The sequence below is a fragment of the Oratosquilla oratoria genome, chromosome 21 (assembly GCF_046742065.1).
Source record: "Oratosquilla oratoria isolate Oo_2021 chromosome 21, ASM4674206v1, whole genome shotgun sequence".
Taxonomy (NCBI): Eukaryota; Metazoa; Arthropoda; class Malacostraca; order Stomatopoda; family Squillidae; genus Oratosquilla; species Oratosquilla oratoria.
In genome coordinates, this window is record NC_134797.1 from 17,542,737 (window position 1) to 17,614,825 (window position 72,089).

General features: G+C 43.0%; 4 protein-coding genes across 8 annotated transcripts in view; 2 read left to right on the forward strand and 2 right to left on the reverse strand.

Annotated features, from left to right (window-relative positions):
* Positions 1–79, forward strand: part of MED18 (mediator complex subunit 18) — a 31,635-nt gene extending 31,556 nt beyond the window's left edge. For all 5 annotated transcript variants that reach the window (XM_076204355.1, XM_076204353.1, XM_076204352.1 and 2 more), the window contains exon 8: positions 1–79. This exon is cut by the window's left edge and continues 1,875 nt beyond it. The gene's annotated coding sequence lies outside the window, so the exon portion shown is untranslated.
* Positions 80–3,572: 3,493 nt separating this feature from the next.
* Positions 3,573–14,590, forward strand: LOC143036720 (peptidyl-prolyl cis-trans isomerase-like). The gene is made up of 3 exons (XM_076204358.1): positions 3,573–3,843; positions 11,031–11,212; positions 14,274–14,590. Exons 1-3 carry the CDS (start codon positions 3,691–3,693, stop codon positions 14,521–14,523), a joined length of 585 nt encoding a protein of 194 aa, XP_076060473.1. The 5' UTR covers positions 3,573–3,690; the 3' UTR covers positions 14,524–14,590.
* An 8,473-nt stretch (positions 14,591–23,063) lies between these two features.
* On the reverse strand, positions 23,064–41,093 carry Mcm5 (Minichromosome maintenance 5). Its single transcript, XM_076204357.1, has 13 exons — positions 40,857–41,093; positions 40,626–40,752; positions 38,680–38,808; positions 36,574–36,746; positions 35,791–35,946; positions 32,865–32,946; positions 30,391–30,828; positions 29,411–29,728; positions 28,408–28,523; positions 25,478–25,606; positions 24,658–24,800; positions 23,564–23,691; positions 23,064–23,403 (listed from the first exon to the last, which is right to left on the reverse strand). The coding sequence occupies exons 1-13, from the start codon at positions 41,009–41,011 to the stop codon at positions 23,302–23,304; spliced, it is 2,196 nt and encodes a 731-aa protein (XP_076060472.1). The 5' UTR covers positions 41,012–41,093; the 3' UTR covers positions 23,064–23,301.
* A 6,313-nt stretch (positions 41,094–47,406) lies between these two features.
* chm (lysine acetyltransferase chameau) overlaps positions 47,407–72,089 on the reverse strand; it is a 92,073-nt gene continuing 67,390 nt past the window's right edge. Inside the window, exons 11-18 of the mRNA XM_076205127.1 lie at positions 70,214–70,363; positions 67,781–68,007; positions 66,111–66,297; positions 65,367–65,460; positions 57,338–57,484; positions 54,480–54,586; positions 50,509–50,830; positions 47,407–47,564 (exon numbers count right to left, since the gene is read on the reverse strand). Coding sequence (XP_076061242.1) covers positions 47,407–47,564; positions 50,509–50,830; positions 54,480–54,586; positions 57,338–57,484; positions 65,367–65,460; positions 66,111–66,297; positions 67,781–68,007; positions 70,214–70,363 — 1,392 coding nt within the window. The remainder of the gene's footprint in view (positions 47,565–50,508; positions 50,831–54,479; positions 54,587–57,337; positions 57,485–65,366; positions 65,461–66,110; positions 66,298–67,780; positions 68,008–70,213; positions 70,364–72,089) is intronic.

Sequence of the window (72,089 nt, forward strand, 5' to 3'; positions counted from 1 at the left end):
CCATATTGATTTTTTTCTATGTAGTATGATTATATAAAATGGACTCTAGTTTTGTGAAATAAAGTTGTGCAATTAAAAAGTCTTTATTATCCATGGGGTAATCAACATCTTGTATTTTGGCTGCATGTTATTGTGATATAATGTGTAATTAGAAATAGATATTTGGGAATGGATGCTAAGAGGAGATTGTATATGAAGGGGTGACTGTGCCAATAGCACTGTATGTGACAAAAACAAGGAACATAAGAGAGGAAGAGTTTAAATGTGTTTGAGATGAAATGCTTGAGAAGTATGGTAGGGGTTACTAGATTGGATAGAGTGAGAAATGAGGAGAGCAGGGATGAAAGGGAGTTGGGAGATAGGGTTGATGAAAGTATTGGGATGGTTTGGACATATGAAAAGAACGAGTGAAGAAGGATTAGTTAAAGGCGTGGAGGGAGTGAACATGAGGGGACAACCTAGGATGAGATGAATGAATGGGGAAAAAGGGGCATTGAGGAAGAGGGGAATGTCTGTTGAGGAAGGAAGGGAGAAGACAGAAGATAGGGGTGAATGAAGAATGGTTGTGTATGGATGATGCTGTGATGCATGGAAGGGGGGTTTGATATGTGTGAATGATGTTTTGATGCAGCTATGGGATTTCTTCCTGTTTTCTTTTTTCTGCATGAGGGGACGGAGGGAGGTTTGCCATTTAAATGAAGGAGCACTGCTGTGTCTTGCTGCATTGCTTCTGATCCAGGGCAGTGGGCAAGATGCAGGAATGACATGTCATCCAGGAGGAGCCAAGAAAAGAGGTGGTGAATGGGAGTGGAATTTGACTTTGGCTACCTCCCTTGTAAGGGTAAAAATCCCTTGATATATGTATGTATAATTTACTCGGTAGTTTCCACCCAGATGTGGAGGGAGTGAACATGAGGGGACATCCTAGGATGAGGTGAATGGATGGGGTGAAGGGGGCTTTGGGGAAGAGGGGAATGTCTGTTGAGGAAGGACGGGAGAGGACAGAAGACAGGTAAATGGAGAATGGTTGACTATGGATGATGATGTGATACATGAGGTGGAATGGGCGGGGGGATGGGGGGTGAGGTAGTATGTGTGAGCAAAATTTGACGCAGCCCGAAGGGATTTCTCCCCGTCTTCTCCTTTTATGCATGGGGGGACGGAGAGGGGGGGGGTGTCGCCGATTTAATGAAGCAGCCTTGCTGTGGATGTGCTGTCTTGTGACACTGCTTCTGACCCAGGGCAGTGGACAAGGTGCAGGGATGACCCGTCATCCAGGAGGTGCTAAGATAAGAGGGAGGGTGGAGGGGTGTGGAGTGTATTCAGGGATGGAATGGGTGGGAATGATTTTATGCCGTTTCCTTTTTGGCTACCTCCCTTGTAAGGGGGAAAAAGCCTTGGTATATGTATGTATGTAGTTTCCAGCCCATACTTCAGGGACTATATAGGGCACTCCTACAGACCAGAGCCACACACCATGCATACTGGTGCCCAATAGCCACACAAAAAAATACGTTCTTTAAGGACCAATGATATATTCAATGACATCAGTACAGCTAAGTACCTTACAAAGTTGGATATGCTTGAAGAACACTATAGTGTTCCTCTGTCACCTCAATCTAAGGAGCTTACTGCTTTTGTTATGCCCGATGGGCTATTTAAATTCAATTCAAGGTAATGCCATTTGGCTTAAAGAACACCACCACAACCTATCAACAGTTGATTAATAGTGTAACAGCAGGTCTTGAGGGAGTGCATTTCTATCTGGATGACATTGTTGTGTTCAGTCAAAACTGGTCTACATACATATACCAAAGGCTTTTCCTCCTTAAAAGGGAGGTAGCCAAAGACAAAGGCATAGAAGCCACTCCCACCCATTCCATCTCCTACATACTCCACTCCCCTCTACCCTCTTCCCTCCCTCTTATCTTGGCACCTCCTGGATGACGGGTCATCCCTGCATCTTGCCCATTGCCCTGAGTCAGAAGCAGTGTCGCAAGACACAGCAAGGCCACCAAAAATTCGGCGACCCCCCCTCTCCGTCCCCCACCCACTCCCCCTCATGCATCACAGCATCATCTATACACAACCCCTCTCCATTCACCCCTATCTTCTGTCCTCTCCCGTCCTTCCTCAACAGACATTCCTCTCTTTTGTAATGCCCCCATCACTCCATCCATCCATCTCATCCTAGGATGCCCCCTCATATTCACTCCCTCCACATCTGCCTTCCACACTTCATTTACTAATCATTCTTCACTCATTCTTTCCATGTGTCCAAACCATCCTAATACTCTTTCATCAACCCTATCTCCCAGCTCCCTTTCCACCCCTGTTCTCCTCCTCACCTCCTCATTTCTCACTCTATCTAGCCTAGTAACCCCTATCATACTTCTCAGACATTTCATCTCGAACACATTCAAACTCCTCTCTTCCTCTCTCATGTTCTATGTTTCTGCTCCGTACAGTGCTGTTGGTACCATCACTCCTTCATATAACCTCCTCTTAGCATCCATTCCCAGATGTCTATTTCTCATTACACTTTTTAATCCACCAAGGCATTTACTCGCTTCTCTCAATCTACATTCTACCTCCACCCCAACTCCTCCCTTTCCTGCCACATTTGCACCCAAGTATCTCAAACTATCCACTTCCTCCAATCTTTCACCCTTAATGCTCACTTCCAGCCTAATGTCAGTCTCTCCCCTTGTACATCTCATCACCTTACTTTTGCCCGCATTTATCTTCAGCTTCCTTCTTTCACACACCTTCTCAAACTCTGTCACTAACTTCCTCAATCCCTCCTCTGATCCTGCTACAAGCGCAGTGTCGTCCGCAAACAACAGCTGGCTCACCTCCCACTTTTCTCCATTTTCTTTATTCATCTCCAACCCCTGACCCACTACCCTTGCATTCACCTCTTGCACCACCCCACCAATGTAAAGATTGAACAACCAGGGTGACATAACACATCCCTGACGAAGTCCCACCTTTACCTCAAACCATTCACTCTCTCCATTTCTAATCCTAACAAATGCTCTACTACTCTCATAAAAACTCTTGGCCGCTCTTAACAGCTTTCCTCCTATCCCATATATCTGTAGTACCTCCCACAGTGCCTTCCTATCTACACTGTCGTAAGCCTTTTCCAGATCCATAAAAGCCCAAAAAACATCCTTACCTTTTCCAATAGCTTTCTCACATATCTGTCTTACCACAAAAGTCTGATCTACCAAAATATGTAGGACCTCTAATACCATACCAGATAAAGTGGACCATCTGCAGAGGGACACCAGATCTGGCAGCAGAGGTGGACTACCACGAGTGCGAGAAAGGACCTCAAAACTTAAACAAATATTTTATTATAGGTAAAAAGCCTCAGAGTATCATATACACTGTGCTGTTACTTTGTTAAAATGCAGATGACGTTGAATATTTAGTTTATCATCATATACCGACATATGGTAGAGCTGAGAAACACCCGTATTTTATTTTTCATGATATGTCGAATTCTATTATCAGTGTTATTTTGACAAAACTTCGAATCTCTGAACAAGGTATCGAATCGTCGACTTCAAGACTCGAGTGTTCGAATGCTGCGAGTGTTTTGACCGGGAGGACAACAAAACCCGGTTGCCAAGCAAACACCATTTTCACACGATAATACGCTCAAACCTGTGACCGTCAAAGATGTTACGTGTTGCATTCAACCGTTTCCTAGGTTCAAGTGCCTTAATTTCAGCTGCTACCATTGGATACTGTACAGCTGCACAACCTCGTCTTCCTAAGGTTTATTTTGATGTAGAAGCAGATGGCAAACCTGTTGGCAGAATTGTTATGGAGGTATGTTGTGTAATAATAATAATTACTAACAGTGTTTTGCCTGAAGATCTCCAGGTATCGTATTCACTGGGTGGAGTTGGTTTTACGGGATCCCATTTCTTGTGGTTCTTTAATTTAGTGCTCTTGTTTCCAACTTCCCAAAATCACCGTTCTGTTTAGATTGTCCGTCGTTTCTCACAGTATTGTTACCTGTCAAGTAAGCTTACTATATTCTCCCAATTGTGATGGGACAACAGTATTTTTAGTTAATTCTGCAGTATAGGTCTCCTGTACCTACCAGTAATGAAGGAAGAAAGGAGGCACAAAATCCATGATTTCATGAACAAGTTGTCACAGTGACAAATACAGAAATTGCCCTAGATCTCTCTGTATTATATGTCACATGCCTTAGTTTACAGAATATTGTTTTGAATTGGTAGCTTCATAAGGCTCATGGTAGTAACTTGGTCATGGGTAATTTTTTTTAGAAGTGCACATCTATGCAATATAGCAGTAGGAAATTAAATAATAATAATGTAAATTATAATACATTATTCTTAGCAGAAGTCAATAACAGAAAAAGTTGTTAAAAGCTAAACACAAACGGCTGCTTCAGATGCCATGTTTGTTTTGGTAGATGTGGAGGTTGAAGAAATTAAAGTATGATAAATAAACCTACCTACTTAACCTAACCTGCATTTATTAATGCAGTATCTGTAATTCTAGAGGTCATCATTGTCGTCTTTGACCTCTGAATCTATCAAAAAGATGGCGTCTAAAGTAGTCAACATGACTTTGTTCATTTGTAAATAGCTTTTAGCTATGTTTTCTTTTATTGATTTCTGCCAAGAAAAATAGTTATTACATTGATGCATTATAGTTTACAAAATTAATATTTAATTTTCTAATGCCATGTTGCATAGGTATGCGCTTCTAAAATAATACCGTTACTTGTAAATGCACAACACTACCTTTGGACTGCTATGATGGCCTTGATAAGTTCTTATGAAACGGCAAATTTGACCTTGAGCCTCCATTCTGGCGATTGCCTCCCTCATGCCATATTATAAATTCCTTGTATTTTGGTATGATTGTGACAATTTACAAATTGCAACACAAAGTTGAACATTTTGTAATTTCTTACATAAGGTATTACATAATGATAGTAAACTGGGGTTAGTATTTTTTAGAACATTAGAATTCATGTATCGGGATATACGGGATAGGAGGAAAGCTTCTCGGAGCTGTCAAGAGTTTTTATGAGAGTAGTAGAGCTTGTGTCAGGATTAGAAATGGAGAGAGTGAGTGGTTTGAGGTAAAGGTGGGACTTCGACAAGGATGTGTTATGTCACCCTGGCTGTTCAACTTATACATGGATGGGGTAGCGCGAGAGGTAAATGCAAGGGTAGTGGGTCAGGGATTGGAGATGGTTAAAGAAAATGGAGAAAAGTGGGAGGTGAGCCAGCTGTTGTTTGCGGACGACACTGTGCTTGTGGCAGGATCGGAGGAGGGATTCAGGAAGTTGGTGACAGAGTTTGGGAGAGTCTGTGATAGAAGAAAGCTGAAGATAAATGTGGGTAAAAGTAAGGTGATGAGATGTACAAGGGGTGAAAGTGGCAGTAATCTGGAAGTGAGCATTAAGGGAGAGCAACTGGAGGAAGTGGATAGTTTTAGATATTTGGGTGCAAATGTGGCAGGAAAAGGGAGTAAAGGTGGAGGTAGAATGTAGATTGAGTAAATGCCTTGGTGGATTAAAAAATGTAATGAGGAATAGAAATTTGGGAATGGATGCTAAGAGGAGACTGTATGAAGGAGTGATTGTGCCAACAGCACTGTATGGAGCAGAAACATGGAACATAAGAGAGGAAGAGAGAAGGAGCTTGAATGTGTTTGAGATGAAGTGTCTGAGAAGTATGATGGGGGTTACTAGGCTAGATAGAGTGAGAAATGAGGAGGTGAGGAGGAGAACAGGGGTGGAAAGGGAGCTGGGAGATAAGGTTGATGAAAGAGTATTGGGATGGTTTGGACACATGGAAAGAATGAGTGAAGAAAGACTAGTAAAGGAGGTATGGAAGGCAGATGTGGAGGGAGTGAAAATGAGGGGACGTCCTAGGATGAGATGGATGGATGGGGTGAAGGGGGCTTTGGGGAAGAGGGGAGTGTCTGTTGAGGAAGGATGGGAGAGGACAGAAGACAGGGGTGAATGGAGAATGGTTGTATATGGAAGATGTGATGCATGAGGTGGAATGGACGGGGGTGAGGTAGTGTGTGTGAGCAAAATTTTGACGCAGCCTGAAGGGATTTCTCCCCGTCCTCTCCCTTATATGGGGGGACAGAGAGGGGGGGGTTGCCGATTTAATGAAGCGGCCTTGCTGTGGATGTGCTGTGTCTTGCGACACTGCTTCTGACCCAGGGCAGTGGACAGGGTGCAGGGATGACCCGTCATCTAGGAGGTGCTAAGATGGGAGGGAGGGGGAGGGGTGTGGAGTGTTTTCGGGGATGGAATGGGTGGGAATGATTTTATGCCTTTTTCTTTTTGGCTACCTCCCTAGTAAGGGGGAAAAAGCCTTGGTATATGTATGTATGTAGAATTCATGTATCACTCCTTACTCTGTCATACACATGTAATTTGCTTTTTCTCATAATAACTATTGCCTTAGTTTCACTGACTGAAAATCATTAACTCCATAGTGGCTGCCAGTGGTCACTGATCTCAAGGAAGTGACAGACTGTTGAATTAAGTGTGGGACTGTTTCTCTATCAAGATATTATACTATTAATAGGAGGGTAATTATTAGTTGTCAGCCGCTATATGAAAAAGCTAAAATAATATGTTCAAAGTTGATGTAGCTCTAGGCTCCTTTTCCTGAAAAGTCTCTTCCTCAAGGCAACACTTTTACATAAGAATGAAGATTGCAAGAGACCATAAAGCCTTCACTAGGCAGTTCCATGTCCCTTACCACCTGTCATATCCTTAAAGTTATCTAATCTTCTCAACCAATTGTTTCAACACTCACAACATGGTTACTAATCTATCCCATTCATTAACCACAGTTGGTAAACCAGTTTTTGCTTATTTCCACTTGAATGTAGAAGTGAGGGTGTTGATAGTCTTTGAAGACAGCAAGATGATCATTTCCATGTTCTTATTTTTTGTCATACTTGCCTTTAACTTGTTTCTCCTTGTTATTTCCCCACTTCCCTACATTTGTGACAAATGAAGAGTGCAAGTGATGGTCCTACAAAATGGGTGTCAGGGAGAATGATCTTTCTGCCACCCATTTTGAAAACTTCTGTCTTCTTCATCTGGAGACAGCTCATGGAGGCTAACACTCAGTCTCCAGTCCTTCTCAAAGGTCTCTGTCAGCTTCAAATGTATTTCCTTCATCTTTTCACATAATGAAGGGCAGTTCCCCTCACTACTAATGTAAGCTGGTAACATAGAAACACTCCTACATCGGTACAACTTGTACAAGAATCCAGTGTTGTCTGGCCCAAGGACTGTTTGCAAGCCACTGTAGACCTGTAGGTTTCCAATCTGTGAAACTTGGAAATATTATTATCCCTCCTTTCCTCTGCCTCTTGTGAGGGTAGGTGGGGTTCAAAAACTACAGGCAGTAAGTCAATCAGTCCGTTGCCCTTGGTCTCTCTTGTAGAAGACCCATGGCTTCCAGAGGACTGGAAGTTACAGAATTATACCAGTCTTTGGCATTTTTAACTAGGTTTGATGAGAGGCAGAGCAAGGGGTGTTTCTGTAAAGGAGTATTGGTGATCGAAACAAATAGCAGTCAGTGGAATCAAAGTAACTATGTCTTGGTGTGCAACGGAAACGCGGGGGGACGTTTGGGGTCTTTATTAATCAGTGGGTTATGCGTACAGAGGTGAATCACAATAGGAGAGCCACATGCTCCCTCTCCGTAAGACTGACTTGGGAGTACGTCGTACTCCCTGCGCAGAGGGAAATCTATGCCACGTCCTACATATCTAACAATGAGGGCCTTGTGCCCAAGAGTCCTTCTAAACCTATGACGCCCCGCTCGTCGTGTCGAGCGCCAGGACCCAGGACAGCACTACACCACACCTCCCCCACCCTCCGCGCTCGCACGACCACGGCGAGGGGAATGCTTACTCGCAAGCCTGGGCGAGCGGCGGAAGCGGAAGTGGGGGATCCGCGCATGAGGACGACATGTCCTCCACCGAAGGAACGCGACGGGGCGGCTTCTCTCAAGACCTGTGGTCGCTCCTGGAGATGGCGGGGTTCGTCAGCGGAAGGCGCGGCGCGGAGCTTCCAATACGGAGGGATGGAGTTGGGTAGGGCGCAGTAGTCGGACGGGAGCCCGGAGGTCACGCAGGTCAGCGGGTGACCGTAGGCGGGGCTTATCCGTGCCGCGGCCCGTAGTCTTCAGAGCGCTCCGTCAGTGTCGGCGGCTGGCGACGGGTCGTCACTGCGGAGCGCCGGTATTGCCGGTGACGGAGTTCCTGACGTGAAGAGGGGGATGAGCGAACGATGGTCCGTCATCCACGAGAAGTGGGGCCATCCAAACGGGCATGGCTTGCAATTGGGTGCGGCCCAGATGGCAGCAAGCGTCTCCAGTGGTAGTGGCGTATCAGGTTTCGGCGTCCGTCGGAAACCGGGGGCCACACTGGACGAGGCGGAAGTGCGCGGTATTTCAGTCACGCATAGAAACTGCGTCGGGGGCGGAACCGAATGGGGTCCGCGCACGAGGACGACAAATCCTTCGCCGAGCGGAGAGGTCGGCCCGGTGCTCAAAGGGCGCCAGCACGGGCGGTGGCGACAGAGCTCGCCTCACGACGGGCGTAACGATACCTTGCTGTACCATTGAGTCAAGTCTTCCTTCGCTTGAACCTGAAATGCGAGCGGTATCTGCCTGGGCGTGCGGGCGGCGTGGGGCGTCGCGTCGGCTTGCAGGTGGGTTCTCACGAAAGGGGGGGGTGGAGAACCATGGTCTTTCCTAGGGCAGGCGATGCTGGGGTCGTCCTTGGAGACCAGCACGTCACTAAAGTACCGTAGGAAGATGTCGCGAGTGGCGGCCGGGAGCTGTCCATGGGCAATGTCAGCTCGGCGCACCTGTTCGTGTATGTCATCGCCAGGAAGGGGTCCGGGAAGCGTTCGTTGCGGGGGGTCACGTGAGTTACGTCGAGCGCGTCGTCGGCGCCAAGAGCGGCGTCTGTAGGCTGGCTCCGGATATCTCCAACGTGCCTATCCCTGCATCTGCGTTGTCAGGCGATACGGCACGGGCACTGACAGGTGACGGGGGGCGGTCACCCAGAAGTGTCCTGTTGGGGGGGAGGGGGTCGCATGAGATGCGTCGTCTGCGCTGAGAGCGGCGGCTGCAGGGCTCTTGATATCTCCAACATGCCTAGGTGCCGAGTGCCTATCCCTGCACCTGCGTTGTCAGGCGATACGGCACGGGCACTGACAGGTGACGGGGGGCGGTCACCCAGAAGTGTCCTGTTGGGGGGAGGGGGTCGCGTGAGATACGTCGACCGCGCGGGCCTATCTCCGTGATTTACACACCTGCGAGGGGCAGCGCATTGCGGGCGCTGACAGGTGGTGAAGGGCGATGGCCCGGAAGGCATTAGGACGGCAGGTGCCAGTCCTCCAGGGAGAAGGGGCGGAGAGTGCGTGCGTCTGGCGGAGGACCCCTTGCATAGTGACACGATGCATGCGTGCAGGTCCTACTGGGCGTCCAAGACGGTCCCCTTCAATGTCTCTGGTGGGCAGCAGTGGTGTCACCTCCTCCTGCGGTGACGTAATTGCCACGGGTGTGCAGAGGCAACGTGGCGGTTCCTAAGCTGGGTGGGTGTGGCCTGTGCGAGTCAGCTGGGCGAGTGGCACTCGCGGCGAGCACGGCGAAGCAGGACAAAGGCTTCCTTGTTCGCGTGGCCTGCTTTGGCCTGGGGCCCGTGCAGGGTGGAGCAGTGGGACGAAGGCCTCTTTGTTCGCCCCACTACGTGCACGAAGGCACGCCACTATCACTATCACACGATTTTGCCCGGTCCCGTGCATGCTCACTGTATCGGCACTGCACTCACGGTCCAGCGTGTTCACTGTCGCCTATGGTCTAGTTCCGTCAGTACGCGCCACTGATTCACGTATCGTCCCATGTTTCATTGTTGCACACTGCAAGCAATTGCAAGCAATCCTACTCACTGCGCCATCTTGGTGTGCAACGGAAACGCGGGGGGACGTTTGGGGTCTTTATTAATCAGTGGGTTATGCGTATAGAGGTGAATCACAATAGGAGAGCCACATGCTCCCTCTCCGTAAGATGGACAGTTCTAGACTGACTTGGGTGTACGTTGTACTCCCTGCGCAGAGGGAAATCTATGCCACGTCCTACATATCTAACAATGAGGGCCTTGTGCCCAAGAGTCCTTCTAAACCTATGGCGCCCCGCTCGTCGTGTCGAGCGCCAGGACCCAGGACAGCACTGCACTACATGCAAGTTTTGCATTTGAATTTCATGCCTGCAGGATTTACTGCCTTAGTGCATATGTAAGATTTATAGGGTTCTTTAGTTGAGTATTGTTGTAGTTATGGCTGCTGTTTACCATCTTTTCTATCCTTGTAGACATTCCATGCTCCTGTCATGGGTTGGGTATATACTTGCAGACATACCCAAATGTTGCTCTACATTCCCATTAAAAAAAAGTTTGCACTGAAAATGATATATATATATATATATATATATATATATATATATATATATATATATATATATATATTTTGAACGATTCTGACATTATTCCTCCTATTGGTGCTCCAACTTACTCATGCTTTCCATTTGAATTTCTTTGAGATGATGTTTGTGCCTTACTTGGCCATGACACCAAGACTTGTTTTTTATTAGTAATGTAATGGGACTAGCCTTCCAATTGTACACCAGTGCATCCATACAAAAACACATTCACACACAAATTGCAAAGCAAGGTCTTAAGAACATCCTTCTATTACATCAAACCCCCGAGATATTAGCTCCCTTAACATCCTGGCATTGGTCCCTTTCTGAATAATCTTGAGCAATTTATGTCTTCTGCCAATGATCATATGGATTAATGTCACAAACACCCCCTTAATGGGAAGCTAGGAAATTGCCCCCCTTCAGAGGACTTTGTAGTGTGCTATAAAATAATGATCTTGCAAGACTGGAAACACAATATAACTGACAATTCTTTCTTTTCAGCTTCGTTCAGATGTAGTTCCCAAAACTGCTGAGAATTTCCGTCAACTCTGCACACATGAGCAGGGTTTTGGCTACAGAGGCTCTCCCTTTCATCGTATCATTCCAAAATTTATGTGTCAAGGTGGTGACTTCACTCATGGAAATGGTACTGGAGGCAAGTCCATCTATGGGTCTAAGTTCAGGTATGTATACATTTTAATTGGTATCTGCATGGAGAAAGAGGAAAGGGACAAAAGGTAGGGAGGTGCTTAAGAGTGAACTCTTGAAATGAAAAGGAGAAGGAGTACAAGAAGAAGCTGAAGGAGTGGGAGGGAGTGAAGGATAGAGTAGAGGTAGGTGTGGAGGAGGAATGGGGATGGTTCAAGGAGGGAGTCACAAAGTGTGCAAAGATGGTGTGTGGAACAAGAAGGACAGGAGGAAATAGAAGGAAGGGTAGTGAATGGTGGGATGAGGAAATGAAGAAGGTTGTAGAGGAGAAGAAGCGAGCTTACACAGTTTGGTTACAAAATAGGACGAGGGAGTCATATGAGACGTACAAAGAAAAAGGTAAAGGAGGCAAAGAGGAGAGCAGATGTAAAATTGGGTAAGAGTATGACAGAAAATTTTGAAAGTAATAAAAAGATGTTTTGGAAAGAAATTAAGAGAGGAAGAGGAGGCTAATCAAGTAGAGAAGAAAAGGTAAAAGGTGCAGATGGAGAGATGATAATGGAGAAGGCAGTAAGGGGAAGATGGGCAGAATATTTTAGGGAGTTGCTAAATGTGAAGGAGGATAGGGAGGGAAAGATAGCTGCAGTGGGAAATGCTAAGGAAATGAGAGTGATGAGTGAGGAAAATGGAGGAGAAATAAGGAAGGATGAAGTGAAGGCAGCAGTTAAGATGATGAAAGCAGGTAAGGCACCTGGTCTGGATGGATGCCATGCAGAATGTCTTAAAAAGGAGGTACAGTGATGGTGGACTGGTTGGTGAGGTTATTTAATGTTTTGCTGGAGAGAAGGTAGAGTGCCGGAGGAGTGCTTGTATAGTTCCACTTTACAAGGGAAAGGGGGACAAGTGTGAATGTAGTAGTTTCAGAGGGATTAGCATGTTAAGTGTAGTTGGGAAGGCTTATGGGAGGATCTTGATTGAAAGGATTAGGAGAGGAACAGAGGGAGTAATTGGTGAGGAACAGTGTGGATTTAGGACAGGTAGAGGTTGTGTAGATCAGATTTTTGTGGTAAGACATATGTGAGAAAGCTATAGCAAAGGGGAAGGATGTTTTATGGGCCTTTATGGATCTGGAAAAGGCTTATGACTGGGTAGACAGAAAGGCACTGTGGGAGATTATGCGGATATACGGGATAGGAGGAAAGCTTCTGGGAGCTGTCAAGAGTTTTTATGAGAGTAGTAGATCTTGTGTCAGGATTAGAAATGGAGAGAGTGAGTGGTTTGAGGTAAAGGTGGGACTTCGTCAAGGATGCGTTATGTCACCCTGGCTGTTCAACTTATACATGGATGGGGTAGTGCAAGAGGTAAATGCAAGGGTAGTGGGTCAGGGATTGGAGATGGTTAAAGAAAATGGAGAAAAGTGGGAGGTGAGCCAGTTGTTGTTTGTGGACGACACTGCGCTTGTGGCAGGATCGGAGGAGGGATTGAGGAAGTTGGTGACAGAGTTTGGGAGAGTGTGTGATAGAAGAAAGCTGAAGATAAATGTGGGTAAAAGTAAGGTGATGAGATGTACAAGGGGTGAAAGTGGCAGTAATCTGGAAGTGAGCATTAAGGGAGAGCAACTGGAGGAAGTGGATAGTTTTAGATACTTGGGTGCAAATGTGGCAGGAAAAGGTGGAGTAAAGGTGGAGGTAGAATGTAGATTGAGAGAAGCGAGTAAATGCCTTGGTGGATTAAAAAGTGTAATGAGGAATAGAAATTTGGGAATGGATGCTAAGAGGAGACTGTATGAAGGAGTGATTGTGCCAACAGCACTGTATGGAGCAGAAACATGGAACATAAGAGAGGAAGAGAGAAGGAGCTTGAATGTGTTTGAGATGAAGTGTCTGAGAAGTATGATGGGGGTTACTAGGCTAGATAGAGTGAGGAGGAGGAGAACAGGGGTGGAAAGGGAGTTGGGAGATAGGGTTGATGAAAGAGTATTAGGATGGTTTGGACACATGGAAAGAATGAGTGAAGAAAGACTTGTAAAGGAGGTATGGAAGGCAGATGTGGAGGGAGTGAACATGAGGGGATGTCCTAGGATGAGATGGATGGATGGGGTGAAGGGGGCTTTGGGGAAGAGGGGAATGTCTGTTGAGGAAGGACGGGAGAGGACAGAAGACAGGGGTGAATGGTTGTATATGGAAGATGTTGTGATGCATGAGGTGGGTGAGATAGTGTGTGTGAGCAAAATTTTGACGCAGCCTGAAGGGATTTCTCCCCGTCTTCTCCTTTATAGGGGGGGGGATGGAGAGGGGGGGTCGCCGATTTAATGAAGTGGCCTTGCTGTGGATGTGTTGTCTTGCGACACTGCTTCTGACCCAGGGCAGTGGACAAGGTGCAGGGATGACCCGTCATCTAGGAGGTGCTAAGATGGGAGGGAGGGTGGCGGGGTGTGGAGTGTTTTCAGGGATGGAATGGGTGGGAATGATTTTATGCCTTTTCCTTTTTGGCTACCTCCCTAGTAAGGGGGAAAAAGCCTCGGTGTATGTATGTATCTGCATGGCATATATAGTAAGGTATATTGTAACAAATCAATCAGTTGTTTGCTCCAGTTCTTTCTTATAGGAAACCTGTCCCCAAGATATCTATTAACAGTCCCTATGCCAGGCCATAAGTTGCTCAAGAAATTTTGCCAATCAATCAATCTATCCTTAGCCCTAGATTTCTCATGCAGGAGACCCACAACTACGAGGTAATTGGTATTGGCACACGAGTATTAGAGAAATTTTTTTGTGTTGTTGGGTATGGAGGGGGGTAGTTTGAGTTGGTGTCTTCTGTATGATAGTTGCATCTTTGTTTCTGTGGTCAGGCCTGTTGGGATTATCTTGGTGCAGTAGCTGTTTTTCTTTAACACAGATGAATGTGTGACTCTAGTCCATATAGTTTTAACTGGAGTCAATATCCCAGTATAGAAACAATATAGTTCATCATACCTTATTTAGTACTGTGTAATTTGTGTTCTTGATTGTGAAGAGCTAAGATGTAGATGCATTTAGTATAATTTGTACAAACTATAACAAATTTAACACACAGATGTACAATTTTGTTTTTCAGAGATGAAAACTTTAGCCTACGACACACCAAGCCTGGACTCTTGTCTATGGCCAATGCAGGTCCCAATACAAATGGATCACAGTTTTTCATTACCACTATACCTACCCCCTGGTTAGACAACCACCATGTTGTATTTGGTGAAGTTGTAGAAGGAATGGATGTTGTTAAGAAGTTAGAGGGTTTGGGTTCTCGTTCAGGTAGAACATCAAAATTGGTATTGATTTCAGATTGTAATGAAGTCGCAGAATGATGTGTATACATAGCAGCATGAAGTTGTTTATCAATTGTGTATATGTAAATAAAAGGTCGAATTTATACCTGGCAGTTCTATTCTCATCCTTATGTGTCTGAATCAATAGATGGAGTGGTTGGGAAGTGTGGAGATCCAGGAAAAAATCAGTGGAGAGTTGATGATAGCAAATACAGTGTTTAGGAAGAAAATTAAGCATAAGTACACATGGGAGAGGGTGGTAGATAGAGCATTAATGGACTATATACTGGTAACCAGTATAGTAGGAAGAGTTAAGGATGTACATACTCTAAGGGGAAAGAGTGGAGGAATATCAGATAATTTTTTGGTGGAAGGTAAGTTGAGAGTGGAGGATAGATGGAGAAATAGGAAAAGGACAGAAGGTAGGGAGGTGCTTATAGTGAACTGCTTAAATGAGAGAAAAGGATAGAGTAGAACTAGGCATGGGGATGGTTCAAGGAGGGAGTCGCAAGGTATGCAGAACAAGGAGGAAGGATATTGAGTGGTGGGATGAGGAAGCAAAGGTTGTAGAAGAGAAGCAAGCTTTCACAGATTGGTTACAAAATAGAATGAGGGAATCATGAGAGATACAAAGAAAAGAAATTAAGTGATAGAGACATGATAATGGAAGGCAACAGGAGGAAGATGGGCAGAGTATTTTAGGGAGTTGCTACATGTGAAGGATAGGGAGGGAAAGGTAGTTGCAGTGGGAGGCACTACGAAAATGAGCATGAGGAAAATGGAGAAATAAGGAAAGATGATGAGAGCAGGTAAGGCACCTGGTATGGATGGATGTCATGCAGAATGTCTGAAAAAAGGAGGTACAGTGATGGTGGACTGGCTGGTGAGGTTATCTAATGTTTGCTTAAGAGAGGGTAGTGTTGGAGGAGTGCCTGTATAGTTCCACTTTGCAAGGGAAAAGGGGACAAGAGCGAGTAGTAGTTTCAGAGGGATTAGCTTGTTGAGTGTAGTTGGGAAGGCTTATGGGTCTTGAGAGGATTAGGAGAAACGGGGAGTGGTTGGTTGGGAGCAGTGTGGGTTTGGGACAGGTGGGGTTTGCATGGATCAGATTTTTGTGGTGGGACATATGTATGAGAGGGGGTAAGGATATTTTTGGGCTTTTATGGGTCTGGAAGGGGCTTGTGACAGGGTGGACAGGAGGGCGCTGTGGAAGGTGTTGCAGATGTATGGGACAGTAGGGGGGGTTACAGCAGTCAAGAGTTTTTACAACAGTAGTGGAGCTTGTGTTGGGATTGGAGGTGGAGAGTGTGTGGTTTGTGATGGGGGTGGGACTTCATCGGAGGTGTATCGTGTCACCTTGGCTGTTCAATTTGTATATGGATGGGGTGGTGCAAGAAGTAAATGCAAGGGTAGTGGGTCAGGAATTGGAGATGGTTGAAGAAAGTGGTGAAGGGTGGGAGATAGGCCAGTTGTTAATTACTGGCGGTGCTGCGCTTGTGGGATGGGAGGTGGGTTGGTGACAGAGATTCAGAGGGTGTGTGGGAGAAGGAGGCTGAAGATGGGTGGGGGTGGGGTGTACAGGGAGAGAGGGTGGCAGCAGACAGGTGGGTGTTGGGGGAGAGACTGGAGGAGGTGGATGGTTTTGGGTGTGGCAGGGAGAGACTGGAGATAGTGGATAGTTTTAGATACTTGGGTTGAATGAGCAGGAAAAGGAGTGGAAGAATGTAGATTGAGAGAAGCAAGTAAATCCCTTGGGGAATTAAAAAGTATAATGAGAAATAGACATTTAGGGATGGATGCTAAGATATTATATGAAGGAGTGATTGTGACAACAACACTGTATGGGGCAGAAACATGGAACATAAGAGAGGGGTTTGAATGTTTGAGATGAGGTGCCTGAGAAGTATGATAGGGGCTACTAGGCTGGATGGACTGAGAAATGAGGAGAGTGGGGGAGGAAAAGGAGTTGGAAGATAGGGTTGATGAAAGAGTTAGGATGGCTTAGACACATGGAAAGAATGATTGAAGATTAGTAACAGATGGGGAAGGCAGAGGTAGGACTGAACATGAGGGGGGGGGGACCAAGGATGAGATGGATGGATCGGGTAAAAGGGGCATTGGGGAAGAAGAGTGTCTGTTGAGGAAGGACAGGAGAAGACAGAAGAGGTGAATTGAGAATGGTTGTGTATGGATGATGCTGTGATGCATGAGAGTGGGTGAGGGGTATGTGTGAAAAATAAATTGATGCAGCCTGAAGGGGCTTCTCCCAATCTTTATTTCTGCACAAGGGTACTTTCGCCAATTTAATGAAGCTGCCTACATATTTAGACATCTAGGAATGGATGCTAAGAGGAGGTTATATGAAGGACTGATTGTGCCAACAGCAATGTACAGGGCAGAAACATGGAACATGAGAGGAGTTTGAATGTGTTTGAGATGAAATGTCTGAGAAGTATGATAGGGGTTACTAGGCTGGATAGAGTGAGAAATGAGGAGGTGAGGAGGAGAACCGGTGGAAAGGGAGCTGGGAGATAGGGTTGATGAAAGAGTATTAGGATGGTTTGGACACATGGAAAGAATGAGTGAAGATTAGTAAAAGAAGTGTGGAATGCAGAAGTGGAAGGAGTGAATATGAGGGGGCATCCTAGGATGAGATGGATGGATGGGGTGAAAGGGGCTTTACAAAAGAGAGGAATGTCTGCAGAGGAAGGACGGGAGAGGACAGAAGATAGGGGTGAATGGAGAAGGGTTGTGTATAAATGATGCTGTGATGCATGAGGGGGAGTGGGTGGGGGGTGAGAAAAGACTTGATGCAGCCCGAAGGGATATCTCCCCGTCTTCTCCTTTCTTGCATGAGGGGATGGAGAGGAGGGTTGCCAAATTTATGAAGCGGCCTTGCTGTGTTTTGTGACACTGCTTCTGACCCAGGGCAGTGGACAGGATGCAGAGATGACCCATCATCCAGGAGGTGCCAAGATAGGAGGGTGGAATATATGGGAAATGAAATGGGTGGGAGTGATTTCTATGCCTTTTTCTTTTTGGCTACCCGCTGTGTAAGGGGGAAAAAGCCTTTGGTATATATATGTATGCCTTGCTGCAGATGTGCTGTCTTGTGACACTGCTTCTGACCCTAGACAGTGGGCAAGATGCAGGGATGACCAATAATCCAGAAGGAGAGGGGGTGGATGGGAGTGGAGTATATGGGGATGGAATGGGTGGGAGTGGATTTTATGACTGTTTTTTGGCTACCCCGTCTGTCCCTCCAACCCCTTGTTGCTGTCCTGTACCATTTCTCTGAGTATTCCTTTTCTGTGATGGGGGAATTCCCTGTGGTGGGGGAAAAGAATACTGCCACCAAGGATTCCCACTTGGATCGTAAGAGGCGAGAAGAAAGGGACGGGGATTGGGACTAGGCATCCTTCTCCTTGTAGCCCCACAGGGGAAATTCCTAAAAGAAAAAAAGAAGGCATAAGAGGGGCTGGAAAGCCTTGGACCAGCACCCTAAGGTTTGGGTCTTTTAATGTGCGTGGATGTGGTACAGATGAGAGTAAAAGGGAAGAGATAGGTAGTATGTTTGTGAGAAGAAAGATGGATGTGTTGGCTTTGAGTGAAACTAAGTTGAAAGGGAAGGGGGAGTGTAAGTTTGGGAGGTTATCAGGAGTGAAGAGAGGGCGAGGGAGGGAAGGGGTGGCTATTCTAGTAAGTGAAGAGATAGGTAAACGGGTAGTGGAGTGGAAGGTTTCCTCAAGGATAATGTGAAGGTGAAACTGGGAAAGGAGATGTGGGTCTTTGTAAGTGCATATGGGCCTGGCAGTGAGAAGTGTAGAAGAAAGGGAGGCCTTTTGGATAGATCTAAATGAGTGCATAGAGGATTTGGGAAGAAATGTCAATGTGATAGTACTGGGAGACCTTAATGCTAGGGTGGAAAATGGTCCAATCGATGGAGTGATTGGGAAATGTGGAGTTCCAGGAAAGAATCGTAGTGGAGAGTTGATGGTGGAAATGTGTCTAGAGAGTTGGTGATAGCAAATACAGTGTTTCGGAAGAAAGTCAAGCATAAGTACACATGGGAGAGGGTGGTAGATAGAGCACTAATGGATTATGTAGTGGTAAATAGGATTATGATAGGAAGAGTTAAGGATGTACATGTGCTAAGGGGAGAGGGTGGGGGAATATCAGATCATTTTTTGGTGGAAGGTAAGTTGAAAGTGGAGGAAGAGGAAAGGGACAAAAGGTAGGGAGGTTCTTAGAGTGAACTCTTTGAATGAGAAGGAGTACGGAAAGAAGCTGAAGGAGGAGTGGGAGGGAGTAAAGGGTAGAGTAGAGCTGGGTGTGGAGGAGGAATGGGGATGGTTCAAGGAGGGAGTCTTAAAGTGTGCAAGGATGGTGTGTGGAACAAGAAGGACAGGGGGAAATAGAAGAAAGGGTAGTGAATGGTGGGATGAGGAAACAAAAAAGGTTGTAAAGAGAAGAAGCGAGCTTTCACAGATTGGTTACAAAATAGGACGAGGGAGTCATATGAGAGGTACAAAGAACAGAAAAGTAAAGCAAAAGGTAAAGGTTGCAAAAAGGAGAGCAGATGTGAAATGGGGTAAGAGTTTGACAAATTTTTGAAAGTAATAAAAAGATGTTTTGGAAAGAAATTAAGAGAGGAAGAGGCAAATCAAGTAGAGAAGAAAAGGTAAAAGGTGCAGATGGAGAGATAATAATGGAAGAGAAGGCAGTAAGGGGAAGATGGGCAGAATATTTTAGGGAGTTGCTAAATGTGAAGGATAGGGAAGGAAAGATTGCTGCAGTGGGAAGTGCGAAGAAAATGAGAATGGAGGAGAAATAAGGAAGGATGAGGTGAAGGCAGTTGTTAAGATGATGAAAGCAGGTAAGGCACCTGGTCTGGATGGATGCTATGTGGAATGTCTGAAAAAGGGAGGTACAGTGATGGTGGACTGGTTGGTGAGGTTATTTAATGTTTGTTGGAGAGAGGGTAGAGTGCCGGAGGACTGCCTGTATAGTTCCTCTTTACAAGGGAAAAGGGGACAAGTGTGAATGTAGTAGTTTCAGAGGGATTAGCTTGTTGAGTGTAGTTGGGAAGGCTTATGGGAGGATCTTGGTTGAGAGGATTAGGAGAGGAACAGGAGTAATTGGTGAGGAACAGTGTGGATTTAGGACAGGTAGAGGTTGTGTAGATCAGATCTTTGTGGTAAGAGATATGTGAGAAAGCTATAGGAAAGGGGATGTTTTTTGGGCTTTTATGGATCTGAAAAAGGCTTATGATAGGGTAGACAGGAAGGCACTGTGGGAGGTTATGCAGATATCTGGGATAGGAGGAAAGCTTCTGGGAGCTGTCAAGAGTTTTTATGAGAATAGTAGAGCTTGTGTCAGGATTGGAAATGGAGAGAGTGAGTGGTTCGAGGTAAAGGTGGGACTTCGTCAAGGATGTGTTATGTCACCCTGGCTGTTCAACTTATACATGGATGGGGTAGTGCGAGAGGTAAATTCAAGGGTAGTGGGCAAGGGATTGGAGATGGTTAAAGAAAATGGAGAAAAGTGGGAGGTGCGCCAGCTGTTGTTTGCTGACGACACTGCGCTTGTGGCAGGATCGGAGGAGGGATTGAGGAAGTTGGTGGCAGAGTTTGGGAGAGTATGTGATAAAAGAAAGCTAAAGATAAATGTGGGCAAAAGTAAGGTGATGAGATGTACAAGGGGTGAAAGTGGCAGTAGACTGGAAGTGAGCATTAAGGGAGAGCGACTGGAGGAAGTGGATAGTTTTAGATACTTGAGTGCAAATGTGGCAGGGAAAGGTGGAGTGAAAGTGGAGGTAGAATGTAGATTGAGAGAAGCGAGTAAATGCCTTGGTGGATTAAAGAGTGTAATGAGGAATAGACATTTGGGAATGGATGCTAAGAGGAGACTGTATGAAGGAGTGATTGTGCCAACAGCACTGTATGGAGCAGAAACATGGAACATAAGAGAAGAAGAGAGAAGGAGTTTGAATGTGTTTGAGATGAGGTGTCTGAGAAGTATGATGGGGGTTACTAGGCTATATAGAGTGAGAAATGAGGAGGTGAGGAGGAGAACAGGGGTGGAAAAGGAGCTGGGAGATAGGGTTGATGAAAGAGTATTGGGATGGTTTGGACACATGGAAAGAATGAGTGAAGAAAGACTAGTAAAAGAGGTGTGGAAGGCAGATGTGGAGGGAGTGAACATGAGGGGACGTCCTAGGATGAGGTGGATGGATGGGGTGAAGGGGGCTTTGGGGAAGAGGGGAATGTCTGTTGAGGAAGGACGGGAGAGGACAGAAGACAGGGGTGAATGGAGAATGGTTATATATGGATGATGATGTGATAGCATGAGGTGGAATGGGCAGGTGGATGGGGGGTGAGGTAGTATGTGAGCAAAACTTGCCCAGCCCGAAGGGATTTCTCCCGGTCCTCTCATTTTATGCAATGGGGGGACGGAGAGGGGGGTCGCCAATTTAATGAAGCGGCCTTGCAACACTGCTTCTGACCCAGGGCATTGGACAAGGTGCAGGGATGACCCGTCATTCAGGAGGTGCTAAGATAAGAGGGAGGGTGTGGAGTGTATTCAGGGATGGAATGGGTGGGAATGATTTTATGCCTTTTTCTTTTTGGCTACCCCCCTTGTAAGGGGAAAAAAGCCTTGGTATATGTAATTTGCTGCCACATTCTCCCCCTGTACCTTACCTTACTTATACTTCCATTTATCTTCAACTTCCTTCTTCCGCACACCTTTCCAAATTATGTCACAAACTTCCTTAAGCCTTGATATATACAAGCACTGTGTTGTCAGCAAACAACTGGCTTATCTCTTAGTTTTCTCCATTTTCTTTAACCATCTCCAGTCCATTACATTTACTTTTCACACCACCCCACCAATGTATAAATTGAAGATTCAAGGCAACATAACTTCCTGCCTACCCTGTCATAGACCTTTTCCACATCCATAAAGGCTCAAAATCCATCCTTACCTTTTCCTATGCCTTTTTTTTTTCTTCTTCTTTTAGGAATTTCCCCTGTGGGGCTACAAGGAGAAATGCCTAGTCCCAATCCCCGTCCCTTTCTTCTCACCTCTTACGATCCAAGTGGGAATACTTGGTGGCAGTATTCTTTTCCCCCACCACAGGGAATTCCCCCATCACAGAAAAGGAATACTCAGAGGAATGGTACAGGACAGCAACAAGGGGTTGGAGGACAGCATAACGGAGGGACAGTCGTAGTATAAAAGTGTCATCATTTCTCTATGAACAGTTTTTTCCTCTATCATAGACAAAATGATGTGTGGCTCTGGTCCGTAGGGGCGCCCCATATAGACCCTAAAGTATCAACTGCATGCTACTTTGCCACAATAACAAGCAGCCAATACCCCAGACGGGGACAGTGGACAAGGTGCAGGGATGACCCGTCATTCAGGAGGTGCTAAGATAAGAGGGAGGGTGGAGGGGTGTGGAGTGTATTCAGGGATGGAATGGGTGGAAATGATTTTATGCCTTTTTCTTTTTGGCTACCCCCCTTGTAAGGGGGAGGAAGCCTTGGTATATGTATGTACCTTTTCCTAGCTTTCTTACATATCTGCCTAAACACAAAAATCTGATCCATGCAACACCTACCTGTCCTATACCCACACTGTTCCTCACCAATTACTGTTACTCTCCTAATCCTCTTAAATCCCTCCCAACTACACTCAACAAAATCCCTCTAAACCTATTACTCACATTTGTCCCATTTTCCCTTGTAATGCAGAACTATACAGGCACTCCAGCACTTTACCCTCTTTTATAAAAGCTTTAAACCTTACCAACCAGTACACTATCACTGCACCTCCCTTTTTTAGAAACACCACATGACACCCATCTAACCCAGGAGCCAAGATGAGAGGAAGGGGTGTAAATGGGAGTGGAGTAGGTGGGGATGGAATGGGTGGGAGTGGATTTTATGCCTTTGTTTTTTGGCTACCTCCCTTGTAAGGGGGGAAAAAGCCGCTGGTATATGTACATATTTTTTAGGGGGTGGAGAGCACATCTTCTAAGCCATCAAATACAGTACATTTGTAAATATCAAGAAGTTCCTACCTGCTTCATTTTCTCCTTGTGCAACTGTATATCAACCTTATACCCTCCACTCTTAGACAACACCAGTACATCATTGACAAGTTACCTTACCAAATTCAAACAGGGAATCACTCCATAAATGAAATGAAAGTTTAAACAAATTCTTTATTAGCCTACATAATTTGATTAACTATATTCAAAATGGTTCTTGTTAACATGCGCTGACACCCTCCCTTCTGCCCCATGATAGGTCCTGTGATGAATGTTTGGGAGAACCATTTTCCTGACACCCATCTTCAAAACCTTTGAAACTTCTAGATAGATAGGGGGCAATGCCTAATCTCCTAGCTGAGATAAAAATACTTTCTTTTGTACAAAGTTAAACCATTACCCCCTCCCTATCTTTTTCACATAGTGCTGAAGTCCCAGCTGGTCCCCTCCTCCAGTTACCTGATGACAAAAACAGAACCCTACTGATACAACACAGTCAACAGTCTAGCACTTCTTCCTAGAGATACACATGGTAAGGTTTAAAAATTGTTGCTAGCTACTGTAGGGCTGCTGTTTTCTTGTCAGTGAAACTTGCGGGATCAATTAATATATCAACTACTGTGCACGGGATCATTGGCCAATTCAAAACAAAAAATTGAATTAGCAAATTTTGGCAAGTAATAAATGGTATTACGAATTAGCAAATTTTGGCAAGTAATAAATGGTATTGCATGTCCAAATTTCTGCTTCCCATGTAACAATCACTTGATTCTGTAGAGCATTTTACGCTGAAGTCTGTGCTGAAGTTCACCTCGTCTTATCATGAAATGGATAACTTTGTGAATTGCCCGCTCTGGGTATTTCTGAAAAAAAAAAGAGATGAAAAAGAAACAAAATTACAAATTTGCAAGTTATCTTTTGAAGATTTTTTTTCTATAATAATCTCCAATTCGTAAATTTTATGAGTCACTGACACAGTGAAAGAAATATGTACTCCATTACAACATAATGAAAACAAATTACCTGACGAAGGAAGTCCTGTATGATGGAATGTTGTGAAACCTGTGAACCAATGGCAAATCGTCGTTTCAACTGTTTTTCAATACGAGACAACATCTCCTGGTCCTCTTCTGTGGTAAACCCTTCAGCACCTACAAAAGAGAAACATTGACTAACAATAGTGAATTGACCCCTTCAATACGAGTCAAATTCTTGTGCACCGCAACAGATGCCTAATGTAGTATGCATTACACTACTCCCATTATAAAATATAAAGTTGCTGATATGTTACTAGTTCTCTTTCACTCTGAGTAATAATAAACACAGAAAACATTAAATCAGTTCACGGAATTTGGAGGTCACTTAGAAGCTACAAAATAAATATAACCAAGAAACCAATGCCAGCATCCTAGTATTCCCATTCGTGCCTCAGGACGCCTACATAGGTGTCATCATATGGAAGTTAAAAAACACACGTACATAGTTCTATGCTAAAGCTTTCAACCTCACCTATCTCATATCACACAGGCATAATTCCACTCCCATCCACCACCCTTTCTTCCCTCTCATCTTAGCTCCTCATGGATGACAGGTCATCCTTGCATCTTGCCCACTGCCCTGGGTCAGAGGCAATGTAGCAAGACATAGTACATCCACAGTAAGACCATTTAATTTAATTGGTAATCCCCCTCTCCATCCTTTCATGCAGAAATAGTGATGACAAGGAGAAATCCCTTCAGGCTGCACCGAAACATTATTCTCACATAAATTATGTGCTCCCTAACCCCTCTCCCTAGCCCCCACCCACTCCCTTCCATGCATCACAGCATCATCCATACACAGCCATTTTCCACTCACCCCTATCTTCTGCCTTCTTCCTTCCTTCCTCAACAGACATCTCCCTCTTGCTCAACACCCCTTTCACCTCATCTATTTCATGCTCGTTGCTCCCTCATGTTCACCCCATCCACCTGCCTTCCCCTTTTCCTTTCTTAACAGACATTCCCTATCCATCTCATCCTCAATCATATCCTCAGATTTACTCCATGCTTGCATTTTATGTTGTTGATCTTATTTCTGATGCGATGTCTATTTGTGATGGTTTAAAAATAAATTACCTGTAAGAGAACCGGACATTGCAGCATCTAAGGTAGAAACCTGGAAGAGCCTGAGAGCCTCATCAACATCCCCTTCTACACAAAATGGTTCAAGACGCATCTTAGCTAGAGATTCGGAGATTCGAACAATAGCTTCCAATTGCCTGCAAAAAGGTAAAACAAAAAATTACTTAAAATACATATAGCAGGGGAAGTCAGTTGAGGAAGGAAAGGAAAAGACGGAAGATAGGGGTGAGTGGAGAATGGTTGTGTATGAATGATGCTGTGATGCATGGAAGGGAGTGGGTGGGGGATGGGGTAGAGAGGGTGAGGGAGTGTGTGCAAATGATATTTTGACACAGCCCAAAGGGATTTCCTCCTAGTCCTCTCTTTTTCTGCATGACAGGACTGAAAGGAGGGTCGCTCAATAACTGAAGCAGCATTGCTGTGGATGTGCTGTGTCTTGCTGCCTTGCTTCTGACCCAGGGCAGGGGCAAAACACAGGGATTACCCATCATCCAGGAGGAGGCAAGGAAAGAGGGAGGGAGTGGTGGTGAATGGGAGTGGAGTATGTAGGGATGAAATGGGTGGGAGCAGATTTATGCCTTCGACTTTGACTACCTCCCTTGTAAGGGGGAAGAGGGCCTTGGGATATGTATGCACATAAAGAAGTAAAAGGATGTCATGTAATAGCTTTCATTCAGCCCTGAGCCTTCTTTTATCTATACATTGGAAGATGAAAAAAGACCATGAAGAAGAAAAGAACAAGAAATTATTATCATTATTCAAAAATGAAAATTAATTATGTTCAAGTCCAAAAACCAAAGCTACATGTGCTTACCTTACTGTGATAGGAATTGACATTCGCTTATCAGTCTGCGACTCTGCTTCACGGGTTCCTGTTCTCATGAGGACATACCGGTTCTTTAACTTTTCTCCAGCAACTTCAGATAATCTTGGACCACACCGGCTGTAATTAAAAAAATTTGCAACAGTGTACATGATGTAATAAACTATAAATAAACACACCTACACATTTCTATCTATATACCAAAGGCTTTTTCCCCCTTATAAAAGAGGTAGCAAGTTAAATGGGACACATACACTCCCATCCACTACCCTTTCCTCCCTCTCATCTTAGCTCTTCATGGATGACAGGTCATCCCTGTATCTCGCCCACTGCCCTGGATCAGAAGCAATGCAGCAAGATACAGTACACCCCCAGCAGGGCTACTTCACTTAATCAGCAACTTCCCCACTCCATCCCCTCATGCGGAAAAAGAAAAGACGGGGAGAAATTCCTTCAAGCTGCATCAAAATTTCCCTGCCCCTCCCATCTTATCATCATAATGGACAGCTGACACGCTGAGGTAATCGAAGAGTACTGGGATGGTTTAGGCATATAGAAAGAATGAATGAACAAAGACAGGCAATGAGTTTAGAAGGCAGAAATGGACGAAATAAACTTGAGGGGAAGACTGAGGCTGAGGTGGATGGACAGGGTGAAAAGGGCTGAGGGGAAGACTGAGACTGAGGTGGATGGACAGGGTGAAAAGGGCTGAGGGGAAGACTAAGACTGAGGTGGATGGACAGGGTGAAAAGGGCTGAGGGGAAGACTGAGACTGAGGTGGATGGACAGGATGAAAAGGGCTGAGGGGAAGACTGAGACTGAGGTGGATGGACAGGGTGAAAAGGGCATTGGGTGCAAGAATTAATGTCTCATAAGCAGGAAAGGGAGTGGGTAAGGGATAGGTGTTAGTGGATTATGAATGGATGAGTAACTGACATGGCCTAGGTTATGAATGGATGAGTATCCATGTGAACAAGTTGTATAGACACGGTAAAGGAAACATGGACTGGAGGTGAAGCTTTATTCCTGACGTTTTGTCTAACGACTTTCTCAAAGGAATGAGCATACTAGAAACATACAGAGATTATAAACCGCCTCATGGCTCAAGGGGGTGTGCGAGCGTATAGCGCTGCGTCCTGATTGGCCCGCTGAGACAGCCAATCACGAAGCGCTATATTCGCTGAAGATTTGGCCCAGGTGAAGCTCCCAGCCTTATTGTTGATATTCGGCAGCCACGGCACTCAGAGGTGACTCCATTGCAAGGCCACTGTGTTGAAGAAACTCCTCTGGGGTCACCTCTGAGTGCCGTGGCTGCTTGCCTCTTTATGGAGGTCCAAGAGAAGGACCACTACTCTCATATCATAGGAAGGAGGGCAATATGGCTCAGGTACGTGGACGATGTTCTTATAATCGCTCCGAACAGGACAGACCTGGATGACGTCAGGAGTCAATTAAATAGAGTGAATCCGCACATCCAATTCACTATAGAAGAGGAAGAAGAGGGAAAGCTTCCGTTTCTGGATACCCTATTAATAAAGACAACTGAGGGCCTCCTGTTCAGGGTTTACAGAAAGCCTACGAACCGTGACGACTTCATACACTACCTGTCGGCACACAATGAGAGGACGAAAAAGGGGGTAGTCATGGGCTTCTTCCTGCGTGCCTACAGGATATGCAGCGAGGAATTCCTGGAAGAGGAAATCGAATACATCATCGCGGCCTTCTTGAAGCTTGGCTACCCCAAGGGCTTAATCCTGAGCTTAAGACGAAGAGCGGAAGAAATAATCCACACAAGCAGGTTAAGAGAAGGCAACGCCACCACAAAAACATCATACATGGCGCTTCCTAACTCTGAGAAGGTAGGAGACATTATTAGAATGCTCAGGAGCACGGAAGTTAAAGCAGCCGTAACATCGGGAACGAAGATTGGTGACATGATAAAAAGCGGGACTAAGATGAGGGGGAGAGAAGACAGCGTCGTTTATAAGATCCCATGCACATCTTGCGATAAAGCATACTACGGAGAGACTTAAGAGGGGCCTTAACACTAGAATCAGGGAGCATAAGGCCGACCTCCGTCACCATAGACTCACCAACACAATGGTGGTGCATGTTGACGATTCTGGGCACCTCCCGCAATGGAACCGAGCCGAGATTCTACACGAAGGTATGGATAAGAAGATCAGAAAATCTATAGAAGCTGCGTACATCACCACTCGTCCGAATATCAACAATAAGGCTGGGAGCTTCACCTGGGCCAAATCTTCAGTGAATATAGCGCTTCGTGATTGGCTGTCTCAGCGGGCCAATCAGGACGCAGCGCTATACGCTCGCACACCCACTTGAGCCATAAGGCGGGTTTATAATCTCTGTATGTTTCTAGTATGCTCATTCCTTTGAGAAAGTCGTTAGACGAAACGTCAGGAATAAAGCTTCACCTCCAGTCCATGTTTCCTTTACCGTATCTATACAATGGATGGGTAACTGACATGGCCTAAGCCCTATAGGTATTTCTTCTTGTCTGTTCAGTAAATTCTCAAGTGGATGTGGGGGGGAAGATCACCCTGTAAGGAAGCAATGGGGGTAAACCAGTTTCATTTATCAAGCCTTGCTGTGTAAGTCATGCTACATTTCCTGTCACAAGTAATGGGCAGGGGGACAAGGTTGATCACAAGGAGCTCAGATAGAAGGGTTAACAAGTGGTATTTAGATGGGTGTGGGACATTTGAAGGGTGGATATATGCTTCAACTCATTCACCCCTTTAAAAGGGAGAAAAGTTTATTTTGGCATATGTATGTATGCTTGATATTTTGCCAGCTGACATCCTTGGTGCACTGTTTTCAATTTACATGCATTTGCAAATTTTGTCTCTTAAATGTTACCTGCTGAGGATGAATTATGCAAAAAAAGTACTACATACCTTCTGCAGTAATGTATATATTTCTTCAAGAACTTCAAAGGTAATTCTCCTTCTGGTGTTTCATCTATTGTTTTCAAGGCATTCAAATGGACATTCATAACATGCTTGGCAAGAGTCTGCAATAATAAAAAATGAAAGCTAATTTGTTATATCAGGCACCTTTGCATTCCTAAGTCCAGTACAGTACAGTATAAGGGGTATTACTCCTTGTTGCAAAACTTTAGTATATACCCTGTTTCCATGCAATTTCATTAGTTGCAAGAAATCCCCTCAGATTGTGTTTTACAACTGATATCTATCCTAGATGTTCCCAGGCAATTTATATGCCGAGGTACAAGTACCCCTCAATATACGGATGGGTTAAGTAGTAAGGAAATGACTCAAATGTCAAACATTTCCTCAATACAAATGTATAATCAGGGTTACAGGACAAAGCTCTGGCCTGTCTACAAAATCTAGAATTCTTTATGTGGAGAGTAAAAGCATATATCGAGTGACAATGTTTCTTAGAGTCACAGATCACTTCTACTTCCACTAAAAAATAATTAATGACACAGATGAGAACATCACTTTAGATTGCATCTTTCTTTTATTCATTGACAATATCTCAAGTTACTACTTTTGTACTTTCTTCCCTGCTCAGCAGACACACCACATGTATCCACATCCCACTTCCAGTCTTACTCTCGAGCTCACTCCATTCTTGGTCTCCATACTATCTTTGCAAGTATTTCTTTTCATTTCAATACACCCCAACCACAAAAGTAATCACCATTCTACCCTATCTGACAGCTTCATTCCCATGCCTATTTGCAAATTTAAATCAATATTTGACTGACAGGAGTGGTCGGTCAGAAACGAGCAAAGCTCTTATCCAGTCTATTACAATTATATAAATATGTATACATAATACTCAACTAGATGAAATACAGATGAACAAAGAAAATATCTAATTTCTCACAATATCATACAATCAACCCGAGAACACATCTTTTATACTCACCGTATCACGAGTTTCATCATGCTCATCTTTGACAATGAATATCATGTCAAATCGAGACAGAATGGTGGGCATGAAGTCTATATTTTCTTCTCCTTTGGTGTCGTCCCAGCGACCAAAAACGGAGTTAGCAGCGGCAAAGACAGAGCAGCGAGAATTAAGTGTTGTTGTGATTCCTGCCTTAGCTATGGAAATAGTCTGCTGTTCCATGGCTTCATGAATGGCTACTCTGTCATCTTCCCTCATCTTATCAAACTCGTCTATGCACACAACACCACCATCAGCCAGTACCATGGCACCTCCTTCCATCACGAAATTTCTCTGAAGAAGAAAAAGTTACTATAATATTTATATTCCAATAATATTGTAGAACTCTTTTTCATCTAAAAATGCTACATTCAGTTTTGGCTGATGCCATATGTACATACATACACATACCAAGGCTTTTTCCCCCTTACAAGGGAGGTAGCCAAAAAGAAAAAGGCATAAAACCATTCCCACCCATTCCATCCCTAAATACACTCCACTTCCCTCCACCCTCCCTCCCATCTTAGCACCTCCTGGATGGTCATCCCTGCACCATGTCCACTGCCCTGGGTCAGAGGCAGTGTCACAAGGCACAGCATATCCATATGTACCCAATATATAGTGTATCAAGTCTTACTGACAGGAAATCTGCAAATCAACAGTCCCTGGGCCCTCCCACATCTCTGTGGGAAGAGTAGTGGACTGATGTTTCTAGTGTATTAGTGTATGACTGTTTTTATGTCAGCACCTGAGAGTCAACCCCTCAGGGCTATACCTCCAGATAGAAGTGAGTGTACTCATGGAGAGAGGCAGCAAAGAGATAATTTTCTGTCTGTCTCACAAGATGACCCTCTGCAGGATCTGTTGTCAATCCCACCATACCTAGGATTCAATGGACATCTTACCTAACATATATCACATACATGTAGCATTGCCAGCATGACAACATATCTTACCGAAACTGGGTCCCTTGTGACCGATGCTGTCAAACCAGCAGCAGAGGAGCCTTTCCCTGATGTATAAACAGCAATTGGAGCTACTTTCTCAACAAACTTCAGTAACTGTGATTTTGCTGTTCCAGGATCTCCAAGAAGCAATACATTAATGTCTCCTCTGCGGGTGAGTCCATCAGGCATACGTTTCCTTGAGCCACCAAATAAGAGCGTGGCCACAGATCTTTTAATGTCCTCAGATCCATATATACTTGGAGCAATGCTGCGGGCAATCCTCTCATATACATTGGGAGACTGAGCTAGTCTTCGGAACTGTTCCTCCTCCTGGGGTGTAATTCCAATTCCTGATGTGTAACCTTTACCTTCCTGGTCGACCTGAATTCCAGCAACCCGAAGATATGGGGCCCGAATACCAACGTCAACCCTCTCCCTAGCACCTCTCTGTTGAAGAGTATAAATAAAAATTATATTAACATTCATTTTTTTCTCAACATGCAAGGACTTTCGTATACATACACTAATCAAAACCCCTTTCCCCATTTAAAGAGAGTGGCCAAGTCAAAGCACAAACCCATTTCATATACATTAAAATCCATTTAACACACTTCCCATCTCAGTACATCATGGATATGGGGTAATCCCAGTCCCATGCCACACTGTTTGGGTCAAAGGCAATGCAGAAAGACACAGTACTTCCACAGTAAGCTCCAACATTCACTCAAAACAATTTACAGAACAGACAAGAATAACATTCCTCTGAGAGGTTATCCTTTCATCCACAGACCATTTTCATCCATGCACTCCCCCCCCCCCATATACTCCACTCCCGTCCACCCCTCTCCCACCCTCTTTTCTTGGCTCCTGGATGATGGGTCATTTCATTCCTACACCTCGCCCACTGCCATAGGTCATAAGCAGTGTCGCAAGACACAGCACATCCACAGCAAGGCCATTTCATTAAATTGGCAATCCCTTCATGCAGAAAGAGAGGAGACAGGGAGAAATCCCTTTAGGCTGCATCAAATTCTTTTTTCCCAAATACTCTTTCACCTCCCACACACTCCTTTTCATGCATCACACCATCCATAACCAACCATCCTCCATTCATTCCTATCTTCTGTCTTCTCCCGTCCTTCCTCAATAGACATTCCCCTCTTTCCCAATGCCCCTTTTACCCCATCCATCTATCTCATCCTTAGTCACCCCCTCATGTTCACTTCTTCTACCTCTGCCTTCCACACCTTTTACTAATTTTTCTTCACTCATTCTTCCATGTGTCCAAACCATCCCAATACTCTTTCATCAACCCTATCTCCCAACTCCCTTTCCACCTCCATTCTTCTCCTCACCTTGTTTCTCACTCCATCCAGCCTAGTAACCCCTATCATACCTCTCAGGTACCTCATGTCAAACACATTAAAACCCCTCCTCTCATATGTTCCATATTCCTGCCCAATACAGTGCTGTCAGCACAATCACTCCTTCATACAATCTCCTCTTAGCATCCATTCCCAAATGCCTATTTTCATTACACTTTTTTATCCCACAAGACACTTGATTCTCTCGATCTACATTCTACTTCTACCTCCACTCCTCCCTTTTCACCCTACACTAAATAGCCTAGCAATACTTCAGATACAGCCAGCACACAGAAGACGCAGAGCACCTATCATTAGTTGGACATTCCCTCTTTCCCGACTGAAAATCTCTTCATCGAGTCATTTGGACTAAATTGGCCAAGGCCAATTTCCAGGTGACTGTGGTCTCATGTAAAAGACTAAAGGAAATAGAATCAATTCATTGCCCCAGATCTCTCTTGCAAGAAACCCACATCTCCCAAGTAGCAGACAACAGCCACTGGATAAGTTCCATAGATTCAAGGAAGAAATACTGTGAGGTCTGGATATGGTGAGGGTGGGGTAGTGTATGCTAAGGCATTAGACATCTGTGTGAAGCTTGCACTTGGATCAGTTTCTACAGCCAGACCTATTCTGTGTTGGTATCATTTTCATGCTGGATCATCCCTATTCTTTTGATCATCTACCCAAAACCTTTAATCCTTGGTTAAATCTCAAGTTAAAACTTCAGCTTGTCCCCTTTTCCCTTGTAAAGTGGAACTATACAGGCACTCCTTCAGTCCTCCGGCACTCTACCCTCTCTCCAGCAAACATTAAATAACCTCACCAGCCAGTCCACCATCACTGTACCTCCTTTTTTTTTAGACATACTGCATGGCATCCATCCAGACCAGGTGCCTTGGTATATGTATGTAGAACTTCAGCTACAAATACATACATACATATACCAAGGCTTTTCCCCCCTTACAAGGGAGGTAATAAAAAAGAAAAAAGCATAAAATCACTCCCACCCATTCCATCCCTAAATACACTCCCCTCCCCCCCATCTTAGCACCTCCTGGATGACGGGTCATCCCTGCACAAGCTACAAATAACTTGACAAAATAGAATGGAACTTACCGAAGACTTCCCTACTTTTTTGATTGAGTATATTCCCAGAACAGTTATTCTATTTCCTGGAACTACTCTCTCACACAGGTACCTGAAAAGAGAGTTAAAGAAGAAACTAATTTAATTATAGTCATACATACATACATCAAAGGCTTTTTCCCCCTTACAAGGTGCAGGGGATGACCCGTCATCCAGGAGGTGCTCAGATGAGAGGGAGGGTGGGAGGGGTGTGGAGTGTATTTAGGGATGAAATGGGTGGGAGTGTTTTTATGCCTTTCCCTTTTTGGCTACCTCCCTTGAAAGGGGGGAAAAAGCCTTGGTATATGTATGTATGTACAAGGGAGGTAGCCAAAAAACAAAGGCATAAAAATCACTCCCACCCATTCCATCCTCACATACTTCACTTCCCTCCCTCTTATCTTTGCTCCTCTTGGATGACAGGTCATCCCTGCATCTTGCCCACTGCCCTGGATCTGAAGCAGTGTCACAAGACACAGCAAAGCCACTTCATTAAACAAGCAACCCCCCCCTCTTCGTCCCCTCATGCAGAAAAAGAAGACGGAGAAATCCCTTCAGGTTGTGTCAAATTATTTTTCATATATACTCCCTCACCCCCCCATCCATCACAGCATCATCCACAAACAGCCATTCTCCATTCACCCCTATCTTCTGTCTTCTCTCATCCTTCCTCAACAGACATTCCCCTCTTTCCCAATACCTCCTTTATCCCAACCATCCATATCATCCTTAGTCACCCCCTCATGTTCACTTCTTCCACCTCTGCCTTCCACACCTTTTACTAATCTTTCTTCACTTGTTCTTTCCATGTGTCCAAACCATTCCAATATTCTTTCATCAACCCTATCTATCAACTCCCTTTCCACCCCCACTCTCCTCCTTGTTTCTCACTCTATCCAGCCTAGTAACCCCTACCATAATTCTCAGGCATTTCATCCCAAACACATTTAAACTCTTCCTCTCTTATGTTCCATGTTTCTGCCCAATACAGTGCTGTCAGCACAATAATTCCTTCATACGTTCTCCTCTTAGCATCCATTCCCAAATGTCTATTTCTCATTACACATTTCAACCCCCCAAGGCATTTACTTGCTCTTAATACTGTCCTTAAGTGTGTACAGGGTATTCGACAAGGGATTAGAAAGGAGGAGCATGGTGACAGACCTTTTGATCCATAACTAGGTCTGATAAAATAAATAAATAAATAAATCTTTGAACTAGGTCGGATAAAATAAATACATACATATACCAAGGCTTTTTTCCCCCTTCCAAGGGAGGTAGCCAAAAAGGGAAAGGCATAAAAACACTCCCACCCATTTCATCCCTAAATACACTCCACACCCCTCCCACCCTCCCTCTCATCTTGGATAAAATAAATAAATAAATAAATAAAAAATAAATAAATCTTTGAACTAAAAAAAAATTTTTTTCTATTGAAATGGGTCGGAACAGCAGTTCCACCGAAAAGTGGACATCACTGGGTATAGTTGGCTCAGTAACATGGTAATGTCTTCTAAGGATGAACGCAGGACCCTGATAGGCTAAGAGAGTGGCATTGTTGCCAAAAGAATTGTAAAATAAACTTAGTATGGAAAAGAAGTGGATAGCAGCAGAAGATGTAGGAGACCAGGGAGGTGATGCCCATACAGAAGAAATGAGCCTTGAGAAACCCATGGAGAAGAGATTGTATGAAAGGATGACCAATCATCCAGGAGGGGTGGTGAATGGGAGTGGAGTATATGGGGATGAAATGGGTGGGAGTGGATTTATGCCCTTGACTTTGGCTACCTCCCTTGTAAGGGGGGAAAAAGCCCTTGGTCTATGTATTATTTTTCTACCATAATTATTTCCCCTACCAAATTATTATTTGTTAAACTTTAGCAAAGTTTCAGAGTACATACATATACCAAGGCTTTTTCCCCCTTCCAAGGGAGGTAGCCAAAAAGGGAAAGGCATAAAAACACTCCCACCCATTTCATCCCTAAATACACTCCACACCCCTCCCTCTCATCTGAGCACCTCCTGGATGACGGGTCATCCCTGCACCCTGCCCACCGCCCTGGGTCAGAAGCAGTGTCGCAAGACACAGCACATCCACAGCAAGGCCGCTTCATTTAATCGGCGACCCCCCCTCTCCGTCCCCCCTTGCATATAAGGAGAGGACGGGGAGAAATCCCTTCGGGCTGCGTCAAAATTTACTCACACATACTACCCCACCCCCCACCCATTCCTCCTCATGCAATCACATCATCCATATACAACCATTCTCCACTCACCTCTGTCTTCCGTCCTCTCCCTTCCTTCCTCAACAGACCTTCCCCTCTTCCCCAAAGCCCCCTTCACCCCATCCATCCACCTCATCCTAGGACATCCCCTCATGTTCACTCCCTCCACATCTGCCTTCCATACCTCTTTTACTAGTCTTTCTTCACTCATTCTTTCCATGTGTCCAAACCATCCTAATATTCTTTCATCAACCCTATCTCCCAAATCCTTTTTCACCCCTGTTCTTCTCCTCACCTCCTCATTTCTCACTCTATCCAGCCTAGTAACCCCCACCAGAGAAAGACTGCAAATGAGGTACAATGGACATGTAGGGAGATGCAAGATAAAAGAGTAAATGGAGGGAAAATGCAAGTGATGCAAAGCAGCCTTTTTTTCTCATACCTTTTCTTTCTCACACACACACACACACACAAAAAAAAAAAAAAAAAAAAAAAAAAAAAAAAAAAAAAAAAGGAAAGCGAGTGTACACAAGCTCCCAACTGTTGGGCCTTGATGCGAAGTACTTCTCCCTGAGAAGGGAGGAGTTTAAACGGGTTTTAATTGATTGATCATCAAAATCAATATGTGGTGAAAATGCTCATGACTACAGCCCTCTGATTTAAAAAGCATTATCCTGCTCCCATTTCCTTACCTGTCACAGTACAGCTGAAGGTGACGGGGCATTTCTCCCTGAGGAAGGTTTTCAGGCACTTCCTGCAATTTCAGTACTTGGTAGTCCACGCAGCGGCATTTGTCTGGCACAATAAAGAAGGGATCCAAGGGGCACTTCGGACGTCCAGCCTGCTCCCTAAACAAGTTATTCTATTATTAAAACTCAATAAACCAGCGAGACCACTTTAACAATGTCAATGCAAATATACCTTACAAATGTTCTGGGTAACAATTGATAATATAATTCTATTCATCAAAGGATTGGAGAATGGTTGTACATGGATGATGCTGTGATGCATGGAAAGGAGTGGAGGGAGGATGGGGGGGGAATATGTGTGAATAATCTGATGCAGCCTGAAGGGATTTGTAAGGGGGAGGACGCCCTGGTATATGTATGTATGTATGTACATCTTACAGATTTTTGTATCTGGATGCAAAGATATTTTCACTGTACTTGCAGAGGACATTCTGAAAGGATTACTGATCAATCACATTATCCAGCACACACAATTACAAAGCCATAGAAGGGATGGGGTATATGAGAATTTGTGAGAAAAGTGAGGAAATTATTTTGGATCTAAAGGTGTGTGGAGCTTTAGAAGGAATCTACATGTAATGATGCTGGAGATTTAAATGCTAGAGTAGAAGATGAACTGGTGGAAAGATTTGTTGGAATGCATGGGAAGGAAGGAATGACAGCTGTTGATTGTGTATATATGCATGCATATATGTATTTATTATATACATGTATACAAGTACTTACGTATTACACTTTCTGGGCAATTGATATCCCTCAAGCCCTGGTTTCACATCAATATTTGGTATCGTAGCTTGGCAAGACCGACACTGTACAGTAAGGGTTTTTGCCTTGGCCTTCACACCTGAAGCAGCCACAACAATGCCTGCTACCTTCAACAGGTGACTTACTTGATCTGACTGCAATAAAAGAAAAATTAACTCGTATACAGGATATGACTGTAAACATAACTCTACAGCTGTGCATTCACTTTATTAAAAAGTTGATAGCAGCCGTCACCATCCACATTACCAATAAATATAATAAAGAAATCATAATAGTAACAGCATGCAAAAGTACAGAAATCTGATGAGGGAGTAAAGGATAGAATTGATGGCATATGTGTCACTTGAAAATCAGATATTTATGTCATATCAACTAAAGTGCCTTGGTTAAATTTATCACAACAGTAGGGCTCACTTGTGTCCCAAAGGATAACTAGATTATAGGAAATTTTGACTGATCAATAGAACTTGCAACTACGCGCTTCATCATGTGGATGTGCTTCATTTTTACATATCAGCCCAATATTACACTATCATCAAGAAAACTACTAGTTAGGACATCACTAAATCCTGTTTAGGTTAATAGTAATAACAGCAAGAGAAAGGTCACCACAAAAACACCATAATCTTTAAGACTATAGTATAACACATTATACTCTTGATGCACACCCAATTCTGTGGATGTACAACTACTACCCAGAATTTCTCACAATTCATTTGTAAATATCAGAAAACTTACTTTTCCGCTTGGATTGTTGTTGCTGTTCCCTAGACTGTCTGTCTGAGCAGTCCTGTCTCCCCAAGGAATGCCACGGCCGAAACAGGGTTTTCCCACAAATCCTTTATGGAGTTTATGTTGTGTTGTTTGTGTGTGTGATTGTGTATAATGCAGTCTTCCATGACGTGTTGAATAGTATGGGGTGAAGTATTACATCCTGGGCATTTGTCCACAATGCAGTCTGGTCAGGTGGACTCTGCCCTTTCGTGGGAGAGAGGATTCAGAGGATATCAGGGGGTCTGGCATGCAGCAATGCGTTGCCTCTTAGTGTGTTAATGGAGCAGTGAGTGATGTGATTATATGTTTCTGGAGGCTGGTATTTGGTGGTTTTGGAGGAAAATAAGAGAGTATTTGTGTGTTCTGCTATGTAGTGTAGCGGGTGTGGTGCGTTTGTGGAGGCTGGAGCAAGTGTTTGTGTGCCTCTCGTCAATGTGATCTTTGACTATGAGGACTTGTTTCATAGTGTAGGTGGTCTGTAGGTGTTGTATATGTACAGCCTGTAATTGTTTTTAAGGCTTTGTTTTGTATGGTCTGAAGGGTATTGAGGTGGTGTCCTTTCAGCAGTTTACTTTTAGGGAAGAGGTAGAAATGGCAGAGGGCAAATAGGGTGGTTGGAGGACAGTGGTAATTTTTTTCTTTTTTTAATCAGGAAGACCTTTACAATAAGTAAATCATATGTAGGCATGTTGTCATGGTGAAACAAGTTTCTTCTCTTCTACAGCTCAAGCCGTTTGCACCTAACATTTTCCTGCAGTCTTCCCAAAATCTTGTGGTAAAAGTTCCCCATGACATTGATCATGTGGAGTAAATTCCTTAGGAACTTCCATGAATATTAAAAATAATAATCAGCAATGACTTGATGTTGCTGTGATTTTTTTTTGGGGGGGGGGGGGGGGTGTAACATCGAGAGGATGGAGTCTTCCACTCTGAAAATGGCTGCTTTGTTTCAGGGTCATGAATGTACACCCATGATTCATCACCAGTTATGACTCTGTACTGGAAGTCCGAATTGATCCAAACTGTTGCTAACAGCTCAGTGCACACAACCTGATGGTCTTATTGATCAGTGTTCAAAAGAATTCATAGACAGAGAGGAACATGGTTTAACAAAAACAACAAAAGCTAACAAACACATGCACTCATGAAGATGAAACTTGGCAGACTGTCAGCCTAAATACACACATAGAAGTATCTAGTGGCAAAAGCTCTTACAGCTACTGGTTTGAATGGAATATTCAAATTTTCTGAAAGTCTGGGTGGTAGTAGTACTTATTCAACATCAACACTTACTTTCATATCCCGAAGGTTGGATGGGTTAGAATCTGATGAGAGGGTAATTTGGATGTCTTCAACTTCTTCTTCACCTTCAGGTCGGGGTGCTGTCACCTCATCTGCAACCTCTTTTGCTGCTTCCTCAAACTATCATATAGAATCAAACATTAATTGTATTTCCTTTCAAAAGTTAAGTCATACACTAAACATTTAACCTATGAAAAAGCACAATCCTATCCCTCCTTCTCCCCCCATAAATATGTACAGGTTTCCCCACTATACAACTGGGTCATGTGCCTGAAAACCAGATTGAATAACAAACGATCAGATAGCGAACTTAAGTTTTAATAGGATTTCATTTAATGGGGAGAGAAGCCTTAGCCTATAACAAGAGATATACAACACTTTTCCACGCCATCCAAAGAGGTAGTGTTATAGATGTGTTATCTATTTATTCAGTGGGTTTCCACGGTAAGCCTTTATCCACTGGAAAGAACAGAAAATGAGGCTCTGTAGAACGCCACTAGTTAACCAGTCCCACACCGCACATATCTATCATGGCTAGTTTTACTAAAATCTATTCTACTACTACACTCAGTTTCTGGACCAAACCCAACATCTATCAATTTAGACACTTACTTAACCTCTAAGGAGAGCTGACAGCTGTTCCCTTCCTACTTCTGTAAACTGGCAACACAAAAATGTCCCACATTAATACAATATGGACAACAGTTCAATATTTCTTCCCAGTGAGTATCACTGAAGTAGTCCCACCCAACTCCTTGAATTGCTCCACAACCCCTTCCTTGGTAAACACAACAAAATATTTTATTAATAATCTGTTTTACCATCTAAAGTTCATATCATCAGTTTGCATATACGTACAAGGATTGCCAATTAATACTGCTACGTTTAGCAAGACAGCAGTGTGAGGAACAATTGAAGGAGACCAGTCACAGGAACTACCATGACCCCAGCCAAAAACCTACAAGGTAGACTATGTATAAAATCAAGTAATTTTATTGAGTACCTCTGATTTCAAGGAGCTTATCAGTCCTAATGAATTTTTATTAGCTTTCTGACTGGATACTATGGACATTCAAAACATAGGATAAGCATACACATTGTTAACACCCTGGAAATCCCTTGTACTGTCAAGGCTCTATTGTTCCCAACTATGGAGTCCAACCCATGCTAATGAAATGTTAGAGAAAATACAGTGACAATTCACTAACAAAATATAGATCACTTATAAGATCACAGTTACTCAGAAAGGCTAAAGTGCCAAAATTTCTACTCTTTGGAGAGAAGACAGGGTAGGTACACCATAATATATCTATGAAAAATAATGGAGGGAAAAGTGGCAACTCTGACAAACCCCATAATGTCACAGGTGTCTCAACAGAGGCAGAAGCTGCATTGTCAACACTATTCAGCATGGCATAGCTGGACCACTGCAGTATAACAGCTTCAGATGGAGTGCTGCTAGACTTTTCAACTGCACCCCAAGGAAAGTCCGAGATAAAAAGGGTTGCTCAATGGACTCTTTCAAACACCAGTTGGATAAATTCTTAACCAAACTGGACGACACCATTGGATGTCCATACAGGCAAAACTCTTCAGTGAAGGTTGAGGAAAACTGGAGGCGGACATTAAGTGTTAGCCTGGTAGGATGACAAACCCAACAAACCAAATCAAGTGAATAGTCAGATGGGACCACTTTATTCTGGGAGAGCCAAGAGATCTACAAGAGAACCTAGACACCATTGCTAGCCACTGTGGGGCTATGATTTCCCATTAAAATTCAAAGAAACTATGATGGCACAGTTGTCTACAATTTCATGTCCAACTCAGGACCTTGGAAAACCAACCCCTAACACAAGAAACTCCACTAAGGAGTATTCATGAACTACATAATAATAGAGCAAAAACGCTATTTTCTCATACTAACAAAACAAACTTACCAAGGGAATATGTTCTGTTGGTGATTTGCTGAGTTTATCAGCCAAGGTATCGTCGAAGCTAGCCACATCTTCAAGATTCACATCAAGCACATATTGACCGAGGTTATACTGCCGTTTCAGAGCATCCCTGAATTAAGAAAAATTACCTGCCAGTTACACCTTAACTGTCTTTAATACATTTAGCCACATATCGACAGAAGTCAAGAAAGGCCATACTAACGAAGTACATACCTATACTTGTAGTTGAAGTTCCCTTCATGGAATTGTCTCAAGAACTCTTTGAATTTCTTCTTAACTGCCTGCAAATTGATCTGACTCTGATCATGTTGATCTTCTGAGGAGAAATTGTCGGAGAAGAAGATTCCTGGATCGTCAAAACCTTCCATGATCAAGCACTTTAAAAGTCAATTATCACAGTCCTCCTTGGCAACCGACAATGCCACAACACAAATGTGGCGGGAAAAGTTGGCGCGCACTTCTTTGCGCATGCGCGGTATGAGAGGATTGTTTTTGTGAACTTCATCCTTTAATCATACGTCTGGATGCTAAATCCTTCGAGCGATTTTTAAACGAGTAAGGAAGCTGTTTTTTTCCCCGTTTCAATATTCTTCATCCTTCATTTAGGGTAGGGAGGAAATGGGTTGTAACACATAATGCATGAAGGATCGAGATGCAGGTTTTACCCGAGTCGTCACCACAAAAGTGAAATAACATTGGTCTTGTCGTACTTGTGTACTATTCACGCAAATTACATGCTGTGACAAACAATAAATTTCCAAAGGCTGAAAGTGATGGCATGAACAGTACCTGCTATAGTCCCAAGATAAAATGAAACTGAGTTTCGAAGAGATAATCTCGAGTTCGATTCTATTTCTTCGATATTATTTTCATTATTCAGTTGTTGTATTCTTAATTAATGAAAGATAAGTATGATGTACATTTCTGCAACAATACCGGATATTGCAGTCATGAAGAATGTTCATGGTACATATTTTAAAATGTGCACTCCCCCTAACAAGGTGGGTAGTCACCCAAGACATATACTCCCCTATCGCCTATCCCACACTCAGTCAACACCATTTCATTCTTTTATATTAACTCCTTGTGGCACAGCACCACAGCATGGCCCAACAGTAGCCACTTCATTACATAGCGGTCCCCTCCTCATACATTGGTGAATACACAGCAGACAAGAAGTTTCCTTGTGCCATATCAATTATCATCCATTCAAAACAACTTTTCATTCATTTTCTACTTGATAGAATTTACCCTTGTACCTAAGATCCCCCTTTCACCCCATCCATCCATTCATTTATTCTATTCTCAGTATTTACCTCATGTTCACTCCAGCCACACCTACGTTCCACACTTTGATAATTTGTCTTCATACATTCTTTTCGTATGCCCAATCCATGCAGGTATTCTCGATCAACCCTACCTGCCAGTTCTCTTTCTTTTAATTCTCATTCTCCACCTTGCCTCATTACCCATGACTCTCACTATCTCCAAACCCCTCCCCACCACCCTCACATTTACTTCCTTTACCATGCCATCCATACACACATTGAACAACCATGGTGACATGATACAACCTAAACACAGCCCTACCTTCACCTTATGTAGGTTTTAGAGCATTTGAGAAATGTGCCCCCCGACTCTACAATAGTCTCCCACATGTGAAGAACAGTACAAACTTAGAAACCTTCAAGAAGACAATGAAACCCCATCTGTTCACTCTATCCTACGACATGACAAACAAAAGCATGCAGGATGAATTTCGATGATAGCAATTCATAAACGCTGGCGGCCTTTCATAGAGCTGCTTCTAAAGCGGCTGAGCGAGGCCTGAAAACATCACTACAAATACAGATACAGATACTTACCTGATTTCCGTAGAAATCCCGTTCCTGCGGTTGCTTCTGTTTTACTCTTTAATCACTCTATGTTTCACATCACACTCTTCTATCACTCCCTATCCCAGCTTACCTAACACCTAATCCTAGCACAGTCCCACTTGCTTCACCCTCATTTCACTCGCACACTCACTCTGCCGGCCCCGACACCCCGGCGTGCCAGCGGCATCCCCGCCTCACTCTCACCTGTTGACCCCTCCCCGAGGATGCCAAACTGCGCACCCCCGTCTGTACCACATTCACACACACACACACCTCCTTGAACTCGAGATCAACCAATTCTTCGTCTTCTTCGCCTCCCTCATCAATCCACCGCTCTACTTCGAGGTCAAAGTCGTCCTTCACCCCCTCTCCGAGAGTCTGTTTGTAGCAGTCGACTTTGTTCCTCAACAGAGGTGAGCATTCTTTCAGGTACCACTCTCCCTCCCATTTCTGGCCATCAAATTTCGCCTGGAAGTCTTCGTCCTCAGTCATGTAAGGTGCCGCCCTCTCGTCAGGGTCGAACTTCGCGGTGACACTGCCCTCCAAGGGCCTCATTGTCATTCCTACGTCCATTTCCGGCCTCAGACGGGTCCTCCCTCTGCCTTCCGTACTCGCGTCACGTATCGCTTCAATCCTCAGTTGTCCGGCGATAAACGCGACTTCTCCAAGCTGAGCAATTACACCCATTCCCAGCACCACGTCAATTCCCTCTATGACCGTTCTAATGACAAGCACTATTAGTCGTATCGGAATGCCCTCCACCGTCATTTCAATCTCCTGGTCATCTTCGCATTTTATCTCCCTTCCGTCGACTGTCATCAGGGCCATATCCCCTCGTCTGAATTCTTGAACCACGTCGGTTGTTACAATCGTGGTTGAACAGCCGGAATGTATCAGTGCCCTCACGCATCTTCCTCTCAACCAGACATCCACAATCGGCACATGACTGGACGGCGTCCTTACATTTCCTTGGCGGCTGTTTGCATAGCAGCCGCCCTTCGCCCGTTTCCCTGCTTGCAATGTTGAGGCATATGTCCCGGCTGGTTGCATTCATAACAAATGAGCTCCGCCTCTCTAGTTCCTCGCGAAGTGACCGACACACATAACAACGGACCCTAGATGGCCCCGTCGTCCGTTATAGTCACCCTTGAACTCCCCCCATTTCCTTTCTCTATCGTCATAGGGTTGGCATCTCGACCCGAGGGCCGGTGGCGGCTCTTTGTCGCTACGGCCGCCAAAGGCCCATCCTGTTTTGTCCTCGTGGCCTAGCGCGAGCTATGAACTCGTCCATACTCTCCGTCATCACATCATTTCTTGTAGTCCAACAGATATGTGATCTGGAAAGCCATGCACAAACACCATCCTACCTAGTTTCTCCAAGCCTTCGCCCGTGAATGTAGACAACCCAGCTAATCGTCTGATTTCGTTGCGAAAACATCAACCAGTTCGCCAGCCCAGGTCATTCTTTGCAGCCGATTAAACGATTCGAACGGACTCTCGCCGAAAGCCTTTTGTAATATTTTCTTTACCCTCACCACATCCATTTGATCACCAGCTGCTATTTCCTGATAGATGGCCAACGCGTCGTTCTCTAGGTTAAGGGTAATATAGCTATGTCCGTTACCCCGGTTAATTTAACCACTAATTCCGCCTTATTTAAAGCCACCTGGCGACGTCACCATCATTGTCAAATGGCTTTAAGGTGATATTGTTCATCTTGGATGACTTCTTTGTGCTCGTTGTCTTAGCAATCTTTGATGCATTGATAGCTTGTAGGAAACAGTTGATCACTAACCTTATTTCCGTAGAAATCCCATTCCTGTATTTGCCTCTGCTTCACTCTTTAATCCCCCTTTGTTTCACACCACACACTTCTATCACTCCCTATCCCAGCTTACCTAACACCTAATCATAGCAGTCCCGCTTGCTTCCCCCTCATTTCACTTGCACACCCACACTACTGGCCCCAACTCACTCTCACCTTTAGACCCCACCCTGGGGATGTACACTGCACATTCCCGTCTGTACCACATTCACACCACAGCACCACTCACCATTGCCATTTCCAACCTTAACATGAGTACTAATATTCATGTAAAGACTTTTGACTGCCCACCCTATCTTAAGCCTTCTCCAGATCCATAAAAGACCAAGAAATATATTTAGCTCGTCAAGAACGTCTCACAATTCTACCTTACTAAAAAGAATTGACCCATGCATTCTCCTTCCCTAAAACCACTTTGCTCTTCCCCCAATTACTTCCTCTTCTCAAAGGGCTGTGGATGAGGTATAGGAGTAGGCTTATCATTCATAATTAATTTTGCTTTGTACAAGGATTTAGTAGATTCCAAAGGGATCATTTGTTTTGCTCTCCAGCATGCATAGGAGCATAATTTTAGATCAAAAGTTCAAAGGCAGAAAGCTTTTATACAAAGGTAAAGGATCTAAGAAAGCTGAGATTTGAGGACCATAAATAGAAAGTGATTCTGCTGGGAGAAGAATGTTGTCTCAATGTGGGTGTTTTGTAGTAGGAGCACCTACATAAGTGCATGGTGACTGATTTTGTGGTGGAAAAGTGGGATCTGTGGTCTTCAGGTTATATGAAACAACTCTGGAGAAGGCAGTTAGTGAGGCATGGTGGGTTCCAACACAATAGCGGCTTCATTGCTCATGGGGAAGTGTCACAGTGTAGAGCAAGAGTGTAGTAGAGGGGTTATTTGGGAAGGTTATTGTTCCCTCCTTGTTTTTTGTTATAGTTACATCTTCATTATTTGCACCGTAGTTTATGTGATTTTACTGGGGGCAACTCCACAACCAGGTGAAATTAAGAAGGATTATTTTAAGGTACCTCTGTTAACCCCCTCCCCATGTAGGGTGAGCACAGCAGATCTTTATGAGGGTTACTAACTTATGCTACACTACTGCAAAGCTGTATTGCCTTCCTGGCCCCAACGCAAGCTACCCATTGGGACTGCACCACAGATTGTATGGATTGTGACTCGGGACTTCCAGGGATGGCCATCATGAACCATCACCACCAGACTTGTGTTAGTAATAAGAAAAATGAAGTTATTGTTATATAGTTGGAGGAAAGTTTCGACAGTGAATGTATAATGTTAGTCTCAGTTGCTACTTCATACTTAGCATCAACCTCCCTTCTGGGAGTTCACCCATATGTGGTGATGAGGCAGTGAATAGCCTTCCTCCAGGGAAGGTGGTCTGAAAATAAAGGTACAGTGAGTCCTCCTTATACGGTAATTCTTTATCCAGTAAATTCACAGTTACGGTATTTGGTAATTACTACCTTCGATTCTATTTACAGTAAGAAAAATTCACAGATACGGTATCTGCTAGATATTCTGAAGAGGAAAGAGCAGGGAGAAGGTACGTCTGCCATATCCTATTATTACATGTTATAATGGGTTCGGTATACAGTAATTTCAATTTGCGGTAAGGTTTTCAGGAACGCATATGTACCCTATAACGAGGACTTACTGTACTATAATTGTTGAACTAGGATAACAATAATCTTTGTATACATTTTTCTGGATGCAGAGAGAAACCCACTAACATTAAATCATACCTTATCTTAATTAAGCTAATGATAATAAAAATAATTTTCTTATGTTTTTCTTTGGCTGCTGCCAGACAATTTTATTCAGATGAAGTAAACCCCACCTATCATGCAAGGGTTAAAAGTCAAATTCCCTTTAGAATTATAAATTATCTCAAAAATATGTCTCAAAGACTGTTCTACCAGATCATTCACATACTCACACATTCCCTCTTTCACTCCACTTCAATATACAATATGTATGTATCCTTTTTACATTTCAAGTATAACTATTTACATGTACATCCTGAATATACAAACACACTAACAAACTACCTTTCATACTGAGATACAAAGTGCAAACTATATACATTTGTACAAAACCAGTGTAACTAGAAGACAAAGTATATAATACTAGCTGTCTCCTAGTCTTTCAATTCCTGGCTAATATCAAGAGCACTCATAATAAATCTCTTAAACTGACACCTCACAAAAACATTTTTTCCACGTAGCATTACCACACATCAACTTAACCACTTTTTGGCATATATTAATTTTTCCAACTTTAGCACATTGGGATTTAATCCTGCTTTATATAAACAAAGGCTCGGACTCAATCCTGATAGAAACAAGTGACTATCACATGTCAAAACTGTCCAAGCACATAGGGCAAAGGTGATAGCTTTGGCTGTAGCTACGAGTTTCCTGGTGTATGCTCTTCATCTCTGTGTGTCACAATAATTCCCTAGGCTTCATTCTCACTTTCAGAAAAGGAAGGCTTCAGTTTGGTCCCCAACAGTTACTGATGACTGACATTTGTGTTGGGTGTTCAAAAAAAAGGTGACTGTTTTAACTGTAGTTTAACATTTCCTGGCATCACCCCCCACAACTCTCACATAATATAGAATAGTCTTCTTCCTTTTGGCTTCTGTTAGGTTCATCAGTGGCTATGATGGTGTTATCTGTATTACATACATAATTTCACCTCGTATAACGTGACCTCCATATCACACTCCAAATTTATCACTTCAAATTAAAGTAAAAGAAACCTTACACATAATTCACAACACCAGTGCTATTTGTCATGGAAAATATTTACACTTACTGCTAAATATGCACAACTTAAAACATACTTCTTTGTATGGCTCACTTATGCATAGTTACAAAAATCAAATCATATTTTTAATCGTCATTTTAGGCTAAGTACAAAAATCCTTCCAATCTCATATCATCTTACCATTATACAACATAACAATGTTTCTTTATTATCACTTTAGTTCTAATTGGGACCTACAATTGGGTATCTACAAATGATGGTCCTGCAAGATGAACATCAGAGTGTATCAGTCTGCTCATTTTCAAAACCCATCAACTCACGGCTGACACTCAGGCTCTGGACCAGGCCAAAGATCTCTACCAACATCAGTATTTCCACCATCTTTACATAAAAATGGTTGACAATTGGTGAGATCAGGAGACAACAGTCCCACACTAACACAAAACAGAGAACAGTCCATTGTTTCTTTCCCAAGAGATTTATGGGAGGGAATAAGGATTGTTGTCAGCCATTGTGAGGCTGTGGATTTCCAGTCAGTGAATATTGAGCCAACAATTATTATTTTTGGTACTAATTCCTTGTGCACATATTTATCACCCAACTACTCTCAACACTTGTGTGGTTTGTATTATGCTTCCCCTTTCCATTTCATGGACATGGGCAGGGAAGATTGGAGTAGGGAGACAAGAGAGAGGAGAGGAAAGAGAAAGGGAGGAAGAGGGGGAGAGAAAGGGAGGAAGAGGGGGAGAGAAAGGGAGGGAGGAAGAAGGGGAAAGAAAGGGAAGGAGGAAGGAAGAGAGGATGAGAGAAGGAGAGAGGGGTGAGAGAAAGACTGAAAGAAAATAAGAGCAAGTAAAGGTAGTAAATAAATTATTTGACTTATGGTTTACATAGGCATTCTGATCAATCTAGTGGCAACCCTATGGACTTGAATTATACAGTATTATTCTGCATTCAGAGAAAAGTCTGCATTTATAGAGAAATGCTAAGTCACTTTTTAACTTTTGTTATCCCTCATTTTTGCTGTTCTTCCTAAATCTCTCTTATGCCATTCCTAGGACAGCATTACTTCTTTTCTCATGCTCCTGTGGCAGGAAATACGAATGCTACCACTGGGTTCCCATGCAGATCGTAAAAGGCAATTATAAGGGGTGGAGTGAAGGTGCTGAGGGATTCTGAATTTCTTTCCCAAGGGGAGTCAAGGCATGCCTTGATTTGGCTGCTCCCCTTACAAGGGCAAAAAGGCTATTGTATGTATGTTTGGGCGAAAGAGTGTTAAAAGAAATAAGTATTTTGGGATGAATGGAAAGAGATGGTTGTATGAAAAAGTGATTGTATCCACTGTGCTGTATGGAACACGGACTTGGATTGTATGGGATAGAAAGGAATACAATAAACACTTTTGAGATGAGGTGTTTGAAAAATATGATAGGTGTTCCAAGAATGGATAGAGGGTGTTACCAGCACATGAAAAGAATGTGGAATAACTAACAAAGATATGAGAATGTTGAAAGAAGAAGTATGTAGAGGGAGTTTGAAGCAAATACCAAGAATGAGATGGATGGATGGATGGGGTGAGAGGAGATTTGAATACATGTAGTATGTCTATTATGCATGTGGATCCATCATCCAGGAGAAGCCAACAAGATAAGAGGGAGGGAGGGAGGGGTGAATGGGAGTGGAGTATGTGGGGATGAAATGGGAGGGAGTGGAATTCTGAATGGATGGTGATTGTGAATGGATAAAGGGATGACATGACTACTCGTCTACTTTCAACTTTATAGATAAGCAAATGTGGAAGGGGGACTTGCCATATCGTTAACCTCATAAAGAAAGTGCCTAAGTCATTTGTCCAACTTTTTAGGATTTTTTTTATTTTTTATAAATGTACATAATGTTCCTCCATTGGGAATTGTATCACAAGAAGCAATGAAAAATTGATAAAAAAAAAAAAAAAAAAAAAAAAAAGACGAAAATTGACTTAGGCAATTTCTTTATGAGGGTGACGATATGGGAAACCAGTGGTGGAAAACCAGCTCTGGCAGGCAGACGCTACTGTGGAAGTAATGACCTGATGTACTGTTTTTGAATCAAGCAATGTGGTGGAGGGTCAAGGCTACCCTTCATCCTCTGGGTGCTAAGATGGTATGGGTAGCTGAATGGGTTTTTTAGTTGTTTCTGATGTGGATGTATGTTCTGACTTGGCCAACTCCATTATGAAAGGAAAAGGACCTTTGGTACATTCATGTAACTATGTGTGTTTCAATTTAGTTTCTTATCATTGTTTCAATTCACTTTTTCATTGCATGGTATTATCAGGGTCCAATGATGGGTACCTTAAAGTGGTGGTCCAGTGAGATGGACATTAGATTAATTTTCCTGTCAACAATCAACCTAGATTTTCTTCTCCAAGTAGAAGCACAGACTCGAGGGGCTGACGTCTGGTATCCAGCCCAGGCTCAAGACCTTCCTCTATGTTTACTTTGAATGTATTTCCTGCACTTTTTCACAAAAGTAGAGCTGACAATTGGTGACTATTCTCTTCCAACTACTACAAGGTAGTAGTCCAACCATTAATACAACACAGGCAACAATCCAAGGTTTCTTCCTAGAAAGATTCAAGGGAAGGCCCAAGGACTGTTGCTAGTTACAGTGCAAATACGCACGTCAACGTCCAATCAGCCATTACCCACAAAGTGAGGTAGCTAAACATGAGAGAAGGAAATTCTCACCCATTTCACCCCCATCACAGAATCAAATTCAGGTTGACATAGTTAAGTCTATACCCAGCTTATTCACAATTGACAATAGAAAAGCATTCTGGATTTCAACTATCAAATGTGTTCTATATTGATGCCCATATAAATCAATATCAAATAATACACAAATAGGGGGTCAAGGAGGACCTTCCCTTCCCTTTATCTTTTGATTTTAAGGGCTAGATGGTTGGGCTGGCTACCACTTTCAAGGGAAATATCTACCACTGATAGAGAAAGAAAAAGAGAACAATAATATTACACATATACATACATATCAACACACACAATATGTAAATAACTTTCCTGTAATATATCTAAGTTCTTTACCAATTTTTTTTACGTCTCTATTCTTTTTGTTTTTCTTCTTTCTTGACGTCCTTTTTGCCTTTTGGCTCTCGTCATTTCTTCCTCTCCTTGTTGGTAGCTGTGTTCCCGCCGCCGCCACCGCCGCCGCCACCGCCACCGCCACCTCCACCTCCTCCTCCTCCTCCTCCACCTCCTGGTCCACCACCACCACTGCCACCATTACTACCTCCACCTCCTGTTCCTCCACCACCTCCACCACCACCACCACCACTTCCTCCACTGTTGCCACCACTTCCCCCACCACCACTGTTACCACCACTTCCTCCTCCACCAATATTACCCCCACCACCACCACCACTGCCACCTCTCTCTCCACCACCTCCTCCACCTCTTTCTCCACCACCACCTCCACTTCTTTCTCCACCACCGCCTCCGCCCCTTTCTCCACCACCTCTCTCGCCATTGCCTCTTTCACTACCTCGCTCTCCCCTCTCACTATTGCCTCCACCTCCACTACTGGTTTCTTCTGAGGGTGGTGGTGGCACATAGGGTCTCCAGTTGAGGTATTTTGGGTCAATTTCCTTATAGTCCGCTCGACGTCTCTTCTGACGTTCTAAGAAGTCCTCCAGCAGGTCCTGCAAATAAATTAAGAAATAAATTATTTACTTAATACAACATATATTGATGTGTGTGTGTGTGTATTTACCTAGTTGTAATATACGGGAGGGGAGCTATGCTCGTGGTGACCCGTCTTTGTATCTCTCCGCATCATGTTTTATCTTATAATCTTGTATAGTGTTAGCACATACTGTTTTGTTGTCTAATTTGTTCCATGTATTTATCGCTCTGTGTGGGAAACTGTTCCTTTTCAAGTTTTTTCTATAACTATCCTTTTTCAATTTTTTTTCGTGTCCTCTTGTTTTACCGTTGTCCCACATTAATAGGTCGTTCCTGTCTAAAACTTCCATTCCTTTCATTATTCTGTAGATAGTTAGCAAATCTCCTCTTTCTCTTCTTTGTTCCAGAGTTGGTAGGTTCAATTTGGATAGTCTTTGCTCATATGTTAGTTCGGCGAGTGTCGGTGCTAGTTTTGTTGTCACTCTTTGTAATCTTTCTAGTTTCTTAATATTCTTTTTGGTACTGGGTGTCCAAAGTGATGCTGCGTACTCGAGTTTTGGTCTTATTAGTGTAGTGTGTGTGTGTGTGTGTGTGTGTGTGTGTGTGTGTGTGTGTGTGCGTGTGTGTGTGTGTATCAGTCAGTCAGTCCTTTGCCCCTGATCTCTCTTGCAGGAGACACCACGGCTTACAGGTAACTGGCAGCAGTCTCCAATACATATACACACCCAATGCTGAGGTAATGACTACATAGTAACATACACCTAATGCTTTAGGGCTATTTTGATGCATCCCAACAGACCAATGTCAGAATTTAAAATCAATATTCATACATTCATATACCAAAGGCTTTTCCCCCTACATGGGGGGTAGACAAAAAGAAAAAGGCATAGAAACCACTCCCACCCATTCCATTTCCTATATATTCCACTCTCCTCCTCCCTCCATCTTATCTTGGCACCTCCTGGATGACAGGTCATCCCTGAATCCTGCCCACTGCCCTGGGTCAGAAGCAGTGTCGCAAGACACAGCACATTCACAGCAAGGACGCTTCATAAATTCGGCGACCCCCCCTCTCCGTCCCCTCATGCAGAAAAGGAGAAGATGGGGAGAAATCCCTTCAGGCAGCGTCAATTTTTTTCCATACCAGGAGGTGCTCAGATGAGAGGGAGGGAGGGATGAAATGGGTGGGAGTGTTTTTATGCCTTTCCCTTTTTGGCTACCTCCCTTGGAAGGGGGAAAAAGCCTTGGTATATGTATGTATGTACTTCCTCACCCCCCATCCCCCACCCACTCCCCCTTATGCATTATAGCATCATCTATACACAACCCCTCTCCATTCACCCCTATCTTCTGTCCTCTCCCGTCCTTCCTCCACAGACATTCCTCTCTTTTGTAATGCCCCTTTCACCCCATCCATCCATCTCATCCTAGGACGCCCCCTCATATTCACTCATTCCACCTCTGCCTTCCACACTTCTTTTACTGATCTTTCTTCACTCATTCTTTCCATGTGTCCAAACCATCCTAATACTCTTTCATCAACCCTATCTCCCAGTTCCCTTTCCACCCCTGTTCTCCTCCTCACCTCCTCATTTCTTACTCTAGCCAGCCTAGTAACCCCTATCATACTTCTCAGACATTTCATCTCATACACATTCAAACTCTTTCTCTCTTCCTCTCTCATGTTCCATGTTTCTGCCCCATACAATGCTGTTGGTACAATCACTCCTTCATATAACTTCCTCTTAGCATCCATTCCCAGATGTCTATTTCTCATTACACTTTTCATAAAGGAGTAATGATACTTTTGGACAACTGCTGCCCATCCTTTATACTTTATACTGTTCTCTTTATACACTGTCTCCTTCACTATCATATATAGTTTGATTAAAACTTATAAAGTTAATAACATGGCTAGAGCTATCATTTCTTCAATTGGTGTCACTTTTAAGTCCACTTGTTGGAACTATTGTCCACACTCATATTAAAAACAATGATGACCTCATTGAAAAGTTACACGGACAAAATCTCACTTTTGATTTCAATTTTGTTAGTTTTGATATTACTAGTTTTTACGAGAGTAGTAGAGCTTGTGTTAGGATTAGAAATGGAGAGAGTGAATGATTTGACGTAAAGGTGGGACTTCGTCAGGGATGTGTTATGTCGCCCTGGTTGTTTAATCTTTACATGGATGGGGTGGTGCGAGAGGTGAATGCAAGGGTAGTGGGTCAGGGGTTCGAGATGGTTAAAGAAAATGGAGAAAAGTGGGAGGTGAGTATGTTGTTGTTTGCTGACGACACTGCGCTTGTAGCAGGATCAGTGGAGGGATTGAGGAAGTTAGTGACAGAGTTTGAGAAGGTGTGTGAAAGAAGGAAGTTGAAGATAAATGTGGGCAAAAGTAAGGTGATGAGATGTACAAGGGGAGAGAGTGACAGCAGGCTAGAAGTGAGCATAATGGGTGAAAGACTGGAGGAAGTATATAGTTTTAGATACTTGGGTGCGAACGTGGCAGGAAAGGGAGGAATGGGGGTGGAGGTAGAATGTAGATTGAGAGAAGCAAGTAAATGCCTTGGTGAATTAAAAAGTGTAATGAGATATAGACATCTGGGAATGGATGCTAAGAGGAGGTTATATGAAGGAGTGATTGTGCCAACAGCATTGTACAGGGCAGAAACATGGAACATAAGAGAGGAAGAGAGATGGAGTTTGAATGTGTTTGAGATGAAATGTCTGAGAAGTATGATAGGGGTTACTAGGCTAGATAGAGTGAGAAATGAGGAGGTGAGGAGGAGAACGAGGGTGGAAATGGAGTTGGGAGATACATACATACATATACCAAGGCTTTTTCCCACTTACAAGGGAGGTAGCCAAAAAGAAAAAGGCATAAAATCATTCCCACCCATTCCATCCCTAAATACACTCTACTCCTCTCCACCCTCCCTCCCATCTTAGCACCTCCTGGATGACAGATCATCCCTGCACCTTGTCCACTGCCCTGGGTTAGGAAATAGGGTGGATAAAAGAGTATTGGGATAGTTTGGACACATGGAAAGAATGAGTGAAGAAAGACTAGTAAAAGAGGTGTGGGAGGCAGATGTGGAAGGAGTGAATGTGAGGTGACGACCTAGGATGAGATGGATGGATGGGGTAAAAGGGGCTTTGGGAAAGAGAGGAATGTCTGTGGAGGAAGGACGGGAGAGGACAGAAGATAGGGGTGAATGGAGAATGGTTGTATATGGATGATGTTGCGATGCATGAGGTGGAATGGGTGGGGGATGGGGTGGGTGAGGGAGTATGTGTGAAAAAAATTTGATGCAGCCCGAAGGGATTTCTCACCGTCTTCTCCTTTTCTGTATGAGGGGACGGAGAGGGGGGGTCGCCAATTTAATGAAGTGGCCTTGCTGTGGATGTAGCATGTCTTGTGACACTGCTTCTGACCCAGGGCAGTGGGTGAGATGCAGGGATGACCCATCATCCAGGAGGTGCCAAGATAAGAGGGAGGGAAGAGGGTGGAGGGGAGTGGAGTGTGATGGGGATGGCATGGGTGGGAGTGATTTTTATGCCTTTGTTGGCTACCTCCCTTCTAAGGGGGGAAAAAAGCCTTTGGTATATGTATATTTCAAGAACAGTGTCAGGGCATCAAGTACCTCACAGTTGTACACTCACCTGCCGCTTAAGGAGGATGTGTTTACCTTTCCAGTATTTCATCATTCCCATTGCTTGAAAAGTACTCACAATGTCATATGCATTGACTGCCATCTCTTGGCTCATGTCTGGAAAACAAAAACTTCATTTAGAGGAACACCTAAATAATGTGCAGTATATCTTTTTACTATACAGTATATTCACTTGTCTAAATAGCCACAGGTTTTTCCTGTCAGATCTTTGACATGCAGGCAGAAGGTCATACATGTATCAGTGGTGAATCCTAGTATTTCAGGGTTCTTTTTGAATAGAAGGGTTTGGCTATTCAATTTCAATTTTGGGTCTATTTTTCATTCATGGTTGTCTGGAATGACCAATGTTACTGATGATTTCTGGGGTAAGGCCTTCATTCTATCATTTCTAAATTTGTTCTAGTATGTCTAAGTATGCCTGGGTGCTCTTAGCTGCCAGTCTGTATTTACTCTGCCGAGTTGTTATTCTTGGGTCATCTGCATATATGAGTGATCTGGTGTTATGGTCTCAATCTGGTGTTTGGAGAATGCTTGTAAAAAGATTAAATAACATAGGTGAAAGTATTGCTGGGGACTCCACTGTAGTGTTTTTGTTCCAGAATTTTTTTATGGGTTATCCTGTACAGACGCTCCTCTACTTACATTCATTCGTTTTATGTTTTTTCGATTTTACGTTTGAACTGACAGTAATTTTTTTTTTTTTGTGAATTTTTTAGTTTAGTGCGTTCTCCGTAGTATGAGACGTTCAAACGATACTTACGCATGATGCTGTGTCCATTGTTTACATGGCACAAACGACAGACTGAACGTGCCATGCCTTCTCCTCCTCCTCCCCCTTCTCCTCCACCATCACACTTTATGTTGCTTGAATTTCATTTATTTGAAATTAATGTTGTTTTACAATGTTATGTTTATAATTAATGATTTAGGGGTGTTTTATAAGATACAGTAATAGAATTTATGGATGTATAGTACAGTATGAACGGTCATACATTACTGGAACGTACAGTAACAACTTACGTTCCTTTTCACGTTACATTCGGCCGTTCGGAACATAACTAAAATGTAAGTTAAGGAGCGTCTGTACTGTCTACCTGCTGAGAAGTTTGTGAGTAATATCTTATTGTTGTGAATATTTATAGAAAAAAAAAATATTCACAACAATAACAAGAAATTACTCACAAACTTCTTAGCAGGTAGACAGTGCAGGATAACCCAGGGCAGTGGACAGGATGCAGGGATGACCCGTCATCCAGGAGGTGCTGAGATGGGAGGGGGGGGAGAGAGGAGGGTGGAGGGGAGTGGAATGTATGGGAAATGGAATGGGTGGGAGTGGTTTCTATGCCTTTTTCTTTTTGGCTACCCCCTATGTAGGGGAAAAAAGCCTTTATATGAATATGTCTCCAAGATATTCTTTAACAGTATATGTCAAGTAACTTTATCAAATGCCTTATGTCTTTTTTGTGGTACTTTCTTACTATATTCTTCCAGCACATCTTGGGTGATGTTTGCAAACTGCATGTTAGTGGAATTGCACTCTCTGAATCCATGTTTGTTTTGGGGAGTTGGATAATTTAGTTGCATTTTTTTTTGCTTCTTATTTCTCACCAGCTTGGATATGGTGGATAATGACGAGATTGATCTTCAGGATGCAGGGCCTTCAAGTATTATATGGGCTCTTTTTCCAGATTGTTGTAATTTTATAATACAACCATAAGTGATTGAAGATATCAATTAGGAGAACAGGCCTGGGCACAGATGCAAATTGACTCATATGCAATTACCACATGCACCATACTGCCCCGGCAACAACACAATACCTCTACCATGAGTGACTTGTTCTGGCTTGGGTGATGTTCTATCTATATACCAAAAGGGTTCTTCTCTCCTTATGAGGTTGCTATGCTGTTATCATTACCAGATCATCTGCATAGGATAGTGCTCTGGTGTTACACTCTGGAGTTACAGTGGCGAGATCACTTGTGAAAGGAGATAACACAGGTGAGAGCATTGCGAGCCAATACTCTGGCTGGTTACCTCCCTTATAAGGAGAAAGAGGTATTTGGTATATAGACAGAGTATTGCTACTTGGGGGAACTCCACTGTGCAGTTTTTTAGTCCCAGAAATATTGTTGCTTTGGGTTATTCAGCATTGCCTGCAAGCTAAGAAGTTTTTTTAGTTATTTCTTGTTACTTATAATAAAGTAGAAGCTCACTGGCTGAGTAGGTTAAGGTGCCATTACTTGTGGCAAACATCAAGGGGATAGCAGTTCAAACCCTGGCAGTGATAAGTTGACCCAAGGGCATGGTTAAATAAATTTCACATTACAAAGTTCTCTGTAAGGAGAATCATCCTAGCCTGCTGACTGGGTTGTTGTTGTTGTGATGTTAAACCATATCATCATCATCATGTTACTTACAAAAATAACATTGCTGTTTTGGTGAAGGTATTTTTCCTTGGGTTGCTCCAAGGGTATGCTTGTTACAAGTCCTCCTTTGTGTTGAGTGTTGTCTACTATGACTGTTGTGTATTCAATGACTGTGAATACTGTGGATTGTGATGTTAGCCTGCTTTCCTGTATTAGTGGGATTGGTGAAAAGTGGGTATATGCTTGACTTGACCACCCCTTCATAAGGGGAAAGAGGCTTTCTAGAATGTGTATATATGCATATGTTAGGGCTTTGTGTATATTGTGTTTATGTAGGAATTGAAACAATCCAGTATGTTTGTGATAATGTTGATATTTACTTGTAGAATGTTCAGGGTGTGTTTCAGTGCTTAAGTATTTTTACATGTAGGTGTAGATGTGTGTTGGTTACAGTTCCAATCCCCTAATATGTACAGACCTTTTATAGACACATTCTTCTCACTGTATCCTGAGAGGTAGTTGAGCAACAAATCCTTCCAATATGACCTGTATGAGATAAGTCCCAGATCACTTAATGGCTTCTCTGGAGAACCAATTTTACCCTCAGTGCGTGTCAAGAGGTAACCTGGAACAATAACAACACATCAATTATTTGCACCAAGCTATTTTAGGAACAACACATGCGTATATGTAGTATATATACCAAAGGGGCTTCTCTCACTTATGAAAGGGGTGGTTCTATCTTTGCACCTTATGGGGGAAGGATCATCCCCACCACACTGCCTGGGTCAAAGGCAATGCAGCAAGACACAACATAACCTCCATAGCAGGGACCAACACCTAGAGCTGGTTTAACCCTACTGCTTAATTATACTGTATGGCAACATCCCTCCTCATTCATTTCAAAACTCTACTGAGTAGACAAGAGCATCCCTTTAGTCTACATCATTCCTTCATCAATTCACAATTTCTCTCTATTCATTCCTATCTTTTCTGCTCTCTCTTCCTTGTTTAAAAGATATTCCTTTTACATCCAATGCTCGCTTTACCCACTTTTCCCAATTCATTATTGGTCTTCATCTCAAGTTAATCCAAGCCATTCCAGCTTTCCCCACCCTTTTCACTCGTCTTTCCTCACTCATTTTCCACAATGCCCAAACCACCTAACCACTCTTTGATCCTCCCTACAATAATATTATATAAACCATGTTTACACTGAGAGATAATATCTTAAGCAATAAGGTTGTTTTATGTACATAAAATTGTCATGTATGTACATATATACATTATATATATATATATATATATATATATATATATATATATATATATATATACAGTATATATATATATATTTGTGTCAATTGACATTTGGAAATAAACTCTTCTGCTGGGATTCGAACCCTTGCCTGAGCGGCTTGCTTCTTTACAAGACAAGGACCGTAACCACTACTCCATCTTGATCCTACAAACTAAGTAATTTCGTTTTGTAGGATAAGGATGGAGTAGTGGTTATGGTCCTTGTCTTGTAAAGACGCAAGCCGCTCAGGTAAGGGTTCGAACCCCAGCAGAAGAGTTTATTTCAATATATATATATATATATATATATATATATATATATATATATTTTTATATATATATATATATATATATATACATATATACATATATATATATGACATAAGTGGAGTAGGAAACACAGGAGTCTTAGTCTTGAATAAACTCAAGAGTAAGACTCCTGTGTTTTCTACTCCACTTACGTCAACCTGTCAGAATGTCTCAACATATATATATATATATATATATATATATATACATACATACATACATATACCACACAAAACTACTAAAGAAAGTAAGTACAAAAAAAGACTGAATTGCTACAGAGAGACCTGGACAAAGTCTAGGAATGGAGTCAAAAGTGGGAAGTGAATTTCAACATTAAGAAATGTAATATAATCGAATTTGGAAAAAGTAAAAAAGAATATCAGGACAATATAAAATTGGTACAAAGGAAGTAAAGAAAGTTAGTTCCAAAATGGACCCACAAGAAATTATCACCAAAGACATGTCAACAAACATATAAACAAAATTGTCTGAGAAACCTATAATTTACTAAGATCAATAAAGGTGGCTTTTAATTACTTGGATGAAGTAATGAAAAAAAATAAGACCAAGATTGGAGTACGTTCGAACACTATGGACACCCAGTACAAAAAAGAATATAAGGAAAATAGAAAAAATCCAAAAAGCAATGGCAAAGATGGCACCAACACTCATAATTGACATACAAACTAAGATTGTCTAAACTAACCCTAGAACAAAGAAGAGAGAGAGACGATCTACTGGCCATTTACAGAATCATGAAAGGCATAGAAGTCCTTGACAGAGAAGACTTATTAAAGTGGGATAAAAGAAAAACAAGGGGACATGATAAGAAACTCAAAAAGGATAGTTATGGAAGAGATTTGGAGAAAAAAAAAAAAAAAAAAAAAAATCCACACAGTGGTGGATGTCTGGATCTAATTGGACAAAACAATAGTGTGTGCAAACACCATACAAGAATTTCAGAACAAACTAAATGTTGCAAGATACAAAGACGGGTCACTATAAGCATAGCTCCCCTTCCCATTTAATACAACTAGGTAAATACGAAGGCTTTTTTCCCCTTATAAGGGAAGTAGCCAAAAACAAAGGCATAAAATCCACTCCCACCCATTCCATCCCCACATACTCCACTCCCATCCACCCCACTCCCTTCCTCTTATCTTGACACTTCCTGGATGATGGGTCATTCCTGCATCTCGCCCACTGCCCTGGGTCAGAGGCAGTGTCGCAAGACACTGCACATCCACCGCAAGGCTGCTTCATTAAATTGGCGACCCCCTCTCTGTCTCCTTATGCAGAAATGGAGAAGACAAGGAGGAATCCCTTCGGGCTGCATCAATTTCTTTTTCACACATACACCCCCACCCCCCATCCACTCCCTTTCATGCATCACAACATCATCCATACACAACCATTCTCCATTCACCCATATCTTCTGTCTTCTCCCATCCTTCCTCTTTCCAAATGCCTTTTTACTCCATCCATCCATCCAATCCTTGGTCACCCACTCATGTTCAATCATTCTACCTCTCCCTTCCACACCTTTTACTAATCTTTCTTCATTCATTCTTTCCATGTGTCCAAATCATCCCAATAGTCTTTCATCAACCCAACCCATCTCCCAATTCCCTTTCCACCCCTGTTCTCCTCCTCACCTCCTCGTTTCTCACTCTATCCAGCCTAGTAACACCTATCACACTTCTTAGGCACTTCATCTCACACACATTCAAACTCCTCTCTTTTTCTCTTATGTTCCATGTTTCTGCCCCATACAGTGCAGTACTAGTCACATTGATAAGGCCTAAATTGGAGTATGCAGCAACACTATGGTCACCCAGTAAAAAAAAAAATAATTTAAAAAAGATTGAGAGCATCCAGAGAACAACTACGAAGATGACCCCAACACTATCAAAAGTCTCATATGAAGAATGATAATATGGGAGTTGTGAGAATAAACACCTTGTGAGATCGAAACCTTTATTAGTACTACGTTTCGCTTGTTACAGCTTTTTCAAGTACAGACATGACACACACTCTGAGCACATATAAGCCAACAGGGAAGGAACTGGGAGAGGTTATCAGGGAGGGGTGGGTGGTAGGTGGAGGGGGAGGAGGGGGACGGGTGGGACTTGGTGGAGACAAAGGAGGACATTTCGGACAGTTTGTTGAAGTGGACTAAGGGGGACATTTCATACATTTATTTAATGCGGGTAACAGATGGATTATAGGAGGGGCGATGTTAAACATGCCTCTGTTCTGCTCAATGGTTTTGAAGCTTTGAATGGCGGCCGCTTCGAGGCATTTTCTCCTCATCCTATCTGGTTCACTAAACAGAAGTTCTGCGTTATCCCAATCCATCAGGTGGTCGTTGGTGTTCCGGTGGATAACACAGGCGTTGGTGGTGATGTTGTTCCGGGAATCGTAGCGATGCTCCCGGATCCGGGTCTTCAGGTCACGGGAAGTCTCGCCGATGTATACTTTATCACATCCAGCACAGGGTATGCGGTAGACACCAGCGTTTTTTCCCCACATCTCGTCCTGGCTGTCATTCCTTCTTGAAAGCTCTTTGATAGTTCTGCTGGACTGGCCCACTACCTGAATGTTGCAACGCCCAAGTGTCCGGGTGAGGGTGGCGGTGACGCTGCTGGCTGGAAGGATAAGCCTCCTAGCTGGATCTTTTGTTGGTTCCCGCCCTTCCATTATTTTGAGTGCCTTTTTCTTACACTGGTGGATGATGCACTCTGGATATTTTAATTTCTGAAAAACCTCCTGTATGTGCCTAAACTCATCCACCAGTGTAAGAAAAAGGCACTCAAAATAATGGAAGGGCGGGAACCAACAAAAGATCCAGCTAGGAGGCTTATCCTTCCAGCCAGCAGCGTCACCGCCACCCTCACCCGGACACTTGGGCGTTGCAACATTCAGGTAGTGGGCCAGTCCAGCAGAACTATCAAAGAGCTTTCAAGAAGGAATGACAGCCAGGACGAGATGTGGGGAAAAAACGCTGGTGTCTACCGCATACCCTGTGCTGGATGTGATAAAGTATACATCGGCGAGACTTCCCGTGACCTGAAGACCCGGATCCGGGAGCATCGCTACGATTCCCGGAACAACATCACCACCAACGCCTGTGTTATCCACCGGAACACCAACGACCACCTGATGGATTGGGATAACGCAGAACTTCTGTTTAGTGAACCAGATAGGATGAGGAGAAAATGCCTCGAAGCGGCCGCCATTCAAAGCTTCAAAACCATTGAGCAGAACAGAGGCATGTTTAACATCGCCCCTCCTATAATCCATCTGTTACCCGCATTAAATAAATGTATGAAATGTCCCCCTTAGTCCACTTCAACAAACTGTCCGAAATGTCCTCCTTTGTCTCCACCAAGTCCCACCCGTCCCCCTCCTCCCCCTCCACCTACCACCCACCCCTCCCTGATAACCTCTCCCAGTTCCTTCCCTGTTGGCTTATATGTGCTCAGAGTGTGTGTCATGTCTGTACTTGAAAAAGCTGTAACAAGCGAAACGTAGTACTAATAAAGGTTTCGATCTCACAAGGTGTTTATTCTCACAGTCTTGTCGGCTTTTGCCATTGTGATTCAATATGGGAGTTGCTGACTGTGGTACAAAGAAGTCAAAGAGGTGACTTGCTGACCATCTACAGAATTATGAAAGGCATGGAAGTCCTTGATAGAGAAGACTTACTAAATTGGGATAAGAGAAACACAAGAGGACATGGAAGGAAGCTCAAAAAGGACAATTATAGAGGAGACCTGAAAAAGAACAGCTTTCCCCATAGAGTGGTGGATGTATGGAACATAATAGATGAAACAACAGTGTGTACAAAAACAATACAAGAATTTGAAAGCAAACTAGATATGACGAGATACAATGACAGGACACCACGAGCATAGTTCCCCTTCCCATAGGATATAACTAGGTAAATACAATCTCTTCTTAGCATCCATTCCCAAATGTCTATTTCTCATTACACTTTTTAATCCACCAAGGCATTAACTCGTTTCTCTCAATCTACATTCTACCTCCACCTCCACTCCTCCCTTTCCTGCCACATTCGCACCCAAGTATCTAAAACTATCCACTTCCTCCAGTCTCTCTCCCTTAATACTCACTTCCAGTCTGCTACCACTTTCTCCCCTTGTACATCTCATCATCTTACTTTTACCCACATTTATCTTCAACTTCCTTTTTTTTTTGTACACCTTCCCAAATTCTGTTACTAACTTCCTCAATCCCTCCTCTGATCCTGCTAAAAGTGCAGTGTCATCAGCAAACAACTGGCTTACCTCCAACTTTTCTCCATTTTCTTTAACCATCTCCAATCCCCGATCCATTACCCTTGTATTTATCTCTTGCACCACCCCATCCATGTATAAATTGAACAGCCAAGGCGACATAACATATCCCTGGCAAAGTCCCACCTTTACCTCAAACCACCTACTCTCTCCATTTCTGATACTAACACAGGCTCTACTACTCTCATAAAACCTCTTGACTGCTCAACATCTTTCCTCCTACCCCATATATCTACAATTCCTCCCACAGTGCCTTCCTGTCTACCCTGTCATAAACCTTTTCTAAGTCCATAAAGGCCCAAAAAACATCCTTACACTTTTCTAAAATTTTCTCACATATCTGTCTTCCCCAAAAATCTGATCCATGCAACCCTCACGTGTTGTAAACCCACACTGTTCCTCACCAATTACTCCCTAAGTTCCTCTCCTAATCCTCTCAATCAAGACTCTCCCATAAGACTTCCCAACTACACCTAACATGTTGATCCCTCTGAGACTACTACACTCACACTTCTACTCTTTTCCCTTGTAAAGTGGAACTATACAGGCACTCCTCCAGTTTTCCAGCACTCTATCCTCTCTTAAACAAATAATAACCTCACCAGCTCGTCCACCATTACTATACTTCCTTTATTAGACAATCTGCATGACACCTATCCAATCCAGATGTCTCACCTGCATTCATCATTTGAACGGCTACCTCCCTTGTAAGGGGGAAAAAGCCTTAGGTATATGTATGTAAGTATGCCTTCACCTCATCTTTCCTTATTTCTCCTCCATTTTCCTCACTCATCATGGTCATTTTCTTAGCACTTCCCAGTACAACTACCTTTCCCTCCCTATCCTCCTTCACATTCAGCAACTCCCTAAAATACTCTGCCCATCTTCCTCTTACTGCCATCTCTTCCATTATCATCTATCTGCACCTTTTACCTTTTCTTCTCTACCTGATTTGCCTCCTCTTCCTCTCTTAATTTCTTAAGTACAGGAGTCCCTCAAATAACGCGGGGGTTAGGTTCCTGAAATTGCCGCGTATGACCAAATCCACGTATGCTGACTTTCCATATTAAATACCAAGAACCGTACGTATGTGTATGTGTGTGTGTGCGTGTGTGTGTGTGCGCACATGTATGTGGTGTATGTATGTGGCGTTTGTGGCGTATGCATGTGTTTGTGCGTATATACGTGTGTGTATGTGGCGTATATGCATATGTGTATGTGGCGTATATACATATGTGTGTGTATGTGGCGTATACACGTATGTGTGTGTACTGTATGTGGCGTATGTATATGTGTGTGTATGTGGCGTATGTATGTGTGTGTGGCGTGTGTGTGCGTGCATGCATGTATGTGTCTGTGTTCACATGTACAAGTAAGCATGTACGTGCATGTGTCTGTGTTCATATTTGTGTGTACACGCACTCGCATTCACAACATACACTGGTTGTCTAACACGTGTCTATGTGTGCGTGTATACACGTGTGTAAGCGTGTATATGTCTGTTTTTTATCTCCCAAACCACCACCGCCAGTAACAACAAGAACCTCATAAGAGAAATTAAGATACGACAAGCATAGTCATTATCAGACTTATTAGTTGTGTTCCAAATGAAAGAAACATTACACTTCAACAGGTTAGGGCGGTAAAATTTCACAATAGCACGGCGTAGGTGGTGGAAGCGACAAGCTAAAGCTTGTTGGCTACCCCCCTACCACCCCCAACTCCCCCTCTCCCCTCCCTCCCTCCTGCATCAGTACCCGTAGGTTGACACATCACCGCAGGCAGCCACCCACGGTTATCCCCGCGCCCCACACCCTTGTTTGAGCAGTTCCCAGTGTGCATAATGACCGCGTTATATGAGGATCGACTGTATATGGTAAAATAGAAAGCAGTCACCACAAATGTTTGCGATGTTGCCGCTTGTGTGCGTATGCGTGCCCGACTCGGCGCGAATTTTAAAACGGTTATCTACATTTGAGATGGTTTTGAAATAAAATCCGCGTATGATTGAATCCGTGTTATTCGAATCCGCGTTATTTGAGGGACTCCTGTATGTGTGTGTATATATATATATATATATAAATACATATACCAAAGGCTTTTTCCCCCTTACAAGGGAGGTAGCCAAAAAGAAAAAGGCATAATAACCATTCCCACCCATTCCATCCCGAATACACTCCCCTCCCCTCCACCCTCCCTTTTATCTTGGCGCGCACACACACACACACACATATATATATATGTTTGCATACTTTATCAAATCTATTGTTTGTCATTCCCAAGAGCCCACCCTCCTCTTCTTATGAGAGCTCCTGTGGCATGGGGCTATAAAATAATAATACCAGTGTTGTAAGCAGTGAATAAATGGGGATTAGCAAGGGTACAGGATTTCATCTCCTACATTCTTCTCCCACATGGAGTCAGGATATGCTTTGAGTTGGTTATCCCCATTACAATTTGAAAAAGGCCATTGGTACTATACATTCTACATCCAGCCTCATAATGGACCAACAAATCTCCTGGGGATGTAGTTTGTACTATAATCTATCACTGTATAAAGGGGCCATGCATTCCACTTACTGAAGTCAATGAGTAGTCGTCCATAACCTTGACGCTGGTATGGCGGTAGAGTCATGATGCAAGACACATTGTAGTTGAGAAAACTATTCTTCTCCTGATGCAAGAGAAAAGAAGAACATGTAGTCAAAGTCAACATATGTAGATGCACATTCATATAATAAGACCAAATGAATAAAAATAAATCAAGTCCCCCATGCCGATTTCTGTTCAGGTCATCACCCAGCCCTGAAACAATATTAAAGTAGAACCTGCATGAAATAAGGGGATATGAAAATATCAGGATCATGTACTGTGGTACTAATATTTTTTAATGTAAATTACTAAACATAATTAAAATCGTGAATGGGAGTGGGGTGGGTGGGGATGAAATGGGTGAGAGTAGAATTATGCCTTTTGACTTTGGCCACCTCCCAAGGTAGGCAATAACATAGACAATGCAGCCTATGACTTGAGCAATGGATGGAGGATGGGGTGACTTTCCATCCAAGAGGAGCTATAATGGATGGATTAACAAGTGGACTTTTGAACAGGTGTGGGTTGGGTGAAGGGCGAGTCTATGCTTTGACTTTGCCATCACCTTTTATAAAAGAAAGATTCTTTTGGTATATGCATGAACCCCATGCTAATGTAATGACTGCTACCATGGCAGGTACCAGTTGTCAGTGACTGACACTGCTTCAACACCTAAAAGGATATATATGAAATATAATCAAGTTATCATGCATTCCACACATTCCACTATACCTTGCTGAAATAGCCGATGATGTGACAACCTTCCGAATCACCTTGAGTCATGATATAAAAGAGGAAGGGTTCCACATCATAGTATAGGGTCTTGTGGTCTAGGAAAAGCATGGCCAATAGGCACAGATTCTGGCAGTATGTTTTGTACTTGCGTCCATCAACCTCCCACACAGACAGTTTGTCCTTTCTAAATTATAAAAGAGAATTACAACAATTAGGAATGTGAAGAAACTATAGTAATAAGGTTATATTTTTTAACTGCTTTATATAGTAAAGCACAACTTTTCCACAACAGGACCCAACAGTTGAAGCTAGTTTATCTCAACTCTGCTTCACTTCTACATTCCCATTCTTGTAAAAACCATCATATTTCTCAAACACTTCATCTCAAAATCATTCACCCATCCTCTCTCCTCCCTTATAATCCAAGTCTCTGCTCCATGCAGCGCCATGGGTACAACCTTCTCTTTGCATTCACCACCAAATACTTTTCTTATAACATATTTCATTTCACTCAGATACATACTTGCTTCCTTTACAATTTACCTCCACATCTACTCCTCCATTCACTACCATACGTAACCCTAAGTAATTATAACTTCTGTTTCTCATGGTTTGGGCACACGGAAAGAATGAGTGAAGAAAGACTAGTAAAAGAGGTATGGAAGGCAGATGTGGAGGGAGTGAACATGAGGGGATGTCCTAGGATGAGGTGGATGGATGGGGTGAAGGGCGCTTTGGGGAAGAGGGGAATGTCTGTTGAGGAAGGACGGGAGAGGACAGAAGACAGGGGTGAATGGAGAATGGTTGTATATGGATGATGTTGTGATGCATGAGGTGGAATGGGCGGGTGGATGGGGGGTGAGGTAGTATGTGTGAGCAAAATTTGACGCAGCCCGAAGGGATTTCTCCCCGTCTTCTCCTTTTTATGCAATGGGGGGATGGAGAGGGGGGGGTCGCCGATTTAATGAAGTGGCCTTGCTGTGGATGTGCTGTGTCTTGTGACACTGCTTCTGACCCAGGGCAGTGGACAAGGTGCAGGGATGACCCGTCATCCAGGAGGTGCTAAGATGAGAGGGAGGGTGGAGGGGTGTGGAGTGTATTCAGGGATGGAATGGGTGGAAATTATTTTATGCCTTTTCCTTTTTGACTACATCCCTTGTAAGGGGGAAAAAGCCTTGGTGTATGTATGTATGTTTCTCATCCTACACATTCAATTTGCCACCATCGTCATTCCTTATATATCTCATCATTTCTTTTGCCCACATTCACTCATAACTTTCTTCTCTCACACACTCAAACTCCACTACCACCAGCTTCTATCTCTTCAGAATCAGCAACAAGCGCAGTGTCATCAGTTAATAACAACTGGTACATCTCCCACATTCTTCCATCCTCACCCACCAACTCCATACTTCTGCTTAGCACTCTTGTATTAACCTTCCTTACCACCCAATTTATATCCACACTGAACAACCATGCTAAACTCACACAATACTGACACAGCCCTACATTCACCTCAAACCACCTAATCTCTATTCCTGACCTGCACATATCAGTAACCTAGATAAAGCTTATTGAGAACAAAGTGGTTTCAGAATTCTAATAAAAACTTTCTCACTCAAATTATATTTCCTTTTAATAAGAATTCAAGATCTCCTTAACCTTACCTGTATATTTCATCACCTGGAGGATGGCGCCACACACACTTTGCCATGTGTCTTAGAAGGATTGTTTTTGAACGCATGTACTTAAGGCAGAATTCACATATATAAACTTTGGGTTGCTGATTAAAATCATCTGGATACTGAGACTGGTACCATGCTTCCATCTCATAACGTCCCATCTCGATATACCGAATACCTTTGCTGTCAGGTAATCCTCGAAGGTCATTTTCCTGTCATGTAAAAAATTAAAAAACTCTTGGAAACATTTACATAACTATATGAAACTACTGTGAAACAATGTATGAAAGGTATACTTTAATAATAAATTCAATTACTCTTAGGAACCTTCACACTGCTGCAGGTAACTGCTGTATGACAAAGTATAAATGTATATTGCAGAAACAAATCCCAATTCCAATTTTGTTGCCATTTTCCAACTGTTACCATATCCATGTGCAGTCAAACCTACTTAGGAGTAGAAATGGGTTGGTTTATAATTCTCAAACTTCATGCATCAACTATTCCTTATTTTTTTTTTTATTATTATTTTTTTTTTTTTTTGTATGCATATTTTGGGTGGACTTCTTTACAAAAAAAAGTTAGACTACCATGCAATACAAATATCTGATATTCACTGAATAGGTCTGAACAGATTATATCAGTATACATTCCATTTATACCCAAGGGTTTGTCCAAGTTAAATAAAACTGTCAAGCATCCACTGTACAAAATCACAAAATACATTAAATTTGATACAGTAGATGCAAGTGAGATCAAATGAGTTTCAGTCAAGATAGCTGTATTTCTCACTGATATCCAAGCATTCCCCTACACTGGAAAAATAATATGGTATTAGCCACATCAAAACTATCAATGAGTAGAATTTTAAAGAGTAGGTATTCTCTCTTTTCCCTGCTTAACAGGCACTCCTCTTGTATCCAATTCCTCTTTCATCCCATCCATCCAACTCATTCACAGTATTCCCATTAAGTTTACTCTATCCACCTCTACAGTGCTCAACAAAAGTACTGTCTGCCTGGGGTGAGGCGGACAGTGCTTTTGTTGAATCTGGAAAAATTCATACGAGTGGCATGGTTTTGTGCTAAAAATCCTGTCTGTCTACAGCACACAGGGAATGGGCAGAGCTTATCAGCAAACCAAGAATTAATCACATCAGTCATTGTCTTGATGAGGAGGGAGGTTGTGTGCCGCAAAACCCTCCACCCAGGGCCCCCCTCTTGAACCCAACCATGATATCTGACCACACCATGTTACCAATATGAGCAATATTAAGGATCTGAGTGCAGAAACCATAGCCCTGATAGCTGCCCTAAAGAAATCTGGCCAGCAAACAAAGGAAATTGCCTCTGCTTAAGGGTCAGAAGAGGCTTCTTCACTGGCCGGTGGCTCAAGTTGTCAATATGACAGTTGATGGTTATTAGTGAACACTCTCCAAATAGTTCTTGGTTTTCTTTCACTTGTCTGGCTGTCACACGTGGATTAGGCTCTAGTTTACGTTTCACAACAGTTTTAGCCCTATCCCCAGTCTTTTTAAGCCTCCCAGACCTCTTAGCAATGGTAGAAGCCTGGCTGCCTCCCTTGCAGGTAGATTTGGCAACCCAGTGGTGGATGGTACAAATACACACACCAATCTTTTCAGCAATATCCTTCATTTGTTGGCCAGATTTCTTGAGGGCAACTATCTGGGCTATGGTTTCTGCACTCAGATCCTTAGTAATGTTCATACTGGTAACACAGTGGCTCAGAAGATGTTGTGGTCAGGTTCGAGAGGGGATCCTGGATGGAGGGGTCACAGTACACACCTCCTTCTTCACCAACAAGACAATGACTGACATCATTAATTCTTGGCTCACTGATAAGCTCTCTCATTGTAGGTGGACAGTTTTTTTTGGCGTGAAACTGCACCAATTGTATGGGTTTTTCCGAATTTGACAAAAGTACTGTCTGCCTTACCCCGGGGAGACTTTTGTTGAGCACTATACCTTCCTTTCTTTCTGTTTGTCTATTTTTCATGCATACTTTTTTATTTGTCTTTTTTCACTTATTGCTTCCATATCCCCAAACCCAGGACTCTTTGATCAACCCTATTTGTCAGCTCTCTTTCCACCCACTCTTTGCCTTTCCTCATTTCACACTCTATCCATCCTTATAACCCATGCCATATTTCTTAAACACTTTATCTCAAACATTTAAACTCTGTCTTTCTGCCTCCTACTGGTTTATGAATATATAAAAATATATACATATAGAAATTAACTTACAATCTTTTCACTGGCAGATGCTTGTGCTTCTAAGAATAGTTGCAAGTCCCACACCATACTTCTTAAACACTTGATCTCAAACATTTAAACTTCCTTTCTGCCTCCTACTGGTTTATGAATATATAAAAATATATACATATAAAAATTAACTTACAATCTTTTCACTGGCAGCTGCTTGTGCTTCTAAGAATAGTTGCAAGTCCCAGTCAGGTGTGAGACCTCTAAGTGATGGTTGTCGGTCACGGTCTTCTATTTCTTCTTCACCAGGAAGAGGATCACTCAACTTGTCTCTTTCGACTCGAATCTGAGAAACATAATCTTGTAAACATGAAGCCACACAAAAATACAACTATTCAAAGAAACATCACTTGTGGAATGAGGTCATAGTGAAAGTGTGACAATGTTCCCCTCTGTATAAGTTATATTAATCAATAAATTCATTGGTTCAGTTCTCTCTTGAAGGAGATGCAAGTCCACTAGGAACCCAGTCAAGCCTATTGGTTCAGTCCACGAGTCACTCAGTGAAGTGATTTTGTTGAGCTGTCTGGAGTGAGTTTAGGATAATGCATTATAATGTCCTGTGTTTTTTTATCCTGTGATGAGGGAAAAGAATGTTGCCACCGAATCTTCCCACTTGAGTCATACGAGGCGACAAAAAATGGGATGGGTTAGGCCTAGGAATACTTCTCCCCGTTGCCCCACAGGGGACATTCAAAGAAAAAGAAAAAGAAAAAAAGAAAATGGGATGGGGGTTAGGCCTTGGAATACTTCTGATGATGGAGGGAAAAAAAAAAAAAAAAAAAAAAAAAAAAAAAAAAAAAAAAAAAAAAAAAAAAAAAAAAAAAAAAAAAAAAAAAAAAAAAAAAAAAAAAAAAAGTTTCCAACCAGTATGCTAAGGTTTGGGTCTTTTAATATGCATGGATGTGTACAGATGAGAGTAAAAGGGAAGAGATAGGCAGCATATTTGTGAGAAGAAAGATGGATGTGTTGGCATTGAGTGAAACCGAGTTGAAAGCGAGGGGCAAGTGTGAGTTTGGGACTGTAGTTGGGAGGTTCTCAGGAGTGAGGAGAGGACGAATAAGAGAAGGGGTGGCTATACTAGTAAGTGAAGAGATAGGAAAGTGTGTACTGGAGTGGAAGGAAGTTTCTTCAAGGTTAATGTGGATGAAGTTTGGACACAACAATGCTGACATCAATACTTATGCCACAAATTGGAAGTCCCTCGCTTTCAATATCCCAAGTGAGCCAGATGTTTTTTTGTATGCCTGGCAGAGAGACCAAGGTTACTGTCACAAGAACATGCAGTATTTCCAGGCTCAGTGCTGTCTGAGATTCAACAAGGGGAGGATTACATTTCTGGAGCTCTGTGCTTTGCCTTCAATTTTACGTAAATTCTCAGTGATTTGGCGTCTGTTGAACTCCACTCATTACTGCTCTCCAGCTTGACATCTTGTCCTGTACTACTGTCCTCATGTATCTTTCCTTCAAAAAGTCTTATCCATTCTAATAGTTTGCTTCTCAGTCTTCCAACATGCTCTCATTTACACATAAGTCAACTGTGAGGTACTTTATCAAATGCCTTCTCCAAGTCCAGGTACACACAGGCCACCCACCCCTCTTGCAACACATCAATCACTCTCAAGTAAAAGCTTAAAAGCTTTTACTCGAGAGTGATTGATGTGTGCATGCATACAGGTAGTTCTCGATATATGCAACTTCGATATATGCGAATTCACGTATATGCGATTCAAGAATTTGCACCACTTTTCGATATGTGCGGGGATATATTCGAAGATATGCAATTTGACCTAAAAAAAAAAAGAATAAATAAAAATAGTCGCGGCCGATTATTTTTTTCAAAACACCTATTATATATTTGAAGTTGGTGCGCATAAAGCCGTGTGGTAACACTGGCTGCATCAGCTAGGTAGAGCTGGCATCACTGCGGCGTTATCACAACAACAACACCAGCAGCTGTACAGACGGCATCGTCTTAGGCATCCTTCCTGTTTCATAGGCCAAACCATTGT

Bases quoted from the DNA above. Each gene is read 5' to 3' on its own strand.
- Mcm5 (XM_076204357.1), bottom strand. From the start codon at position 41,011: ATGGAAGGTTTTGACGATCCAGGAATCTTCTTCTCCGACAATTTCTCC. The intron at 36,747-38,679 runs GTAAGTGTTGAT...CTTTTATTGCAG, and splicing joins CCAACCTTCGGGATATGAAA to TCAGATCAAGTAAGTCACCT. The intron at 25,607-28,407 runs GTATGTAGTACT...TTTTAATTACAG, and splicing joins TATATACATTACTGCAGAAG to CCGGTGTGGTCCAAGATTAT.
- LOC143036720 (XM_076204358.1), top strand. From the start codon at position 3,691: ATGTTACGTGTTGCATTCAACCGTTTCCTAGGTTCAAGTGCCTTAATT. The intron at 3,844-11,030 runs GTATGTTGTGTA...CTTTCTTTTCAG, and splicing joins TTGGCAGAATTGTTATGGAG to CTTCGTTCAGATGTAGTTCC. The intron at 11,213-14,273 runs GTATGTATACAT...TTTGTTTTTCAG, and splicing joins ATCTATGGGTCTAAGTTCAG to AGATGAAAACTTTAGCCTAC.